This window comes from Oncorhynchus clarkii, chromosome 8 (assembly GCF_045791955.1).
Source record: "Oncorhynchus clarkii lewisi isolate Uvic-CL-2024 chromosome 8, UVic_Ocla_1.0, whole genome shotgun sequence".
Taxonomy (NCBI): Eukaryota; Metazoa; Chordata; class Actinopteri; order Salmoniformes; family Salmonidae; genus Oncorhynchus; species Oncorhynchus clarkii.
Genome location: NC_092154.1, coordinates 8,494,885 through 8,566,973, shown reverse-complemented (window position 1 = coordinate 8,566,973; position 72,089 = coordinate 8,494,885). Strand labels below are relative to the sequence as shown.

Here is a 72,089-nt window from a genome sequence, read left to right as displayed (position 1 = left end):
ATCTCCAGCACCAAACCAGTGACTACATAAGTGAAAACGATACATTTTCTATGATCTGTGTTTAAAAAAAGAAGGAGAAAAGCCATAAAAAATAGGATTTGTGACATCACAGGGTAGGATTCAAAGTGTTTTTTTTAAATGTGATTTTCAACATCTGCAATGAGTTTCTAGACCGAGGGAGAGATTTTCCCAACGTCACCGTGAATCTCATTGACTTTAAAAACAGTGATCAATCAATCAAATGTATTTAGGTCACAAAGTGCTGTACAGAAACCCAGCCTAAAACCCCAAACAGCAAGCAATGCAGGTGTAGAAGCACGGTGGCTAGGAAAAACTCCCTAGAAAGGCCAGAACCTAGGAAAGAAACCTAGAGAGGAACCAGGCTCTGAGGGGTGGCCAGTCCTCTTCTGGCTGTGCCGGGTGGAGATTATAACAGAACATGGCCAAGATGTTCAAATGTTCATAGATGACCTGCAGGGTCAGATAATAATAATCACAGTGGTTGTAGAGGGTGCAACACGTCAGCACCTCAGGAGTAAATGTCAGTTGACTTTTCATAGCCGATCATTCAGAGTTAGAGACAACAGGTGCAGTAGAGAGAGGGTCCAAAACAGCAGGTCCAGGACAAGGTAGCACGTCCAGTGAACAGCTCAGGCAGAACAGTTGAAACTGGAACAGCAGCATGACCAGGTGGACTGGGGACAGCAAGGAGTCATCAGGCCAGGTAGTCCTGGGGCATGGTCCAAGGGCTTAGGTCATCCAAGAGAAGAGAGAGAGAGAGAGAACGAGAGAGAGGGAAATAGAGAGAGAAAGAGAGAGAGAAAAAATGAGAGAAAGAGAGAAAATTAGAGAGAATATACAAAAATTCTCACAGGACATCGGATGAGACAGGATAAATACTCCAGATATAACAAACTGACCCTAGCCCCCCAACACATAAACTACTGCAGCATAAATACTGGAGACTGAGACAGGAGGGGTCGGGAGACACTGTGACCCCGTCCGATGATACCCCGGACAGGGCCCAACAGGCAGGATATAACCCCACCCACTTTACCAAAGCACAGACCCCACACCACTAGAGGGATATCTTCAACCACCAACCTACTGCCCTGAGACAAGGTAGAGTATAGCCCACGAAGATCTCCCCCACGGCACGAACCCGAGGGGGGCATCAACCCTGACAGGAAGATCACGTCAGTGACTCAACCCAGTCAAGTGACGCACCCCTCCTAGCATGGAAGAGCACAAATCAACAGAAATCTCATAAATCAAATTTCTCAAACATACAAGTATTAGGCACCATTTTAAAGATAAAATTCTCGTTAATCCAGCCACAGTGTCTGACTTAAAAAATGCTTTACAGCGAAAGCTCCACAAACGATTATGTTAGGTCACCACCAACTCACAAAAAAACCCAGCCATTTTTCCAGCCAAAGAGAGGAGTCACAAAAAGCACAAATAGAGATCAAATGAATCACTAACCTTTGATGATCTTCATCAGATGACACTCATAGAACTTCATGTTACACAATACATGTATGTTTTGTTTTGGTAGGTGATCAATAAAATGCAAATTAATTACTTAAAAATCATACAAAGTGATTTTCTGGATTCTTGTGTTAGATTCCGTCTCTCACAGTTGAAGTGTACCTATGATAAAAATTATCCTGAATATGCCTGACAGCTGTCTTCGCATGATCTGAGAATACTGTCCGGCCCGCGAGTGTTAACCTGATTAAAAACCCTACTCACGTCGGCCTAATAGAGTGAGATCACCCAGTCCTCTGGGTCTTGGCGGGACTTCTCCGACCTAGTTTGTGAGCTCAGCCGTAGCTTCGGGCTTTGGCCCTCTGTGCGATAGCTCTGTCCTTTAGTTCAGCGCCAACCGCGGTGTTAATCCAGGGCTTTTGATTGGGGGAAGCAGCAAACCTTCACTGTGGCGTCGATGCGTTTCCTAATGATGCTGGTGATGGAGGTGGTCAGCTTGTCAATGCTACTGTCACGACTTCCCCCGAAGTCGGTCCCTCTCCTTGTTCGGGCGGCGTTCGGCGGTCGACGTCACCGGCCTTCTAGCCATCGCCGATCCACTTTTCATTTTTCCATTTGTTTTGTCCTTGTCTTGTCTGGTTTCAATCCCCCAATTACTTGTTCATTATTTAACCCTATGTTCCCCCATGGTTGTTTGTGAGTGATTGTTTGTTTGTAATACGGTCCGTTATTGTGGGCACTATTTATTGTGTTGTATTTGTGAATATTTGAGTGAATTACATGTATCTGCTGTGCTGCGCCTGACTTCTCTCCACCAGCTACACATAGCCACTATTACATTATAAGCTGTCAATCAAGCACTCCTGTAGTGTCCCCCCCCATAGGCTACAATCTGACTCACTACATATGAATAGGGTTGCAATATTCCCAGGTTTTCCAGAAATTCTGATTGGACGATTCCCGGAAGCAGAAAGGAAATACCGGTAACCTCGTTTTTCTAAGTATTGTAGATGATGCAGTATCCTCTACATTGTGTCAACGTCTTAGAAGTATGCAGTGTAGTATGTATGAGTCACGAGACGATGTCACATCCTGGAGTCACAACTGATTGAGCCAGGGGATGCCTTGTTGCCATGGTGATATCTCAATTCCCATTCACTGGTAAAAGTGACTATTCTTTTTCTCTCTCACATACTCTTTTCTCTCTCTCTCTCACATACTCTTTTCTCTCTCTCTCTCTCTCTCTCTCTCTCTCTCTCTCTCTCTCTCTCTCTCTCTCTCTCTCTCTCTCTCTCTCTCTCTCTCTCTCTCTCTCTCTCTCTCTCTCTCTCTCTCTCTCTCTCTCTCTCTCTCTCTCTCTCTCTCTCTTCAATGGCTTTATTGGCATGGGAAACATGTGTTAACATTGCCAAAGCAAGTGAGGTAGATAATATATAAAGTGAATATATAAAGTGAAATAAACAATAAAAATGAACAGTAAACATTACACATACAGAAGTTTCAAAACAATAAAGACATTACAAATGTCATATTATCCTATTATACAGTGTTTTAACAATGTACAAATGGTTGAAGGACACAAGATAAAATAAATAAGCATAAATATGGGTTGTATTTACAATGGTGTGTGTTCTTCACTGGTTGCCCTTTTCTCGTGGCAACAGGTCACAAATCTTGCTGCTGTGATGGCACACTGTGGAATATCACCCAGTAGATATGGGAGTTATCTGTGTAATCTGAGGGAAATATGTCTCTCTAATATGGTCATACCTCATTTTGTGGGCAGTGAGCACATAGCCTGTCTTCTCTTGAGAGCCATGTCTGCCTACAGCGGCCTTTCTCAATAGCAAGGCTATGCTCACTGAGTCTGTACATAGTCAAAGCTTTCCTTAATTTTGGGTCAGTCACAGTGGTCAGGTATTCTGCCACTGTGTACTCTCTGTGTACGGCCAAATAGCATCCTAGTTTGCTCAGTTTTTTTGTTAATTCTTTCCAATGTGTCAAGTAATTATCTTTTTGTTTTCTCATGATTTGGTTGGGTCTGATTGTGCTGCTGTCCTGGGGCTCTGTAGGGTGTGTTTGTGTTTGTGAACAGAGCCCCAGGACCAGCTTGCTTAGGGGACTCTTCTCCAGGTTCATCTCTCTGTAGGTGATGGCTTTGTTATGGAAGGTTTGGGAATCCGTTCCTATTAGGTGGTTATAGAATTTAACGGCTCTTTTCTGGATTTTGATAATTAGTGGGTATCGGCCTAATTCTGCTCTGCATGCATTATTTGGTGTTCTACGTTGTACACGGAGGATATTTTTGCAGAATTCTGCGTGCAGAGTCTCAATTTGGTGTCTGTCCCATTTTGTGAAGTCTTGGTTGGTGAGCGGACCCCAGACGTCACAACCCTTTATGGGCAATGGGCTCTATGACTGATTCAAGTATTTTTAGCCAAATCCTAATTGGTGTGTTGAAATGTATGTTCCTTTTGATGGCATAGAATGCCCTTCTTGCCTTGTCTCTCAGATCGTTCACAGCTTTGTGGAAGTTACCTGTGGCGCTGATGTTTAGGCCAAGGTATGTATAGTTTTTTGTGTGTTCTAGGGCAACAGTGTCTAGATGGCATTTGTATTTGTGGTCCTGGTGACTGGACCTTTTTTGGAACACCATTATTTTGGTCTTACTGAGATTTACTGTCAGGGCCCAGGTCTGACAGAATCTGTGCAGAAGATCTAGGTGCTGCTGTAGGCCCTCCTTGGTTGGTGACAGAAGCACCAGATCATCAGCAAACAGCAGACATTTGACTTCGGATTCTAGTAGGGTGAGGCCGGGTCCTGCAGACTTTTCTAGTGCCCGCGCCAATTCGTTGATATATATGTTGAAGAGGGTAGTGCTTAAGCTGCATCCCTGTCTCACCCAACGACCCTGTGTGAAGAAATGTGTGTGTTTTTTGCCAATTTTAACCGCACACTTGTTGTTTGTGTACATGGATTTTATAACGTACACACAGCTCTGACACACACACTTACCCCACCAGACATGCCACCAGGGGTATTTTCACAGTCCCCATATCCAGAACAAATTCAAGAAAGCCTTATTGCATGGAACTTCCTTCCGTCTCGTATTGCTGAAATAAACAGCAAACCTGGTTTTTAAAAAAAACAGATAAAGCAATGTATGTAGTTCTGTCCTTGTACTGTTCTTACCTATTGATGTTCTGTATTCTGTGTTCTGTGTTCTGTGTTCTTACCTATTGATGTTCTGTTTTCTGTGTTCTGTGTTCTGTGTTCTGTGTTCTTACCTATTGATGTTCTGTTTTCTGTGTTCTGTGATCTGTGTTCTTACCTATTGATGTTCTGTATTCTGTGTTCTGTGTTCTGTGTTCTTACCTATTGATGTTCTGTTTTCTGTGTTCTGTGTTCTGTGTTCTTACCTATTGATGTTCTGTTTTCTGTGTTCTGTGTTCTGTGTTCTTACCTATTGATGTTCTGTATTCTGTGTTCTGTGTTCTGTGTTCTTACCTATTGATGTTCTGTTTTCTGTGTTCTGTGTTCTGTGTTCTTACCTATTGATGTTCTGTATTCTGTGTTCTGTGTTCTGTGTTCTTACCTATTGATGTTCTGTTTTCTGTGTTCTGTGTTCTTACCTATTGATGTTCTGTATTCTGTGTTCTGTGTTCTGTGTTCTTACCTATTGATGTTCTGTTTTCTGTGTTCTGTGTTCTGTGTTCTTACCTATTGATGTTCTGTTTTCTGTGTTCTGTGTTCTGTGTTCTTACCTATTGATGTTCTGTATTCTGTGTTCTGTGTTCTTACCTATTGATGTTCTGTTTTCTGTGTTCTGTGTTCTTACCTATTGATGTTCTGTATTCTGTGTTCTGTGTTCTGTGTTCTTACCTATTGATGTTCTGTATTATGTGTTATGTTCTGTGTTCTGTGTTCTGTGTTCTGTGTTCTTACCTATTGATGTTCTGTATTATGTGTTATGTGTTATGTTTTGTGTTCTGTGTTCTGTGTTCTTGTCTATTAATGTTCTGTATTATGTAATTCTGTATTATGTGTTATGTTTTGTGTGGATCCCAGGAAGAGTAGATGCTGCTTTTGCAACAGCCAATGGTGATCCTAATAAAATGTCAAATACCAAAAGTACCCCTTCACATAAATCCATCATCTGTGTCATTGTTGTTGTTCAATAGGTGACCCAGATCCTGATTAACAGATCAAAACAACAACTCTGAAAATAGATGTTAATGTACCATAATGTCTCAGAGAGAGAGAGGGAGAGAGAGAGAGAGAGAGAGAGAGAGAGAGAGAGAGAGGAACAGAGAGAGAGAGAGGGAGAGAGAGAGGGAGAGAGAGAGAGAGAGAGAGAGAGAGAGAGAGAGAGAGAGAGAGAGAGAAACAGAGAGGAACAGAGAGAGAGAGAGAAACAGAGAGAGGAACAGAGAGAGAGAGGGAGAGAGAGAGAGAGAGAGAGAGAGAGAGAGAGGAACAGAGAGAGAGAGAAACAGAGAGAGGAACAGAGAGAGAGAGAGAAACAGAGAGGAACAGAGAGAGAGAGAGAGAGACAGAGAGAGGGAGAGAGAGAGAGAGCGAGAGAGAGAGAGAGAGAGAGAGAGGAACAGAGAGAGAGAGAGAAACAGAGAGAGGAACAGAGAGAGAGAGAGAGAGAAACAGAGAGAGGAACAGAGAGAGAGAAACAGAGAGAGGAACAGAGAGAGAGAGATTATTATCTATTTCACTTGCTTTGGCAATGTAAACATATGTTTCCCATGCCAATAAATCCCCTCAAATTGAATATAAATTTAAATTGAATTGAGAGAGAGATGTGCAGTTTTGGCAGCCAAATATATGCCCTCCTGCCACAACCCGAGGGACAGACAGTGAAAAGTACCATGTAGCAATAGTTTTTGCCATTTTGTTTCATTTTGGTGTTCATGCCTTGTGGCTTTTCATTCCTATTATTTAGTATTATTAATGTTGTTATTGTCGTAGTTGCCGTTAAAGGGCAACTTTGCCACTTTTAAACCTCATATTCATAATCTCCAGCACCAAACCAGTGACTACATAAGTGAAAACGATACATTTTCTATGATCTGTGTTTAAAAAAAGAAGGAGAAAAGCCATAAAAAATAGGATTTGTGACATCACAGGGTAGGATTCAAAGTGTTTTTTTTAAATGTGATTTTCAACATCTGCAATGAGTTTCTAGACCGAGGGAGAGATTTTCCCAACGTCACCGTGAATCTCATTGACTTTAAAAACAGTGATCAATCAATCAAATGTATTTAGGTCACAAAGTGCTGTACAGAAACCCAGCCTAAAACCCCAAACAGCAAGCAATGCAGGTGTAGAAGCACGGTGGCTAGGAAAAACTCCCTAGAAAGGCCAGAACCTAGGAAAGAAACCTAGAGAGGAACCAGGCTCTGAGGGGTGGCCAGTCCTCTTCTGGCTGTGCCGGGTGGAGATTATAACAGAACATGGCCAAGATGTTCAAATGTTCATAGATGACCTGCAGGGTCAGATAATAATAATCACAGTGGTTGTAGAGGGTGCAACACGTCAGCACCTCAGGAGTAAATGTCAGTTGACTTTTCATAGCCGATCATTCAGAGTTAGAGACAACAGGTGCAGTAGAGAGAGGGTCCAAAACAGCAGGTCCAGGACAAGGTAGCACGTCCAGTGAACAGCTCAGGCAGAACAGTTGAAACTGGAACAGCAGCATGACCAGGTGGACTGGGGACAGCAAGGAGTCATCAGGCCAGGTAGTCCTGGGGCATGGTCCAAGGGCTTAGGTCATCCAAGAGAAGAGAGAGAGAGAGAGAACGAGAGAGAGGGAAATAGAGAGAGAAAGAGAGAGAGAAAAAAATGAGAGAAAGAGAGAAAATTAGAGAGAATATACAAAAATTCTCACAGGACATCGGATGAGACAGGATAAATACTCCAGATATAACAAACTGACCCTAGCCCCCCAACACATAAACTACTGCAGCATAAATACTGGAGACTGAGACAGGAGGGGTCGGGAGACACTGTGACCCCGTCCGATGATACCCCGGACAGGGCCCAACAGGCAGGATATAACCCCACCCACTTTACCAAAGCACAGACCCCACACCACTAGAGGGATATCTTCAACCACCAACCTACTGCCCTGAGACAAGGTAGAGTATAGCCCACGAAGATCTCCCCCACGGCACGAACCCGAGGGGGGCATCAACCCTGACAGGAAGATCACGTCAGTGACTCAACCCAGTCAAGTGACGCACCCCTCCTAGCATGGAAGAGCACAAATCAACAGAAATCTCATAAATCAAATTTCTCAAACATACAAGTATTAGGCACCATTTTAAAGATAAAATTCTCGTTAATCCAGCCACAGTGTCTGACTTAAAAAATGCTTTACAGCGAAAGCTCCACAAACGATTATGTTAGGTCACCACCAACTCACAAAAAAACCCAGCCATTTTTCCAGCCAAAGAGAGGAGTCACAAAAAGCACAAATAGAGATCAAATGAATCACTAACCTTTGATGATCTTCATCAGATGACACTCATAGAACTTCATGTTACACAATACATGTATGTTTTGTTTTGGTAGGTGATCAATAAAATGCAAATTAATTACTTAAAAATCATACAAAGTGATTTTCTGGATTCTTGTGTTAGATTCCGTCTCTCACAGTTGAAGTGTACCTATGATAAAAATTATCCTGAATATGCCTGACAGCTGTCTTCGCATGATCTGAGAATACTGTCCGGCCCGCGAGTGTTAACCTGATTAAAAACCCTACTCACGTCGGCCTAATAGAGTGAGATCACCCAGTCCTCTGGGTCTTGGCGGGACTTCTCCGACCTAGTTTGTGAGCTCAGCCGTAGCTTCGGGCTTTGGCCCTCTGTGCGATAGCTCTGTCCTTTAGTTCAGCGCCAACCGCGGTGTTAATCCAGGGCTTTTGATTGGGGGAAGCAGCAAACCTTCACTGTGGCGTCGATGCGTTTCCTAATGATGCTGGTGATGGAGGTGGTCAGCTTGTCAATGCTACTGTCACGACTTCCCCCGAAGTCGGTCCCTCTCCTTGTTCGGGCGGCGTTCGGCGGTCGACGTCACCGGCCTTCTAGCCATCGCCGATCCACTTTTCATTTTTCCATTTGTTTTGTCCTTGTCTTGTCTGGTTTCAATCCCCCAATTACTTGTTCATTATTTAACCCTATGTTCCCCCATGGTTGTTTGTGAGTGATTGTTTGTTTGTAATACGGTCCGTTATTGTGGGCACTATTTATTGTGTTGTATTTGTGAATATTTGAGTGAATTACATGTATCTGCTGTGCTGCGCCTGACTTCTCTCCACCAGCTACACATAGCCACTATTACATTATAAGCTGTCAATCAAGCACTCCTGTAGTGTCCCCCCCCATAGGCTACAATCTGACTCACTACATATGAATAGGGTTGCAATATTCCCAGGTTTTCCAGAAATTCTGATTGGACGATTCCCGGAAGCAGAAAGGAAATACCGGTAACCTCGTTTTTCTAAGTATTGTAGATGATGCAGTATCCTCTACATTGTGTCAACGTCTTAGAAGTATGCAGTGTAGTATGTATGAGTCACGAGACGATGTCACATCCTGGAGTCACAACTGATTGAGCCAGGGGATGCCTTGTTGCCATGGTGATATCTCAATTCCCATTCACTGGTAAAAGTGACTATTCTTTTTCTCTCTCACATACTCTTTTCTCTCTCTCTCTCACATACTCTTTTCTCTCTCTCTCTCACATTCTCTCTCTCTCTCTCTCTCTCTCTCTCTCTCTCTCTCTCTCTCTCTCTCTCTCTCTCTCTCTCTCTCTCTCTCTCTCTCTCTCTCTCTCTCTCTCTCTCTCTCTCTCTCTCTCTCTCTCTCTCTCTCTCTCTCTCTCTCTCTCTCTCTCTCTCTCTCTCTCTCTCTCTCTCTCTCTCTCTCTTCAATGGCTTTATTGGCATGGGAAACATGTGTTAACATTGCCAAAGCAAGTGAGGTAGATAATATATAAAGTGAATATATAAAGTGAAATAAACAATAAAAATGAACAGTAAACATTACACATACAGAAGTTTCAAAACAATAAAGACATTACAAATGTCATATTATCCTATTATACAGTGTTTTAACAATGTACAAATGGTTGAAGGACACAAGATAAAATAAATAAGCATAAATATGGGTTGTATTTACAATGGTGTGTGTTCTTCACTGGTTGCCCTTTTCTCGTGGCAACAGGTCACAAATCTTGCTGCTGTGATGGCACACTGTGGAATATCACCCAGTAGATATGGGAGTTATCTGTGTAATCTGAGGGAAATATGTCTCTCTAATATGGTCATACCTCATTTTGTGGGCAGTGAGCACATAGCCTGTCTTCTCTTGAGAGCCATGTCTGCCTACAGCGGCCTTTCTCAATAGCAAGGCTATGCTCACTGAGTCTGTACATAGTCAAAGCTTTCCTTAATTTTGGGTCAGTCACAGTGGTCAGGTATTCTGCCACTGTGTACTCTCTGTGTACGGCCAAATAGCATCCTAGTTTGCTCAGTTTTTTTGTTAATTCTTTCCAATGTGTCAAGTAATTATCTTTTTGTTTTCTCATGATTTGGTTGGGTCTGATTGTGCTGCTGTCCTGGGGCTCTGTAGGGTGTGTTTGTGTTTGTGAACAGAGCCCCAGGACCAGCTTGCTTAGGGGACTCTTCTCCAGGTTCATCTCTCTGTAGGTGATGGCTTTGTTATGGAAGGTTTGGGAATCCGTTCCTATTAGGTGGTTATAGAATTTAACGGCTCTTTTCTGGATTTTGATAATTAGTGGGTATCGGCCTAATTCTGCTCTGCATGCATTATTTGGTGTTCTACGTTGTACACGGAGGATATTTTTGCAGAATTCTGCGTGCAGAGTCTCAATTTGGTGTCTGTCCCATTTTGTGAAGTCTTGGTTGGTGAGCGGACCCCAGACGTCACAACCCTTTATGGGCAATGGGCTCTATGACTGATTCAAGTATTTTTAGCCAAATCCTAATTGGTGTGTTGAAATGTATGTTCCTTTTGATGGCATAGAATGCCCTTCTTGCCTTGTCTCTCAGATCGTTCACAGCTTTGTGGAAGTTACCTGTGGCGCTGATGTTTAGGCCAAGGTATGTATAGTTTTTTGTGTGTTCTAGGGCAACAGTGTCTAGATGGCATTTGTATTTGTGGTCCTGGTGACTGGACCTTTTTTGGAACACCATTATTTTGGTCTTACTGAGATTTACTGTCAGGGCCCAGGTCTGACAGAATCTGTGCAGAAGATCTAGGTGCTGCTGTAGGCCCTCCTTGGTTGGTGACAGAAGCACCAGATCATCAGCAAACAGCAGACATTTGACTTCGGATTCTAGTAGGGTGAGGCCGGGTCCTGCAGACTTTTCTAGTGCCCGCGCCAATTCGTTGATATATATGTTGAAGAGGGTAGTGCTTAAGCTGCATCCCTGTCTCACCCAACGACCCTGTGTGAAGAAATGTGTGTGTTTTTTGCCAATTTTAACCGCACACTTGTTGTTTGTGTACATGGATTTTATAATGTCGTATGTTTTACCCCCAACACCACTTTCCATCAGTTTGTATAGCAGACCCTCATGCCAAATTGAGTCGAAGGCTTTTTTGAAATCAACAAAGCATGAGAAGACTTTGCCTTTGTTTTGGTTTGTTTGGTTGTCAATTAGGGTGTGCAGGGTGAATACGTGGTCTGTTGTACGGTAATTTGGTAAAAAGCCAATTTGACATTTGCTCGGTACATTGTTTTCATTGAGGAAATGTACGAGTCTCTCTCGCTCTCTTGCTCTCTCGCTCTCTCGCTCTCTCGCTCATCTATATTTTTCTTTGCCTCTGTCATATAATTTCTCTCTCTTATTCCATAAAGAGACTGGTAGTGGAACACAGTGAATGTTATTAGTATGCTAATCTCTGTAAAAGCATTACTGTAAAAACCAAGAAACATTATTTTCCACACAATAAAAAATATTACTGTAAAACGTGTAGTCTTGGACAGGGCATCCCTTGAGAGGAACAGAATGTCCTGTCCTTCACAATGTACTGTACCTCAATGGGACTCACATTGAGAGATGAAGAACAGATGAAGGACAGATGAAGGGCAGATGAAGGGCAGATGAAAGGCAGATGAAGGACAGATGAAGGGCAGATGAAGGACAGATGAAGGACAGATGAAGGACAGATGAAGGACAGATGAAGGGCAGATGAAGGACAGATGAAGGACAGATGAAGGGCAGATGAAGGACAGATTAAGGACAGATTAAGGACAGGTGAAGGACAGATGAAGGACAGATGAAGGACAGATGAAGGACAGATGAAGAACAGATTAAGGGCAGATGAAGGACAGATGAAGGACAGATGAAGGACAGATGAAGGACAGATGAAGAACAGATGAAGGACAGATGAAGAACAGATGAAGGATGAAGGACAGATGAAGGACAGATCAAAACATGTAAAACACACATACATTACTAAATGCAGGGGTAAGTTGAGACATATTTAACATCCAGCATCACTCCCTCAAGAGAAATATCTACTGAATAAAAATATAAACAAGGCATGGAAAGCAAGGCCCGGCCAATCAGAATGGGTTTTTCCTCACAAAAGGGCTTCATTACAGACCGAAATACTCCTCAGTTCATCAGCTGTCTGGGTGGCTGGTCTCAGACAATCTTGCAGGTGTCGAAGCCAGATGATGAGGTCCAGGGCTACTGTGTAACGATCATGCTGTTTAATCAGCTTCTTGATATGCCTCAAAGGGAGAAAAAATAAATAAGCTTGTTGTGTGTGGAGAGGAGAGGAGAGGAGAGGAGAGGAGAGGAGAGGAGAGGAGAGGAGAGGAGAGGAGAACAGGGAATAGTAGCTGTCAGATACCTGTCTTCCTGCCTGTTTCAGTGCTGGGATAGGGATCTCATAGAGGAAGGTCTGGACCTTGAGTCCTGTTGGTTGGATGGCTACAACACATCAAATAAAACTGAGAGTCTGTGACGGTAGTCCAAAGATGTTTCCTAACTGTGTAGACAACGGAATTGAATGTTTAATTTGACAATGTTTCACCAGTACCTGCTCTCTAAATCACTATGATAGAATGTCTAGATATACATTCCATATACAGCAAATGAACCTGCAAGAGCTAACCACCAAAAACGAGGCCAAATGACAGACCACTGCAATCACTCAGAGAAGTGCACAAACACGCACGTGTCCGTACACACACACACACAGACCAATTTGTAAACATCGTCCACCGCATATAGCCCTGTATAAACGTGTTCTCTTTTACTTAACAATCATATGTCCATGGTGTTAACTTTCCCTTCTCGTTGTATCCTAAGACCCTCAGACTAGGCATCTGTCAGCCTATAATTCCCTGCATGGTGCACTTTATAAAGAATAGGGTGCCATTTTGGGACACAGTCTTAGCCTTAGGCACTCTACAGCACCTGTCAGCCTCCTGACAACATAATAACAAGATTTAGAACGCAGCCACAGGTTATAACACAAATGGTAGACAGCACTGAGGAAGAACACGCAACTCTCTACGGCAACCTGGTTAGTCATATAAACTACGTCACGAGGAGGACAGACAGACAGACAGGCAGGAAGGCAGGCAGGCAGGCAGAGGAAGGGAAATGGAAAGGTATAGTAAGAGAGAGAAAGGGAGAGAGAAGGATATGGAAAAGGCAGAGAGAGACATGGAAAGACCAAGAGACAAAGAAACAGGAAGAGTTTCTGTGTACAAAGGAAAGCACAGTGTTGTCTGCCTCTACCATACTGTACACAACAGATCCATGATTGTATTTCCAACCCAACATTTTACATTAAATGTCCTTATCCTCCACCTTACCCTCCACCTTACCCTCCACCTTATCCTACACCTTATCCTACACCTTATCCTCCACCATTCCTCCACCCTATCCTCCACCTTAGCCTCCACCTTAGCCTCCACCTTAGCCTCCACCACACCCTCCACCATACCCTCCACCCTATCCTCCACCATACCCTCCACCATACCCTCCACCTTACCCTCCACCCTACCCTCCACTTTATCCTCCACCACACCCTCCACCTTATCCTCCACCATACCCTCCACCTTACCCTCCACCATACCCTCCATTTTATCCTCCACCATACCCTCCACCACATCCTCCACCTTACCCTCCATCCTACCCTCCACCCTACCCTCCACCCTACCCTCCACCTTATCCTCCACCATACCCTCCACCATACCCTCCACCTTATCCTCCACCACACCCTCCACCACACCCTCCACCTTATCCTCCACCACACCCTCCACCTCATCCTCCACCATATCCTCCACCATATCCTCCACCTTACCCTCCACCTTACCCTCCACCATACCCTCCACCTTACCCTCCATCTTACACTCCACCATACCCTCCACTTTACCCTCCACCTTACCCTCCATCTTACACTCCACCATACCCTCTACCTTATCCTCCACCTTATAATCCACCTTACCCTCCACCTTACAATCCACCATACCCTCCACCATACCCTCCACCTTACAATCCACCATACCCTCCACCTTCTCCTCAACCATACCCTTCACCATATCCTCTACCTTATCCTCCACCTTACAATCCACCAACCCTCCACCATACCCTCCACCTTACCCTCCACCTTACAATCCACCATACCCTCCACCTTCTCCTCAACCATACCCTCCAACACACCCTCCACCTTATCCTCCACCATACCCTCCACCACACCCTCCACCATACCCTCCACCTTATCTTCCACCTTATCCTCCAGCACACCCTCCACCACACCCTCCACCTTATCCTCCACCATACACTTCACCATACCCTCCACCTTACCCTCCACTTTACCCTTCACCTTACCCTCCACCATACCCTCCACCTTATCCTCCACCTTATCCTCCACGTTATCCTCCACCTTACCCTCCACCACACCCTCCACCATACCCTCTACCTTATCCTCCACCATACCCTCCACCTTATCTTCCACCTTATCCTCCAGCACACCCTCCACCATACCCTCCACCTTACCCTCCACTTTACCCTTCACCTTACCCTCCACCATACCCTCTACCTTATCCTCCACCTTATCCTCCACCATACCCTCTACCTTATCCTCCACCACACCCTCCACCACACCCTCCACCATACCCTCTACCTTATCCTCCACCATACCCTCCACGTTATCCTCCACGTTACCCTCCACCATACCCTCCACCATACCCTCCACTTTACCCTCCAACTTACAATCCACCATACCCTCCAACGTACCCTCCACCTTCTCCTCAACCATACCCTCCACTAGACCCTCCACCTTACCCTCCACCATACCCTCCAACGTACCCTCCAACTTCTCCTCAACCATACCCTCCACCTTACCCTTCACCTTACCCTCCACCATACCCTCCACCATACCCTCCACCTTATCCTGCACCTTATCCTCCACCTTGCCGTCCACCATACCCCTCCGCCATACCCTCCGCCATATTTCAGGGCCAGCAACAGGGCGGCCAATGAAAACTCTCCAGATCTGCCCCATATGGCAAACTATTCCCTATTTACTTTGCCTAATAGAGAATAGAGTGCCATTTAGGATGCAGCCAGAGATGTTGCAGCCTTGTTTATGTTGGTCTGTAGTGTAGGACATATCTATTCCCCGGGACGGGATGTGGAAGCTTATCAAATAAGCTGGCACGTTGCTTAGCAACAGATATATCCCAGCTGCTTCAAAGCTAGTTCCATGCATAATAGTTGACATAATGGGAGGGGAAATGTGTCCCAAATTGCACCCTATTCCCTACGTAGTGCACTACTTCTGGCCATAGTTCTGTGGGCCCTAGTGCACAACGTAGGGAATAGGGTTCCATTTGGGATGCAACTATATTATTTATCCTCACACAGGTGAGTTCATCAAAGTACAATTACTAAACCTGTGTAATTGAATTGAGTGATGCTAATGTATGTGTACGGGGACATTGTAACTGGATGACACATGCTGGCCAAGCACAGACAGACTGGTACCACTTATAGAGTGTGATTCTTATTACTGACTTCCTGCTCTCACTTATACATCTCAAAGGACATTGTGTTCTCACCAGTGAATAAACTGTTGGATGATGATAAAGAACGACAGAAAGGAACTGTACTGTAGTCCTTGAAAATGAAAGAGACCTAACCTAAAGAGACCATAATGTCTTCATATCTGAATGGACTAGCAGACATCTAAATGGACTAGCAGACATCTGGAAGGACTGGCAGACATCTGGAAGGACTGGTAGACATCTGGAAGGACTAGCAGACATCTGGAAGGACTAGCAGACATCTGGAAGGACTAGCAGACATCTGGCGGTAGTGGCAGACATCTGGTAGGACTAGCAGACATCTGGCGGTAGTGGCAGACATCTGGTAGGACTGGCAGACATCTGGAAGGACTAGCAGACATCTGGAAGGACTAGCAGACATCTGGCGGTAGTGGCAGACATCTGGTAGGACTAACAGACATATGGCGGTAGTGGCAGTCATCTGGTAGGACTGGCAGACATCTGGAAGGACTAGCAGACATCTGGCGGTAGTGGCAAACATCTGGAGGTAGTGACAGACATCTGGAAGGACTGGCAGACATCTGGAAGGACTGGCAGACATGTGGAAGGTCTGGCAGACATCTGGAAGGACTGGCAGACATCTGGAAGGACTGGCAGACATCTGGAAGGACTGGCAGACATCTGGAAGGACTAGCAGACATGTGGAAGGACTAGCAGACATCTGGAGGTGATGTTTGCTGCAGTGTTTTCTCAGAACAGTTTCTCGACAATAAGTGGATGTCCGTCTGCATTGCTCTGGTGTTTTGGGGGATTTGGCCACCAAATCCCGTCATAATCAGGAAGTATGTAATGCAGACATACGCAGTAGGCAGCAATATACCAATCAATGAATGAAGAAATATGGCTGAAGAAATATGATCATATAACTTAGACAAAGCAAAATGTCTGTGATTTATGTTTTATTTTATTTTATAAATTGTAACAATAAAATAAAAGCAAAGCTCATATGCAATAGAATGGCAAAAGTCTTACCAGAATTGATACATACAAATCAAACAGTTTTTTTTAAAGAGACACTTACTAACAAACACAAGAAGATGTTTTAGTTTAATACAATACGCTAAAAAACAAGGTCCAGATTTATCAATAATGGCTGTTGATGCCAAAAGGCTTTCGCCCATCATAGAGGGATGGGGTTAAATGCGGAAGACACATTTAACGGACTATGTATCCCCCTTTCCTTCCTTTTCTATTCAACACTTTGGAAGCTTTAAACTTTCCAGGTTAAATAATACATGTGCGGCCTGTGCCAGCTCCCCGCACTTTCCGTGCTACAAGGGGGATTCAGCCAGGACGCGTTGTTCCAGCTCTACGCTCCAGACCTCCAGTGCGCCTCCACGGTCCAGCATATCCTGCGCCAGCTCTACGCACTATGCCTCCAGTGCGCCTTCATAGGCCAGTGCGTCCCGTGCCAGCTCTCCACACTCACCGAGCTAAAGTGGGTATCCAGCCAGGACGTGTTGTGGCAGCTCCCCGCACCAGGCTTCCAGTACGTCTCCTCAGCCCGGTGAGACCTGTTCCGGCTCCATGTACGAAGCCTCCAGTAATGATCCATGGCAAGGAGCCTTCAGCGACGGTCCCCAGTCCGGAGCCTTCAGCGACGGTCCCCAGTCCGGAGCCTCCAGCAACGGTCCGCAGTCCAGAGTCTCCAGCGACGGTCCCCAGTCCAGAGCCTCCAGCGACGATCCCCAGTCCAGAGCCTCCAGCGACGATCCCCAGTCCAGAGCCTCCAGCGACTATCTGCAGTCCAGAGCCTCCAGCGGGGGTTCCCAGTCCGGAGCCTCCGGTGACGATCTGCAGTCCGGAGCCTCCAGCTGGGGTTCCCAGTCCGGAGCCTCCGGTGACTATCTGCAGTCCGGAACCTCCAGCGGGGGTTCCCAGTCCGGAGCCTCCGGTGACGATCTGCAGTACGGAGCCTCCAGCGACGATCCGCAGTCCAGAGCCTCCAGCGGGGGTTCCCAGTCCGGAGCCTCCTGTGACAATCTGCAGTCCGGAGTCTCCAGCGGGGGTTCCCAGTTCAGAGCCTCCGACGACGATCCACGGTCCGGTTCCACAGAAGCGGAGGGATCAGAGTAGGGAGCTACCCTCAGATGGCTTTAGATAAATGTACTGATAATCCTATTGAATGAAAACTCCAAGAGAGAATATGTTGGACAGCAAGTGTCAATGTCTTCAGCAGTTGATTTAAAGGTTTACAGCGCTTGTAAAGGAACCACGCTTGCAAAGCCCATTACGCATCTGTTGGACAGCAAGTGCCACTGAGGGTAGATGCCCACCCAGACCTGCCCCTATAGGTTCAGGTTTGCGGACAGGGGGGGGTACTGTCACGCCCTGACCTTAGAGATCCTTTAAATTTACTATTTGGTAGGTCAGGGTGGGAAATCTATGTTTCTATTTCTTTGTTGGCCGAGTATGGTTCCCATTCAGAGGCAGCTGTCTAACGATGTCTCTGATTGGGGATCATACTTAGGCAGCCCTTTTTCCCATCTTCTGTTGTGGGATCTTGTCTTTGTTTGTTGCATGGGTTTCACTCCTAAGCTTTTCGTTCGCTGAGTTTTTTTTTTTTTTTTGGCGGAACATTTTAATAAAGAAAATGTACACCTACCACGCTGCACCTTGGTCTCATTCGAGCGACGGACGTTACACAATAGGAAAAATAAAAAATAATAACTCATGATCTACAACAATCCTTTAAGTGGACCACAAAAAAATATACAAAAAAATTAGGATGCTTATTAATAAGTGACAACAAACAACTGATACATAAAGATAACTTTATGGGATAGCTCAGTAGACGGCAGGGTAGCCTAGTGGTTAGAGTGTTGGTCTTGTAACCGCAAGGTTGTAAGTTCAAACCCCCAAGCTGACAAGGTACAAATCTGTCATTCTCAACAATATGAAAGCAGATCTAATTCAATGGGAAAAAAATCTATACAGGTAGAATAAACCAGCAGCAATACTATTCCGTGCTACAAGGGGGATTCAGCCAGGACGTGTTGTTCCAGCTCTACTCTCCAGACCTCCAGTGCGCCTCCACGGTCCAGCATATCCTGCGCCAGCTCTACGCACTATGCCTCCAGTGCGCCTTCATAGGCCAGTGCGTCCCGCTTATGGAAAATACATCATTTTCTGGAGATTTAGGAAATGTTCTCCTTTCCTACCTATTCACTTCTCAGTAGATGGTATTCAAACTTACCTTATGCAGGTGCGTAATGGGCTTTGCAAGCGTGGTTCCTTTACAAGCGCTGAATACCTTTAATTCAACTGCTGAAGACACTGCCACTTGCTGTCCAACAGATTCTCTCTTTGAGTTTTCATTCAATAGGATTATCAGTACATTTATCTAAAGCCATCCCTTTAAATTTGGTGTACATTAAATTAGAACTTTCTCGACAGACTCACTAGAATACATGGAGAGAACAGGTTCAGGATATTAGGGATCAATGAAAGAAATATATGCATAGTCATCTCCTTGTCAACACCAATTGGTAGATTTAAAAATACTCTAATCTTGTATATTATTTAGAGTTAGGAAAGTATTTATGAATAATAACAAAAACAGGTTTGGAGCTATACTGTTATTTGCGCTACAGAAGCCTATAGCTTGTGTCTCCAAAATTCATCCTAACAAGTTATAAAGCCAGCATTTCATAAACTTCACTGTTTAAAAAGGTGATATCAAATCCAATTGTATTTGTCACATACGCCGAATACAACAGGTGTAGGTAGACCTTACAGTAAAATGCTTATTTACAAGCACTTAACCAACGTTTCAAGAAAATACCTAGTTGCAGAGTGAGGTGTTTAGTCCCAGGGTCCTTAGCTTAATGATGAGCTTTGAAGGCTCTATGGTGTTGAAAGCTGAGTTGTAGTCAATGAATAGCATTCTCACATAGGTGTTCCTCCTGTCCAGGTAGGAAATGGCAGTGTAGAGTGAAATAGAAATTGCATCATCTGTGGATCTGTTGGTATGCAAATTGGAGTGGGTCAGGGGTTTCTGGGATAATGGTGTTGATGTGAGCCATTACTAGCCTTTCAAAGCATTTCATGGCTACAGACGTGAGTGCTACTAGTCAATAGTCTTTAGGCAGGTTACCTTAGTGTTGTTGGGCACAGGGACTATGGTTGTCTGCTTGAAACATGTTGGTATTACAGACTCAGACAGGTAGAGTTTGAAAATGTCAATGAATACACTTGCCAGTTGGTCAGCGCATGCTCGGAGTGCACATCCTGGTAATCAGTCTGGCCCTGCGGCCTTGTGAGTGTTGACCTGTATAAAGGTCTTACTCACATCGACTGTGGAGAGCGTGATCACATAGTCGTCCGGAACAGCTGATGCTCTCATGCATGTTTCAGCGTTACTTGCCTCGAAGCGAGCATAGAAGTTATTTAGCTCATCTGGTAGGCTCGTGTCACTGGGCAGCTCTCGGCTGTGCTTCCCTTTGTAGTCTGTAATAGTTTGCGAGCCCTGCCACATCCGACTAGCATCGGAGCCAGTGTAGTACGATTCAGGCTTAGTCCTGTATTAACGCTTTGCCTGTTTGATTGTTCGTCAGAAGGCAAAGCGGGATTTCTTTGCTCAACTTCCGGGTTAGAGTCCCGCTCCTTGAAAGCAGCATCTTTACCCTTTAGCTCAGTGCGAATGTTGCGTGTAATCCATGGCTTCTGGTATGTACGTACCGTCACTGTGGGGATGACGTCCTCAATGCACTTATTGATAAAGCCAGTGACTGATGTGGTGTGCTCCTCAATGCCATCGGGAGAATCCCGGAACATATTCCAGCCTCTGTTAGCAAAACAGTCCTGTAGTTTAATATCTGCTACATCTGACCACATTTTTATAGACCGAGTCACTGGTGCATCCTGCTTAATTGTTTTTGCTTGTTAACAGGAATCAGGAGGATAGAATTATGCTCAAATTTTCCAAATGGAGGATGAGGGAGAGTCTCTGTGTGTGGAGTAAAGTTTGTCTAGAATTTTGTTCCCTCTGGTTGCACGTTTAACATGCTGATAGAAATTAGGTTAAACTTATTTAAGTTTCCCTGCATTAAAGCCCCCGGCCACTAGGAGTGTCGCCTCTGGATGAGCGTTTTACTGTTTGCTTATGGCCGAATCAGCTCAATGAGTGTGGTTTTAGTGCCAGCATCGGTCTGTGGTGGTATGTAGACAGCAAAAAAAATATAGATGAAAACTCTCTAGGTAGATAGTGTGATTGATACAGGCGTTGGTGGAAGAAGGTGAGGACCAAGGTGCAGCGTGGTACATGTTCGGCATTTTATTAAATATAACTGAACACTAAATAACAAAGTAACAAAAGGCACAACCGAAACAACTCCGTCAGGTGCAACACACACTAAACAGAAAATAACTACCCACAAAACCCATGTGGGCAAGAGCTACCTAAGTATGGTTCTCAATCAGAGACGACAGACAGCTGTCCCTGATTGAGACCCATACCTGGCCAAAAACAAAGAAACACAAAAACATAGAAAAAAGAACATAGAACGCCCACCCTAGTCACACCCTGGCCTAACCAAAATAGAGAATAAAAAGCCTCTCTATGGCCAGGGCGTGACAGTGGTCTACAGCTTGTCATGAGATACTCTACCTCAGGCGAGCAAAACCTTGAGACTTCCTTAGATATCATGCACCAGCTGTTGTTTACATATATGCATAGGCCCTTGCCCCATGTCTTAGAAGAGGCTGCTGTTCTATCCTGCCGATAGTGTATAACCAGCCAGCTGTATGTTCTTAATGTTGTCGTTCAGCCAGGACTCGATGAAACTTAAGATACTACAGTTTTTAATGTCCCATCGGTAGGATATTCAGTGGCAAAAAAACATATGTGAACCCTTCGAAATACCTGGACTTCATACAATTTCATCAATTCTACAAAAGAAACAAACTTTTCAACAGCGATCACGACGACACACTGAGCGTAAATATATATATATATTGATTGCAATTGTTCCCGAATGAGTGAGCGTTCAGGTGCAAAGGATTAGTATTTCAATTATCAACTCTGTAGTGACTTCTCAGGTGACCCCCACTCCCCCTTTTGTCTAACAAGCCGCCATGCCGGTTTAGCCCACTAGGGCACATTCTCCTATCATTTCTTGTAACCATATTTACTTTGTTTGTTTGTTTATGCATTTCTGTGAATTACTTAGTTAGTAAATAAATTATTTAAGACAATTGACGTATGGAAGACTCATAGTGAAGACTGGGTTCGTGCAGATAACCAACCATTTATGACGTTTGGAATGAGACTAACGTGAGGTAAAGTAAATAATTCATTAATTAAGAAGACTATTGATCAGATATGAAAATATCTGAAAAGTTATATTAGGAAATTATAACTTTGTAGTCTGAATATTTTCCTTGGAGCCCCAACTTCCTAGTTAATTACAGTTACATGATTTTATCAGTTTAATCGCGTAATACTAATTACAGAGAATCTTTGATAATTAAAAGTCTTCATTTAATGATAGTAAAGAGACGACTCTCGTCAACGGAGATGTTAGCATGTTCCAGAGTCTTCTGTAAGTCTTTATCTGACACTCTAGGATTCTTCTTAACCTCATTGAGCATTCTGCGCTGTGCTCTTGCAGTCATCTTTGCAGGACGTCCACTCCTAGATAGAGTAGCCGCAGTGCTGAACTTTCTCCATTTATAGACAATTTGTCTTACTGTGGACTGATGAACATCAATGTCACGCCCTGGCCTTAGTATTCTGTGTTTTCTTTATTATTGTGGTCAGGCCAGGGTGTGACATGGGTGATTATGTGTTTTCTTGTCTAGGGGTTTTGTAGATTGATGGGGTTGTGTTCAGTGTAGAATTCTAGGTAAGTCTATGGTTGCCTAGAGTGGTTCTCAATCAGAGGCAGGTGTTTATCGTTGTCTCTGATTGGGAACCATATTTAGGCAGCCATATTCTTTGGGTATTTCGTGGGTGATTGTTTCCTGTCTCTGTGTTTTGCACCAGATAGGGCTGTTTCGGTTTTGCCACGGTTTCTTATTTTGTATATTGTTCACGTTATCATCTTTTATTAAAGATGTTCAACCATAACCACGCTGCATTTTGGTCCTCCTCTCCTTCCCAGGAAGAAAACCGTTACAATCAATGCTTTTAGAGATACTTTGTAACCCTTTTCAACTTTATGCAAGTCAACAATTCTTAATCTTAGGTCTTCTGAGATCTCTTTTGTTCGAGGCATGGTTCACATCAGGCAATACTTCTTGTGAATAGCAAGCTCACATTTTGTGAGTGTTTTTTTTAAAGGGCAAGGCAGCTCCAACCAACATCTCCAATCTTGTCTCATTGATTGGACTCCAGGTTAGCTGACACAATTGTGTGTTAATTATTTAAAACACACTGTGTTTGTCTATTGTTGTGACTTAGATCAGATCAAATGTTAATACCACACACCTGTCTATATAAGATCAGAATATTGTAGACACACCTCCACCACACCTTCATTAATATGGTGTATCTGTAGACACACCTCCACCCCACCTTCATTAATATGGTGTATCTGTCGACACGCCCCCTCCACCACACCTTCATTAATACGGTTTATCTGTAGACATGCCTCCTCCACCGCACCTTCATTAATACAGTGTATCTGTAGACACACCTCCAACACACCTTCATTAATACAGTGTATCTGTAGACACGCCTCCTCCACCACACCTTCATTAATACAGTGTATCTGTAGACACACCTCCAACACACCTTCATTAATACAGTGTATCTGTAGACACGCCTCCTCCACCACACCTTCATTATTACGGTGTATCTGTAGACACACCTCCAACACACCTTCATTAATATGGTGTATCTGTAGACACGCCCCCTCCACCACACCTTCATTAATACAGTGTATCTGTTGACACACCTCCACCACACCTTCATTATTACGGTGTATCTGTAGACACACCTCCAACACACCTTCATTAATACAGTGTATCTGTAGACACGCCTCCTCCACCACACCTTCATTTATTAGCTCTCCACCCCAAACGAATAGCAGTTGAATAGCAGACGAAGAGCAGATGAATAGTGGGCTGTTCTCATGCTTAAGTTCAGGGTCAGAATATACATAGAGAGAAAAGTGCATAAGAAGGGAATTACGTTCCATTTATTCCCGCTTAACTCAGGTGAGAGCTCTCCCCTTGGTGATTAGATTAAGGAGAGGAAGGTGGAGGACGATGATGCTACAAAGAAAGATGAATATGATGAGGAGGAGGAAGAGGAGGAGGAGGCTATAAAGATGAATATGATGAGGAGGAGGAAGAGGAGGAGGATGCTATAAAGAAAGATGAATATGATGAGGAGGAGGAGGATGCTATAAAGAAAGATGAATATGATGAGGAGGAGGAAGAGGATGAGGAGGAGGATGCTATAAAGAAAGATGAATATGATGATGATGAGGAGGATGCTATAAAGAAAGATGAATATGATGAGGAGGAGGAAGAGGAGGAGCAGGAAGAGGAGGAGGAGGAGGAGGATGCTATAAAGAAAGATGAATATGATGAGGAGGAGGAAAAGGAGGAGGAGGAGGAGGATGCTATAAAGAAAGATGAATATGATGATGAGGAGGAGGAGGATGCTATAAAGAAAGATGAATATGATGAGGAGGAGGAAGAGGAGGAGCAGGAAGGAGGAGGAGGAGGAGGAGGAGGATGCTATAAAGAAAGATGAATATGATGATGAGGAGGAGGAGGAGGATGCTATAAAGAAAGATGAATATGATGAGGAGGAGGAAGAGGAGGAGCAGGAAGAGGAGGAGGAGGAGGAGGATGCTATAAAGAAAGATTAATATGATGAGGAGGAGGAAGAGGAGGAGGAGGAGGAGGATGCTATAAAGAAAGATGAATATGATGAGCAGGAGGAGGAGGATGCTATAAAGAAAGATGAATATGATGATGAGGAGGATGCTATAAAGAAAGATTAATATGATGAGGAGGAGGAAGAGGAGGAGGATGCTATAAAGAAAGATGAATATGATGAGGAGGAGGAGGAGGAGCAGGTGGTGATGATGAAAACAACAACAATGTCTTAAAGGATAACCATTCTGACGACTAAGGCTGCATAGAAAATAAAATCCACCAAACCCTTTCAACAAACAGGTACTTTGTTCTCGTGGTTCTCTGTTTTCAGAGCTAGTCATGTGTTTAGTCTAAGTCTGCCTGTGTGACTCCAAGAAGATTATCTAGACCTGTTTTTCTTACATTTTCTGGCAGGTGTATAGGTGTCAAAACTGGGTCTCAGACCCGTTATTGTATTGCAGTCATATTTTTCCCATATCACACACGTTAACAGTGAACCAACTGAAGAAACATTTATCTGTCCTAAAGTCTAAACACGATGTTGTTGTTAGTATTCATGTTTTAAGACCTGCTAAGTCAAAACACACATCTTAAGTAAAGGTCTACTGAGGTCAATTATTTTATGCTCCTAGGAATGTACATTAGGAGTTCTTGCGTATGCAGTAAACTTCAGATAAGTTATAATCTGTGTCTAGACTCATACAGAGGGTCATTTAGCACACAGAAAAAAACCCAAAAACATCTTACATAAAATGTGAATCCTATTAGGTGCAACATATTGCAACAGGCTTGTTATTCAAAGCCCACATTTCCATTACTCTTGGAAGTGGAAGCAAATCTTGGAAGTTTTTTTTTCATCCAAGGTACTCTAGTGGTTAGAGCAGGTAGCCTAGTGGTTAGAGCAGGTAGCCTAGAGCAGGTAGCCTAGTGGTTAGAGCAGGTAGCCTAGAGCAGGTAGCCTAGTGGTTAGAGCAGGTAGCCTGGTGGTTAGAGACAGGTAGCCTAGTGGTTAGAGCAGGTAGCCTGGTGGTTAGACAGGTAGCCTAGTGGTTAGAGCGTTGGGCCAGTAACTGAAGGGTTGCTAGATTGAATCCCCAGAGCTGACTAGGTAAAAATCTCTCGTTCTGCCCCATAGCAAGGAAGTTAACCCATTGTTCCTACACTGACATTGTAAATAAGAATTTGTTCTTAACTGAAATAAAGGTTGAATAAAATAAATAAATAAAAATATTTCCTTCCACATGCCACTGCTCTACATTCAAGATCTAACATAAGGATGATGTAGCAAAGTGAGATTCCTACAGGCGCCGTTGATTTATTGGTTAACCTCATTAGGGAATTAACAGCAGGGGGCTGAACCACTGCACAACACGAACCCACAGGATAAACTCTATACAGAAAAATGAATTACCTGCACGCTCCTTCGACTGCTAAGATAAATATATCAAACTATGTTTTTGATAAGGGTTAAAGGTAACTGCCAACTTAAAGTGTCTTAACAAGCTGAGCGTTTTTAGGTGCCCTTTGGCAAACTCCAAGCGGGCTGTCATCTGTCATTTACTGAGGAGTGGCTTCTGTCTGGCCACTCTACCATACAGGCCTGATTGGTGGAGTGCTGCAGAGATGGATGGTTGTCCTTCTGGAAAGTTCTCCCATCTCCACAAAGGAACTCTAGAGCTCTGTCAGAGTGGCCATCGGGTTCTTGGTCACCTCCCTGACCAAGGCCCTTCTTTCTCCCCTGATCGCTCAGTTTGACCGGGTGGTCAGCTCTAGGGAGAGTCTTGGTGGTTCTAAACCTATTCCATTTCAGAATGATGGAGGCCACAGTGTTCTTGGGGACCTTCAATGCTGCAGAAAGGTTTTGGTCCCCTTCCCCAGATCTGTGCCTCGACACAATCCTGTCTTGGAGCTCTACGGACAATTCCTTTGACCTCATGGCTTGGTTTTTGCTCTGACATGCACTGTCAAGTGTGGGACCTTATATAGACAGGTGTGTGCCTTTCCAAATCATGTCCAATCAACTGAATTTACCACAGGTGGACTCCAATCCAGTTATAGAAACATATCAAGGATGATCAATGGAAGCAGGATGCACCTGAGCCACAATTTAGAGTATGTAAGTGTAACAGATGTGAAACGGCTAGCTTAGTTAGCGGTGTTCGCGCTAAATAGCGTTTCAATCAGTGACGTCACTTGCTCTGAGACCTTGAAGTAGTAGTTCCCCTTGCTCTGCAAGGGCCGCGGCTTTTGTGGAGCGATGGGTAACGATGCTTCGTGGGTGACTGTTGTTGATGTGTGCAGAAGGTCCCTGGTTCGCGCCCGGGTATGGGCGAGGGGACGGTCTAAATTTATACTGTTACATAAATAAGTTGTTTAAAAAAATAAAATAAAAAATAAAGCAAAAAATGTCTAAAAACCTTTTTTCACTTTATCATTATGGGGTATTGTGATATCATTATGGGGTATTGTGATGTCATTATGGGGTATTGTGTGTAGATTGATGAGGATTTGTATTTATTTAATCAATTTTAGAATAAGGTTGTAATTTAACAAAATGTGGAAAAAGTCAAGGGGTCTGAATACTTTCCGAAGGCACTGTACAGTATACAGGTACAGTATGCAGTTGATCTTTGAACTGCAAAGCGTGAGACTCACCTAGGTCATCAATGAAATTCATGTCAAATGGAATAAATGCCATAATATTACAGAAGGCATGGCCGAACCTCAGGTGTAAGCTGATTGAGTGATGGTCTCGCCAAACCTCAGGTGTAAGCTGATTGAGTGATGTCCATCTCTGCCATTGACTACCACCTGAAGCACTTACAGGTGGTAGTCAATCAGCTGGAAAAAAACAAATTTTCAGTATGAATGTTTACACTAAGCTAAACAATGAAGTGGCAAAGTCCAATTCCGTTGTGTGGTGTAGTCGCTATATCGCTTCAATATGTGGTCCACTGCACAATATTGGCTGATGCAGGCGATGCGAGGAGAGAGAGGATGTAGTATAGATTGGGAGATAGCAGACAGCATAGTGCATTGTGGGTAACCGTGGAGGGGGGGGGGGGGGGGTTTATGGCTTAACAAATACACTGAACAAATACACATATTTGTTCACATCCCTGTTAGCTAGCATTTCTCTTTTGCCAAGATAACCCATCCACCTGACAGGTGTGGCATATCAAGAAGCTGATTAAACAGCATGATCATTACAGTTGCACCTTGTGCTGGGGGCAATAAAAGGCTACAGTTTTGCCACACAACACAATGCCCCAGATGTCTCAAGTTTTGAGGGAGCGTGCAATTGGCATGCTGACTGGAGGCATGTCCATCAGAGCTGTTGCCAGATAATTTCATGTTAAATTCTCTACCATAAGCCGACTGCAACATAATGTTTTAGAGAATTTGGCAGTGCGTCCTCACAACCACAGAACATGTGTATGGCGTCATGTTGGTGAGCGATTTAATGACGTCAACGTTGTGAACAGAGTGCCCCGTGGTGGCCGCTGGGATTATGGTATGGGCAGGCATAAGCAATGGACAACTAACTCAATGATTTCTTTTATATGGCAATTTGAATGCACAGAGATAACGAGACGAGATCCTGATTGTCGTGCCGTTCATCTACCACCATCATCTCATGTTTCAGCATGATAATGCACGGCCCCATGTCGCAAGGATTTGTACACAATTCCTGGAAGCTGAAAATGTCCCAGTTCTTCCATAGCCTGCATACTCACCAGACATGTCACCCATTGATTTTTCTTAGGTTTTCGCCTGCCATATGAGTTCTGTTATACTCACAGACATCATTCAAACAGTTTTAGAAACTTCAGAGTGTTTTCTATCCAATACTACTAATAATATGCATATATTAGCATCTGGGACAGAGTAGCAGGCAGTTTACTCTGGGCACCTTATTCATCCAAGCTACTCAATCCTGCCCCCCTGTCACCAACAAGATTTTAACTGGGCATTGTGTCAAGAAGCAGTGTGGCTTGGCAAGGTTGTGTTTCGGAGGATGCACAGACCTTAACCTTCGCCTCTCCCAAGTCCATACGGGAGTTGCAGCGATGAGACAGGACTGTAACTACCAGTTGAATTCCATGAAATTGGGGAGAAAAAGGGGGTAAAGAAGATTAGGGCCTAATTTATTTATTTCAATTGATTCATATCCTTATATTAACTGTAACTCAGTAAAATCATAAAAATTGTTGCATGTTGCGTTTATATTTTTGTTACGTATATTTAAAGACATTCTGGGTTGCTGTTTACACTTCTCTCAGTGTCAGAAGGTAATCGAAAGAGAAGGTTCTGTTGCTCTAGGGCTTTCTAGGGCTTTCATCTTAGATATCAGGGTAAGCGATACAATGGCTGATGTTTCTGTATTGACGTGGATTAGTTGGTAACAAAAACATGAGTATTGTTTACTTACATGGGCAAGAAAAAGTATGTGAACCCTTTAGAATTGTAACGGTTTTCTTCCTGGGAAGGAGAGGAGGACCAAAATGCAGCGTGGTTATTTAGAAACATCTTTAATGAAAGATGAAAACGTGAACACTATACAAAATAAGAAAACATGGAAAAACCAAAACAGTCCTAACTGGTGCAAAACACAGAGACAGGAACAATCACCCACAAGATACCTAAAGAATATGGCTGCCTAAATATGGTTCCCAATCAGAGACAACGATAAACACCTGCCTCTGATTTAGAACCACTCCAGGCAAGCATAGACTTACCTAGAACACTCAACTGAACACAACCCCATAGACTACAAAAACCCTAGATAAGACAAAACACATAAATCACCCATGTCACACCCTGGCCTAACCAAAATAATAAAGAAAACACAGAATACTAAGGCCAGGGCGTGACAGGACTTACCTGGATTTCTGTATAAATTAGTCATAACATTTGATCTGATCTTCATTTAAGTCACAATAATAAACAAACATAGACTAATAACACACAAATTATTGTATTTTTCTTGTCATATTGAATACATCATTTAAACATTCACAGTGTAGGTTGGAAAAAGTATGCTAGGCTAATGACTTCTCCAAAAGCTAATTGGAGTCAGGAGTCAGCTAACCTGGAGTCCAATCAATGAGACAAGATTGGAGATGTTGGTTAGAGCTGCCTTGCCCTCTAAAAAACACTCACAAAATGTGAGTTTGTTATTCACAAGAAGCATTGCCTGATGTGAACCATGCCTCAAACAAAAGAGATCTCAGAAGACCTAAGATTAAGAATTGTTGACTTGCATAAAGCTGGAAAGGGTTACAACAGTATCTCTAAAAGCCTTGATGTTCATCAGTCCACGGAAAGACAACTTGTCTATAAATGGAGAAAGTTCAGCACTGCTGCTACTCTCCTTAGGAGTGGCCGTCCTGCAAAGATGACTGCAAGAGCACAGCGCAGAATGCTCAATGAGGTTAAGAAGAATCCTAGAGTGTCAGCTAAAGACTTACAGAAATCTCTGGAAGTTGCTAACATCTCTGTTAACGAGTCTATGACACGTAAAACACCAAACAAGAAGGGTGTTCATGGGAGGACACCACAGAAGCAGACACTGCTGTCCAAAAAAACATTGTTGCACGTCTGAAGTTTGCAAAAACTGCACCTGGATGTTCCACAGCGCTACTGGCAAAATATTCTGTGGACAGATGAAACTACAGTTGAGTTGTTTGGAAGGAACACACAACACTATGTGTGGAGACAAAAAAAGGCACAGCACACCAACATCAAAACCTCATCCCAACTGTAAAGTCTGGTGGAGGGAGCATCATGGTTTGGGGCTGCTTTGCTGCCTCAGGGCCTGGACAGCTTGCTATCGTCAACAGAAAAATGTATTTAGTAAAAATTTGTTTATAAAGGCATTTTGCAGGAGAATGTAAGGCTATCTGTCTGTCAATTGAAGCTGAACAGAAGTTGGGTGGTGCAACAGGACAACAACCCAAAACACAGAAGTAAATCAACAGCACAATGGCGTCAACAGACGAAAATATGCCTTCTGGAGTGGCCCAGTCAGAGTCCTGACCTCAACCTGATTGAGATGCTGTGGCAGGACCTCGAGAGCAGTTCACACCAGACATCCCAAGAATATTTCTGAACTTAAACAGTTTTGTAAAGAGGAATGATCCAAAATTCCTCCTGGCCGTTTTGCAGGTCTGACCCGCAACTACAGAAAATATTTGGTTGAGGTTATTGCTGCCAAAGGAGGGTCAACCATTTATTAAATCCAAGGGTTCACATACTTTTCCCACCCTGCACTGTGAATGTTTACACGGTGTGTTCAATAAAGACATCAAAACGTATAATAATGTGTGTGTTATTAGTTTAAGCAGACTGTGTTTGTCTGTTGTTGTGACTTAGATGAAGATCAGATGAAATTGTATGACCAATTTATGCAGAAATCCAGATATTTCCAAAGGTTTCACATACTTTTCCTTGCCACTGTATGTTGACATACTTGATAGCATATAAATCTCAGTCAGTGACCACCATCGCGTTAAAAAAAAAAACGAAATGACAAAGTACATGATTCAGACCTTGTGACTGCAAGCGCTACAACAAAATATCTTTATATAAAGGGTTGTAGATTAAATCTGACTATCAATTGATCAAGAGACTTTCGTTAGGCCTATATGTATTTCTCATTTCATTTATACCATGCAGACTGTGTTGTAAATGGAGCAGTATTGATCTGCAGCTTCTCTGTAGAGTCAATAGTATTGATCCGTGGAGACTTGGTAGGTAGGAGATCTTTCCCCTCACTCCAGCCTCTCGGGCTTCATCCTAAAAGGCACCCTGTTCCCTTTATAGTGCACTACTTTTGAAGAGAAGGTCAAAAAGTAGTGCACTATATAGGAAATAGGATATTTTGGACCGACCCTCTACTAGGGATGGTCCATTACGAGTGTTTCTCAATCTGTTATGTAAACAGGGACGGGCATATATATATATATTTTTTTAAACTTGTAGATTTGTGTGTATTGTTGTGAATTGTTAGATACTACTGCACTGTTGGGAACACAAGCATTTTTGCTACACCTGCAATAACATCTGTTAAATATGTGTATGTGACCAATAAAATGTGATTTGATTGAGTCTGTGCTAGAATGTTTTATTTTACCTCTATTTAACCAGGTAGGCCAGTTGAGAACAAGTTCTCATTTACAACTGCGACCTGGCCAAGATAAAGCAAAGATGTGCGACACAAACAACAACACAGAGTTACACATGGAATAAACAAACGTACAGTCAATAATACAATTGAAAAAGTCTATATTCAATGAGTGCAAATGAGGTAGGATAAGGGAGGTAAGGCAATAAATAGGCCATAGTGATGAAATAATTACAATATAACAATTAAACCCTGGAGTGATAGATGTGCAGAAGATGAGTGTGCAAGTAGAGATACTGGGGTGCATAGGAGCAAAATAAATAACAGTATGGGGATGAGGTAGTTGGATGGGCTATTTACCGATGGGCTATGTACAGGTGCAGTGATCTGTGAGCTGCTCTGACAGCTGGTGCTTAAAGCTAGAGAGGGAGATATGAGTCTCCAGATTTAGTGATTTTTGCAGTTCGTTCCAGTCATTGGCAGCAGAGAACTGGAAGGAAAGACGACCAAATGAGGAATTGGCTTTGGGGGTGACCAGTGAGATATACCTGCTGGAGCGCGTGCTACGGGTGGGTGCTGCTATGGTGACCAGTGAGCTGAGATAAGGCGGGGCTTTACCTAGCAGAGACTTTTTTATTTATTTATTTTACATTTATTTAACCAGGTAGGCAAGTTGAGAACAAGTTCTCATTTACAATTGCGACCTGGCCAAGATAAAGCAAAGCAGTTCGACAGATACAACGACACAGAGTTACACATGGAGTAAAACAAACATACAGTCAATAATACAGTATAAACAAGTCTATATACAATGTGAGCAAATGAGGTGAGAAGGGAGGTAAAGGCAAAAAAGGCCATGGTGGCAAGGTAAATACAATATAGCAAGTAAAACACTGGAATGGTAGTTTTGCAATGGAAGAATGTGCAAAGTAGAAATAAAAATAATGGGGTGCAAAGGAGCAAAATAAATTAATTAATTAAATACAGTTGGGAAAGAGGTAGTTGTTTGGGCTAAATTATAGGTGGGCTATGTACAGGTGCAGTAATCTGTGAGCTGCTCTGACAGTTGGTGCCTAAAGCTAGTGAGGGAGATAAGTGTTTCCAGTTTCAGAGATTTTTGTAGTTCGTTCCAGTCATTGGCAGCAGAGAACTGGAAAGAGAGGCGGCCAAAGAAAGAATTGGTTTTGGGGGTGACTAGAGAGATATACCTGCTGGAGCGTGTGCTACAGGTGGGAGATGCTATGGTGACCAGCGAGCTGAGATAAGGGGGGACTTTACCTAGCAGGGTCTTGTAGATGACCTGGAACCAGTGGGTTTGGCGACGAATATGAAGTGAGGGCCAACCAACGAGGGCATACAGGTCAGAGTGGTGGGTAGTATATAGGGCTTTGGTGACAAAACGGATGGCACTGTGATAGACTGCATCCAATTTGCTGAGTAGAGTTTGTGCTTTGTAAATGACATCGCCAAAGTCAAGGATCGGTAGGATAGTCAGTTGCCAGTCATAATGCCAACTCCTTGTCACTCATTGGTTTGAGCAATGAGCAAGGAAGTTGGCAAGAGCAGAAACAGATCTGGGACCAGGCAAATTATGTTTTTTTCCCTCCTGAGGTACAGCTAACATCAAAACTAACACTCTAGCATCTCAGGGACCGGAAAGCAATATCTCACCGACTGGGGCCAGTCCAGGAACAGGAGGTTGAAGAACACTGAAGAATTTCATTACAGAATACGAGCAAAGCACGAGGACAATTCTGTTAATTCAAAGTTATTTTATTTGCATACTGTACAATTGCACTTATCATGTTATTCATTGCATTGAAGTCACTATATCTGTAGTACAAAGGGTTGGGCATTGGAAAGGAATGATATTCAACACACCTGAAGACACCTGTTCTACTCTAGAGAAAGAACTCCAAAGTAACATATAATGCAGAATAAACCCACATATGGACAGCTACGACTCAAGGCTTTACAGATTTTTCTAAATGACATATATAATCATTTTGATGAAAAAACAACTCGAGAGAAAATACCGCGGCTATGGTGACACGATGTTAACGCAAAAGTGAAAGGTTTGACATAAAAGATAAATAATAAAAGACTCGATGACAGTTTAATCATGTTAGAAGATATTTTTGGAAAAACACCTTCAGAAACACTTGTGTAACTTCAATGTCACCCAGAATCTATGATTCATCCAGTGTTCGTGTTACTTAACTATCCATGTCAATCCCAATGTAAATGTGTCCTTCCAAGAATGAAATGCACTGTGTGTACGTTCCAATACATCATTGGCCTGAAGTCAAACATTTTCTTAGAAATCAACTAGATTGAATTGATTGGACTAATTACGTTTAATAAAACAGAGGTAGCGAAAAGGTTTGAACCCCTGCTGCCCCGTTCAGCAGTGCCAGTACAAATCAACTGTTTCATGGAAAGGTATATTATTTATTTTTTAAGCGAGAACATCCAAACCAGGACATTGGGGATAATATAATATATAATAAATATGCCATTTAGCAGACGCTTTTATCCAAAGCGACATACAGTCAGTCATGCGTCCGTTCTGTTGTACGTACGGATGGTCCCGGGAATAAAACCCACCACCGTGGCGTTACAAGCACCAACTGAGCTATAAAGGACCACGAAGAGATTGGGATCGACCAATGTCTCCAGAAAAACGTGGCTTTAGACATTAGACCTGGGCTATTAGGTGTTGTGCGCGGCCTTTTACCTACTAGCCTGTTATTTACATAACATGTATTCATTACACCAGGTATTCACAAACTGGGGTACGCAATGCCGTCGGAGGTACGCAAAATAAAAATGGGATTCACATTTTTTTTTTTATAAAAAAAAAAATTCTCTCACATTTTTCAAACGGTACATCTATATTTTCCAACGGGGCTATACATTTGGATGAGGTTTATTTCTCGCCTGAGTAGCCTTGTTTCACTGCCAAAAATAAAATTAAACCATCTAATGTTCAGCAAAGTAACAACACATTGTCAAATACAGGTAGCCTTGTCAAATAATTAACATCCAATCACATTAACTGTTACTCATCCAATCACATTAACCGTTACTCATCCAATCACATTAACCGTTACTCATCCAATCACATTAACCGTTACTCATCCAATCACATTAACCGTTACTCATCCAATCACATTAACCGTTACTCATCCAATCACATTAACCGTTACTCATCCAATCACATTAGCCGTTACTCTCTCACGGGAAACCAACACTCTTGCGCAGACATTTAGAAAGGAAACATGACAATTTGAAAAACAAGACACAGGAGTTTTTTGAGTGAGAATAAAGACGACTTTCAAGTAGTAAGACATGTATAAAAGTAACAAATACCATTAACAAGAAGGGGCTAGAAGTGTCTTATATGGTGAGTTACCGAGTGGCTGGGACAGGCAAGTCCCATACTATTGTAGAGGACTTAATTCTTCCTGCTGCCGTGGATATGGGGCGGCCTAGTGGACTAGTAACCGGAAGGTTGCAAGTTCAAACCCCTGAGCTGACCAGGTACAAATCTGTCGTTCTGCCCCTGAACAGGCAGTTAACCCACTGTTCCTGGGCCGCCATTGAAAATAAGAATTTGTTCTTAACTGACTAGTTAAGATAAATAAAATAAAATATGGCTGGGGGGAAAGGCCAAAAAAACTATATCATCAAACAGCGCTGTTTCACAATTCATCAGTGACATGGCAGGAGATGTTTGAAACCATTACTTCTTCGCATACAAGCCAATTAATTATATGCGTTACAGATGTGGCGGGCCTGGCACAGCTCCTGGTATATGTCCGTTACATTTTTGTAATAATACTACTACTAATAATAATATGTTCATCCTCTTCTGCAACCTGCAGGACAACATGAGAGGATATTTTTAAAGTACTGGACAGCTTTGTGACATCAAATGGTCTTTGGTGGTCAAGATGTGTTGGTATCTGTACTGATGGGTGACAGAGAGACATAGTGGAGTGGTAATGCGAGTGCAAGCAGTTGCTCCTGACGCCACTTGGGTACACTGCAGCATCCCCCGAGAGACTCTTGCTGCCAAGAGAATGCCTGAAAGCTTGAAAGATGTTTTGGACACAACAGTGAAAACGGTTAACTTTGTTAAAGCAAGGCCCCTGAACTCTCGTGTATTTTCTTAAAGTTCTTTACTGACCATCCTTTTCACTTGTCTGGCCGCTTGGATGATGATGAGTTTCTCACACGACTGGCCTATCTGGGTGATGTTTTTCACCTGTCTGACCTCTTGGATGATGATGAGTTTCTCACACGACTGGCCTATCTGGGTGATGTTTTTCACCTGTCTGACCTCTTGGATGATGATGAGTTTCTCACACGACTGACCTATCTGGGTGATGTTTTTCACCTGTCTGACCTCTTGGATGATGATGAGTTTCTCACACGACTGGCCTATCTGGGTGATGTTTTTCACCTGTCTGACCTCTTGGATGATGATGAGTTTCTCACACGACTGGCCTATCTGGGTGATGTTTTTCTTGCCTGAATGATCTGAATCTAGGATTACAGGGACTCTCCGCCACTATATTCAATGTGCGGGACAACATTGAGACTATGATTGTGCGCAAATGAACTCAAGCTTACGGATAATGTCAAATGTGATATAGCAATTACACAGGTACTTTCCCGAAACGGACGACACAAACAACTGGATTCGTTATCTCTTTCATGCCCTGCCTCCAGTCCACCCTGATATCTGAGCAAGAGAGCCTCATCGAAATTGCATGAGGTTTTGTAAAAATTGAATTTAGTCAGAAGCCACTGGCAGATTTCTGGATTTGGCTGTGCTCAGAGTTTCTTGCCTTGGCAAATCACGCTGTTAAGACACTGATGTCCTTTGCAATCACGTACCTATGTGAGAGTGGATTCTCAGCCCTCACTAGCATGAAAACTAAATACAGGCACAGACTGTGTGGAAAATGATTTAAGACGGAGACTCTTTCCAATACAACGTCGCAGAGTTATGCACATCCTTTCAAGCACACCCTTCTCATTAACCTGTGGTGAGTTATTCACCATTTTCCATGAACAAATATGCTTTTATATGTAAGACGGCTAAATAAAGAGCAAAATTATTGATTATTTTTCTATTATAATTTTTGCCCTGGTCCTATAAGAGCTCTTTGTCACTTCCCCGTGAGCCAGGTTGTGACAAAAACTTACACTCATTCTTATGTTTAATACATGTATAGTATAGTGTGTGTGTGTGTGTGTGTGGCAGGCTTACAATGATGGCAAAAAAACAAAATTTGAGAGTGCGCTGACCCTGGTGCTAGAGGGGATACAGCTGGAGGTTGAATGTTGGAAGGGGTATGGGGCTATACAAAGTTTGGGAACCACTGCAATACACGACAGAGATAATCAACAATGAGACAGACTCATCGAGCTCTGGAGTTGTACTTTCTGTTCTCTCTTACAGGGGGCCCTTGGGCAGGTGGTTGGTCAGGTGGGGTTTCCTCCACTGACTGTGTACCCAGTCATTGACACAAAACGAATCACAAATCATCCACATGCTGACCTCTACCCATAGCTGTGATCAGGGGTCATCAGTTCAAAGGTCAATGGCCAGGGTTTATAGTTCAGGGGTCAATGTGGGGAAGGTGCTGACCTTGTTGTTCCTGCTGATTCGTCGTTCTGGCCGTGGGCGTGGCTGTTTGGTCTGGATCAGTTCCTCTGGGGTGTTCCCCAGCGGTGGGAGGAGCCTCTTTTTACTGTTCCTGGTCTCCGGCAGCCACTGGGGCGGCAGCTCGAATGGCCCGAACCCAAACTGGGTGGCGTCCTCGGGCTCCGTGGGGGTTGCTGGCGCCACCTGTGACGAGGAGGTGTAAGCACAGGCACGGACAGGTGAGACCTCGGGCAATATGAGAGGAGGTTGTTCTTTAGTTACCGGGACGCTCTCTCTGGTTGGTTCGGTCTCTTTCTGTAGAACCACCTTCCCTCCTCCCCCTGCCTGGTGGTGATTCTCATTGGGATGAGGACAGCCCCCCACCCCTGACCCTAATGAAGGGCTCGCATTCTCCACCTCCTCCTCCTCTTCATCAGTCGGCCTAAAGATCTGCTGCTGTCCGATATTAAACATCTCCAGGAGCTGGCTTCCAGCGCGAGCAGACCCCTCCAGGGTCCCACACCCTCCCAACCCTCCCTCGCCCCTCAGCCCCAGATCCCCAGTGCTGACCACGTTACGCCGGCTGTAGCGTCTGTGTACCCGGACTAGAACATCAAACAGGCAGCGTCGAGCCGAGCCGTTCACCGTCAGAAACAGCAGAGGGTTGGTGAGGAGAGACACCTTGGGCAGCCAGATGGCCGTGAGATGGAGAGAAGGGGACAAGTCCTCCCCGTCCCCGAGAAGAGTGCGGTATACCACCAACGCCCCATAGGGGGCACTACAGGCTGAGAAGGCTAACACCACAGCCAGTAACGTAGCATGTAGCTCAGCCTCGCGTTGGGAGACATACGGGATGGAGATGGAGTTCTGAGGTGTTCTTAATGCTGCGATGATCACCTTCTTCTTCTGGCTGGCGTTGAGAGCTCTGCGAATCAGGACCATTAACAGGAAGACGACAACGAGCGGAAGGATCACCGTGGTAACGTTGTAGGTCAACACGTAGACCATGTGACCCAGGGAGCGGGCGCGGGCGTCGGAACAGGACGAGGTTGCATACACGTCCGTAACGTTGGTTAAGGCGAACACGGGCACGCTGGCGATGGTGGCGTGGATCCAGATGTAGATGACTAGGTCACGTGACCTGGCGTCTGAGATCTTCCTCTCCAGAGGGTAGAGGACAGAGTAGTACCTAGAGGGGAGGAGAGGATAGACAACATTACACACCGCAGAGCATTCATTCACACTGAGTTGAGCCTCTGCAGGGACACTTTTAACCGTAACATTAACCAGTACATACTGAGTCACGTATACACGTATACACTGTAAGCATTCTGTTCTTTGAGTGTTAGATCAGAACAGTAGTAACTACGAAGGTTTTGTGTGTTCGATGTAGATCAGAACAGTAGTAACTACCAAGGTTTTGTGTGTTCGATGTAGATCAGGACAGTAGTAACTACGAAGGCTTTGTGTGTTCGATGTAGATCTAGAACAGCAGTAACCACGAAGGCTTTGTGTGTTCGATGTAGATCTAGAACAGTAGTAACTACGAAGGTTTTGTGTGTTCGATGTAGATCAGGACAGTAGTAACTACGAAGGCTTTGTGTGTTCGATGTAGATCAGGACAGTAGTAACTACGAAGGCTTTGTGTGTTCGATGTAGATCAAAAAATGAGTTTAATTTAGGAAATGTCCCCAAATGTCCCCAAGTATTCCCACAAATAAAAAAGACACGTGTGATCGTGTCTCAATGTAATCAAGGTTTGAAATTATTGCTATTTTCAAATAAAATCAATTTTCGGACGTTGTTTTGGTCAATTTGCAGTGTACAAATTATTATCATTATTTTCTGCCCCCCCCCCCCCCCCCCGACCAATCGTTACAATAAATAAAATTGTCCTGCAGCTTAATCTACCTACCCCTGAGGTAAACTAACATCGCTGTAGCTACCTACCTACCTACCTACCTACCTACCTACCTAACTAACTAGATGGGTCAAATATACATGTAAACTGCCCTGCAGAGGAAAGAGAAGAGGGTAAGATGGAAATAGACTGAAGAAGGATAGTAGCAAACCTATCATTGTTTCCCGCTCTCATTCACAGAACCCTTGACTGGTTGAACAGAAGACCTACTCCAGTATGAATGAGTATACGTGGGGGTTTTGTGTGGCTAAGTGGAGCAAGCAGGAGAGAGAGAGAGATATCTTACTGAGCTGTGGAGAGTCTGATGTGGACAAAATGGACAAAAAAAAAGTGGACAAAATACACATATTTTTGTGTAAGTAAGTAGGTGAATAGGTGTGTGTGTGTGTGTGTGTGTGTGTGTGTGTGTGTGTGTGTGTGTGTGTGTGTGTGTGTGTGTGTGTGTGTGTGTGTGTGTGTGTGTGTGTGTGTGATGGCATAGAGGAGAGCGGGAAGCAGACATGGGAACCAAGTGTTTTTACTTTTCTTGGAAGAGGAAAGAGGCGAATGAGTGAGTGAGTGAGTGAGTGAGTGAGTGAGTGAGTGAGCGAGTATAGCGGTGAAGGAAGAGGAGGGAAGAGAAAGTGTAGCAGTGATGAAGAAGAGTGTAGTGATAGAGCAAAAGAGCGTAGAATGGAGTGAGTGTAGAATGGAATGTAGCTCAGTGTAGAATGGAGTGAGTGTAGAATGGAGTGTAGCTCAGTGTAGAATGGAGTGAGTGTAGAATGGAGTGTAGCTCAGTGTAGAATGGAGTGAGTGTAGAATGGAGTGTAGCTCAGTGTAGAATGGAGTTTAGAATGGAGTGAGTGTAGAATGGAGTGTAGCTCAGTGTAGAATGGAGTGTAGCTGTGAGTGTAGAATGGAGTGTAGCTGTGAGTGTAGAATGGAGTGAGTGTAGAATGGAGTGAGTGTAGAATGGAGTGTAGCTGTGAGTGTAGAATGAAGTGTAGCTGTGAGTGTAGAATGGAGTGTAGCTGTGAGTGTAGAATGGAGTGTAGCTGTGAGTGTAGAATGGAGTGTAGCTGTGAGTGTAGAATGGAGTGTAGCTGAGACTGTAGAATGGAGTGTAGCTGAGAGTGTAGAATGGAGTGTAGCTGAGAGTGTAGAATGGAGTGTAGCTGTGAGTGTCAGGGAGAGAGTCCCTCCCTGTGACTGTCAGTTATTTTGGCTGCAGCTCAGAACAGGGAGCTCTGCAGGAGAGACAAACAGCACCAGGCAGAGTGGAGTACACATTCTGCATCAATTACAGCCCGTCTCCAAACCACACGGGGTGAGTAGAGATAGAGGGACGTTTTATCTGGTACAAAAACAGATTATACTGTTTTCAGTTTTAAAAACGCCCATACCAGTAGAAATCCACTTTTTCGAGCTGAAAGACGATGGCCAGAGTTCACCCATGATGTTGCACAACGATTTAAGTCAATCAGTAATCGTTTTAGTCAAAGTATGATATATTTGAAGTGAAAAATCCGAACTGCCTACTTCGTGCAATTTTGTGTGAATGCAGTTGTAAGAGTATAATTTTAGACCGTCTCCTCGCCCATACCCGGGCGCGAACCAGGGACCCTCTGCACACATCAACAACAGTCACCCACGAAGCATCGTTACCCATCGCTCCACAAAAGCAGCGGCCCTTGCAGAGCAAGGGGGGGAACCATTACTTCAAGGTCTCAGAGCAAGTGACGTCACCGATTGAAACGCTATTTAGCGCGAACACCGCTAACTAAGCTAGCCGTTTCACATCCGTTACACAGTGTCTCTTCCTGTGATATGACATACAAATTATTTCAGCCTACGTTTCGTTTTCAGTCGTTACAGAAAATAAAACACAATTTCAGATGTGAAATCATGTGAAAAATGGAACACGTCACATAACATTTCATGTTGTCACATGTTGCTTTACATGTCATCACATCACATTATCTTCACATAAGATCACAACACTTTACATGTGATCACGTGAAATTCATGCGTTTTTTTTTTTATAAAGACAGGCCAGTGGTTTCTTTCTGTGGTGAAGTTAAAGACAGGCCAGTGGTTTCTTTCTGTGGCGAAGTTAAAGACAGGCCAGTGGTTTCCATCTGTGGTGAAGTTAAAGACAGGCCAGTGGTTTCTTTCTGTGGTGAAGTTAAAGACAGGCCAGTGGTTTCCATCTGTGGTGAAGTTAAAGACAGGCCAGTGGTTTCCATCTGTGGTGAGGTTAACGACAGGCCAGTGGTTTCCATCTGTGGTGAAGTTAACGACAGGCCAGTGGTTTCCATCTGTGGTGAAGTTAAAGACAGGCCAGTGGTTTCCATCTGTGGTGAAGTTAACGACAGGCCAGTGGTTTCCATCTGTGGTGAAGTTAAAGACAGGCCAGTGGTTTCCATCTGTGGTGAAGTTAAAGACAGGCCAGTGGTTTCCATCTGTGGTAAAGTTTTCCCTAAATGAATGCTTATGACAAATCCAGCTCCAGAACCAGAACCTGGCTAATCTTTTGAATGAAGTGTAGTAACAAAAAACAGCAACAACCTATTAGCTAGCTAGACAAAGTTAGCAAGATAGCTAGCAACACTGACAACCCAGACCCAGTTCATGAATATGTATAAGTAGCCGTCGTCATTCTTTGGAGGATGTGGAAGCTATACGACAGGAAATGATGTTGAAATAGTGGCGTGCATGGGGAGGGGGGGGGGGGGGTCGTTTAAAGGTCCGTGTTTACAAGATCAAGCAGTTTCCCCGCTGTGTGTCTTTCCACGTGTATAAATAAATAAAAGCATGAACACAGGACATGTGCTTTATTACTCCACCGAAATGTCAGGCAAGAATCAACCCCCCCCCCCCCAGACAGATCTGAACAGATGGGACCAGTAAGCAGTGCCCCCCCCCCCCCCCCCCCCCCAGATAGATCTGAACAGATGGGACCAGTAAGCAGTGCCCCCCCCAGACAGATCTGAACAGATGCGACCAGTAAGCAGTGCCCCCCCCCCCCCTCCAGATAGATCTGAACAGATGGGACCAGTAAGCAGTGCCTCCCCCCAGACAGATCTGAACAGATGGGACCAGTAAGCAGTATGTTGCAGCTACCAGCAGTGCAGTTTGATTTTCCTGTAATCCCCTACCTGTCGAGTGCGATGGCAGCGAAGCTGAGCACGGTGACGGAACAGAAGAGTTTGTGGAGGAACTTCAGGGCCTTGCAGAGCAGCAGAGTGTGTAGCCACCAGCAGCAGCGAGGGCTGGCCCCTAGAGCCACGTCAAAGGGAACACACACCAGACCCGCACAGATCCCTGAGCACGCCAGGTTCTTAATGAAGCGACTGGTCACCGACTTGAAGACACTGGTACAGCAGGTACACCATAAAACAGTACCATTGCCTGGGAGAGGGAGAGAGAGGGAGGGAGAGGGAGGGAGAGAGAGAGAAAGAGAAACAGAGAGAGGGGGGTGGAGAGGGGAAGGGAGAGGAAAAGAGAGAGAGAGGGAGAGGAAGATGGAGAGGGGAAGAGAGAGAGGCAGAGACAGGAGAGGAGGGAGAGGGGAGGAGAGAGAGAGAGAGAGAGAGAGGCAGAGACAGGAGAGGAGAGGAGGGAGAGGGGAGGAGAGAGAGAGAGGCAGAGACAGGAGAGGAGGGAGAGGGGAGGAGAGAGAGAGAGGCAGAGACAGGAGAGGGGAGGAGAGAGAGGCAGAGACAGGAGAGGAGGGAGAGGGGAGGAGAGAGAGAGAGGCAGAGACAGGAGAGGAGGGAGAGGGGAGGAGAGAGAGAGAGGCAGAGACAGGAGAGGAGGGAGAGGGGAGGAGAGAGAGAGGCAGAGACAGGAGAGGAGGGAGAGGGGAGGAGAGAGAGAGGCAGAGACAGGAGAGGAGGGAGAGGGGAGGAGAGAGAGAGAGGCAGAGACAGGAGAGGAGGGAGAGGGGAGGAGAGAGAGAGGCAGAGACAGGAGAGGAGGGAGAGGGGAGGAGAGAGAGAGGCAGAGACAGGAGAGGAGGGAGAGGGGAGGAGAGAGAGAGAGAGAGAGAGGCAGAGACAGGAGAGGAGAGGAGGGAGAGGGGAGGAGAGAGAGAGAGGCAGAGACAGGAGAGGAGAGGAGGGAGAGGGGAGGAGAGAGAGAGAGAGAGGCAGAGACAGGAGAGGAGGGAGAGGGGAGGAGAGAGAGAGAGAGAGGCAGAGACAGGAGAGGAGAGGAGGGAGAGGGGAGGAGAGAGAGAGAGAGGCAGAGACAGGAGAGGAGGGAGAGGGGAGAAGAGAGAGAGAGAGGCAGAGACAGGAGAGGAGAGGAGGGAGAGGGGAGGAGAGAGAGAGAGAGAGGCAGAGACAGGAGAGGAGGGAGAGGGGAGGAGAGAGAGAGAGGCAGAGACAGGAGAGGAGGGAGAGGGGAGGAGAGAGAGAGAGGCAGAGACAAGAGAGGAGGGAGAGGGGAGGAGAGAGAGAGGCAGAGACAGGAGAGGAGGGAGAGGGGAGGAGAGAGAGAGGCAGAGACAGGAGAGGAGGGAGAGGGGAGGAGAGAGAGAGAGGCAGAGACAGGAGAGGAGGGAGAGGGGAGGAGAGAGAGAGGCAGAGACAGGAGAGGAGGGAGAGGGGAGGAGAGAGAGAGAGAGAGGCAGAGACAGGAGAGGAGAGGAGGGAGAGGGGAGGAGAGAGAGAGAGGCAGAGACAGGAGAGGAGAGGAGGGAGAGGGGAGGAGAGAGAGAGAGAGAGGCAGAGAGAGGAGAGGAGGGAGAGGGGAGGAGAGAGAGAGAGAGAGGCAGAGACAGGAGAGGAGAGGAGGGAGAGGGGAGGAGAGAGAGAGAGAGGCAGAGACAGGAGAGGAGGGAGTGGGGAGAAGAGAGAGAGAGAGGCAGAGACAGGAGAGGAGAGGAGGGAGAGGGGAGGAGAGAGAGAGAGAGAGGCAGAGACAGGAGAGGAGGGAGAGGGGAGGAGAGAGAGAGAGAGAGGCAGAGACAGGAGAGGAGAGGAGGGAGAGGGGAGGAGAGAGAGAGAGAGGCAGAGACAGGAGAGGAGGGAGAGGGGAGAAGAGAGAGAGAGAGGCAGAGACAGGAGAGGAGAGGAGGGAGAGGGGAGGAGAGAGAGAGAGGCAGAGACAGGAGAGGAGGGAGAGGGGAGGAGAGAGAGAGGCAGAGACAGGAGAGGAGGGAGAGGGGAGGAGAGAGAGGCAGAGACAGGAGAGGAGGGAGAGGGGAGAAGAGAGAGAGAGAGGCAGAGACAGGAGAGGAGAGGAGGGAGAGGGGAGGAGAGAGAGAGAGGCAGAGACAGGAGAGGAGGGAGAGCGGAGGAGAGAGAGAGGCAGAGACAGGAGAGGAGGGAGAGGGGAGGAGAGAGAGAGGCAGAGACAGGAGAGGAGGGAGAGGGGAGGAGAGAGAGGCAGAGACAGGAGAGGAGGGAGAGGGGAGGAGATAGAGGCAGAGACAGGAGAGGAGGGAGAGAGAGTGTTTAGACTGGATAATGTGTGATGGTTTTACAGTATAAGGGAAGGTAAGAAAATGTAATACAGTGAAATATCATGTGTGAGTTTTGGAAAACAGTCAGGAATAAACAACATTGAAAAAATGATCGATCTTACATCCCCTTCTGTCTTTTCCAGTTGCCTTAACAATCAGTTTGTCAAAATAATCCATTTAAACTGGAGGGCAGAGGCAGGCCTGAGGGGCGCCAAGAAGACAGATACATTTTAGCAACAGATGTGACGTGCCACTGGTATTCCACACACATCCCAGAGCTTGTGACTCATCACACACACACACACACACACACACACACACACACACACACACACACACACACACACACACACACACACACACACACACACACACACACACTGGAACTTCACTTCACATAACCCACCATCCATCCTGGCTCCTTCCCTACTCCCACCATCCTCTCTCTCCCTCCTTCCCTACTCCCACCATTCTCTCTCTCCCTCCTTCCCTACTCCCACCATCCCTCCTGGCTCCTTCCCTACTCCCACCATTCTCTCTCTCCCTCCTTCCCTACTCCCACCATCCTCTCTCCCTCCTTCCCTACTCCCACCACCCCTCCTGTCTCCTTCCCTACTCCCACCATCCTCTCTCTTCCTCCTTCCCTACTCCCACCATCCTCTCTCCCTCCTTCCCTACTCCCACCATCCCTCCTGGCTCCTTCCCTACTCCCATCATCCTCTCTCTCCCTCCTTCCCTACTCCCACCATCCTCTCTCCCTCCTTCCCTACTCCCACCACCCCTCCTGTCTCCTTCCCTACTCCCACCATCCTCTCTCTCCCTCCTTCCCTACTCCCACCATCCTCTCTCTCCCTCCTTCCCTACTCCCACCATCCTCTCTCTCCCTCCTTCCACCATTCTCTCTCCCTCCTTCCCTACTCCCACCATCCTCTCGCTCCCTCCTTCCCTACTCCCACCATTCTCTCTCCCTCCTTCCCTACTCCCACCATCCTCTCGCTCCCTCCTTCCCTACTCCCACCATTCTCTCACTCCCTCCTTCCCTACTCCCACCATCCTCTCTCTCCCTCCTTCCCTACTCCCACCATCCCCTCTCCCTCCTTCCCTACTCCCACCATCCTCTCTCTCCCTCCTTCCCTACTCCCACCATCCTCTCTCTCCCTCCTTCCCTACTCCCACCATCCTCTCTCTCCCTCCTTCCCTACCCCCACCATCCTCTCTCTCCCTCCTTCCCTACTCCCACCATCCTCTCTCTCCCTCCTTCCCTACTCCCACCATCCTCTCTCTCTCTCCCTCCTTCTCTCTACTCCATCTCTGTCTAGTGCACTAATGAAAAATAATACATCCGCATGTTCATAGTTGAAGGAGTCCCCCTTGAGCTGCTATGATAGAAAACTGCACATAAAAACAGAGGAGAATAAAGGACTTTTATAATTGGTATTTCAGCGAGTGCCATTTTCAAGACAAGTCTCAATTCTGTATTTTCATATCCTCCATTATATTAATTTTATACATTATTATCATTATGGGGCCGAATCAGACATAAGAATTGACACATTTCCTACGGACGCCTTTCCTAGACACGCCTTTCCTACGGACGCCTTTCCTACTGACGCCATTCCTACGGACGTCTTTCCTACTGACGCCTTTCCTACTGACGCCATTCCTATGGACGCCATTCCTACGGACGCCATTCCTACGGACGCCATTCCTACGGACGCATTTCCTACGTACTTCTCAGTATTTGGTAAATCAGACTTCGCTTATTCATTTGCAAAACTCGCTCTGTAAGTGTGGCTACCTCGCACACTCTGAATACATTTCATTCAACTGCTGAAAACCCTACCACTTGCTGGCCAACAGATTTCCTCGTGGAGTTTTCATTCAACTGCTGAAAACCCTACCACTTGCTGGCCAACAGAATTCCTCGTGGAGTTTTCATTCAAAAGGGTTGTCAGTACTTTTATCTTAAGCCATCCCTTTAAATATGGTGTGTTTTAGTTCCAATTTTGTCGACAGACTCGCTAGAATAATTTTAAAGATCAATAAAAGAAAGCCATCTAAATATATCCATATTTGTCTCTGTTTCAGCACCAAATTGGTAGATTTAAGAATAGTCTGATCTTGTGAATTATTTGGGGTTAGGAAAGTATTTATGAATAATACATTTTTAAAAAATTGGTTTGGAGAGCCTTTACACACTAAAGAAAGAAAGCAGTGGCTTGATTCATTCTGAAATGTGTCACATTCATTTCCTTAACCTGCACTAACCATGGTAATGTTGTAAGATTGGTTTACATAGAATTATAATAGGGAGAATAGTGTACACCAGTAGGCTATACCCTCGTCTGTCGCCTGCACTAACCATGGTAATGTTGTAAGATTGGTTTACATAGAATTATAATAGGGAGAATAGTGTACACCAGTAGGCTATACCCTCGTCTGTCGCCTGCGGTAACCATGGTAATGTTGTAAGATTGGTTTACATAGAATTATAATAGGGAGAATAGTGTACACCAGTAGGCTATACCCTCGTCTGTCGCCTGCGGTAACCATGGTAATGTTGTAAGATTGGTTTACATAGAATTATAATAGGGAGAATAGTGTACACCAGTAGGCTATACCCTCGTCTGTCGCCTGCACTAACCATGGTAATGTTGTAAGATTGGTTTACATAGAATTATAATAGGGAGAATAGTGTACACTAGTAGGCTATACCCTCGTCTGTCGCCTGCGGTAACCATGGTAATGTTGTAAGATTGGTTTACATAGAATTATAATAGGGAGAATAGTGTACACTAGTAGGCTATACCCTCGTCTGTCGCCTGCGGTAACCATGGTAATGTTGTAAGATTGGTTTACATAGAATTATAATAGGGAGAATAGTGTACACCAGTAGGCTATACCCTCGTCTGTCGCCTGCACTAACCATGGTAATGTTGTAAGATTGGTTTACATAGAATTATAATAGGGAGAATAGTGTACACTAGTAGGCTATACCCTCGTCTGTCGCCTGCGGTAACCATGGTAATGTTGTAAGATTGGTTTACATAGAATTATAATAGGGAGAATAGTGTACACCAGTAGGCTATACCCTCGTCTGTCGCCTGCGGTAACCATGGTAATGTTGTAAGATTGGTTTACATAGAATTATAATAGGGAGAATAGTGTACACTAGTAGGCTATACCCTCGTCTGTCGCCTGCACTAACCATGGTAATGTTGTAAGATTGGTTTACATAGAATTATAATAGGGAGAATAGTGTACACCAGTAGGCTATACCCTCGTCTGTCGCCTGCACTAACCATGGTAATGTTGTAAGATTGGTTTACATAGAATTATAATAGGGAGAATAGTGTACACTAGTAGGCTATACCCTCGTCTGTCGCCTGCGGTAACCATGGTAATGTTGTAAGATTGGTTTACATAGAATTATAATAGGGAGAATAGTGTACACTAGTAGGCTATACCCTCGTCTGTCGCCTGCGGTAACCATGGTAATGTTGTAAGATTGGTTTACATAGAATTATAATAGGGAGAATAGTGTACACCAGTAGGCTATACCCTCGTCTGTCGCCTGCGGTAACCATGGTAATGTTGTAAGATTGGTTTACATAGAATTATAATAGGGAGAATAGTGTACACCAGTAGGCTATACCCTCGTCTGTCGCCTGCGGTAACCATGGTAATGTTGTAAGATTGGTTTACATAGAATTATAATAGGGAGAATAGTGTACACTAGTAGGCTATACCCTCGTCTGTCGCCTCCACTAACCATGGTAATGTTGTAAGATTGGTTTACATAGAATTATAATAGGGAGAATAGTGTACACCAGTAGGCTATACCCTCGTCTGTCGCCTGCGCTAACCATGGTAATGTTGTAAGATTGGTTTACATAGAATTATAATAGGGAGAATAGTGTACACCAGTAGGCTATACCCTCGTCTGTCGCCTGCGCTAACCATGGTAATGTTGTAAGATTGGTTTACATAGAATTATAATAGGGAGAATAGTGTACACCAGTAGGCTATACCCTCGTCTGTCGCCTGCACTAACCATGGTAATGTTGTAAGATTGGTTTACATAGAATTATAATAGGGAGAATAGTGTACACCAGTAGGCTATACCCTCGTCTGTCGCCTGCGGTAACCATGGTAATGTTGTAAGATTGGTTTACATAGAATTATAATAGGGAGAATAGTGTACACCAGTAGGCTATACCCTCGTCTGTCGCCTGCACTAACCATGGTAATGTTGTAAGATTGGTTTACATAGAATTATAATAGGGAGAATAGTGTACACTAGTAGGCTATACCCTCGTCTGTCGCCTGCGGTAACCATGGTAATGTTGTAAGATTGGTTTACATAGAATTATAATAGGGAGAATAGTGTACACTAGTAGGCTATACCCTCGTCTGTCGCCTGCACTAACCATGGTAATGTTGTAAGATTGGTTTACATAGAATTGTAATAGGGAGAATAGTGTACACTAGTAGGCTATACCCTCGTCTGTCGCCTGCGGTAACCATGGTAATGTTGTAAGATTGGTTTACATAGAATTATAATAGGGAGAATAGTGTACACTAGTAGGCTATACCCTCGTCTGTCGCCTGCACTAACCATGGTAATGTTGTAAGATTGGTTTACATAGAATTATAATAGGGAGAATAGTGTACACTAGTAGGCTATACCCTCGTCTGTCGCCTCCACTAACCATGGTAATGTTGTAAGATTGGTTTACATAGAATTATAATAGGGAGAATAGTGTACACCAGTAGGCTATACCCTCGTCTGTCGCCTGCGCTAACCATGGTAATGTTGTAAGATTGGTTTACATAGAATTATAATAGGGAGAATAGTGTACACCAGTAGGCTATACCCTCGTCTGTCGCCTGCGCTAACCATGGTAATGTTGTAAGATTGGTTTACATAGAATTATAATAGGGAGAATAGTGTACACCAGTAGGCTATACCCTCGTCTGTCGCCTGCACTAACCATGGTAATGTTGTAAGATTGGTTTACATAGAATTATAATAGGGAGAATAGTGTACACCAGTAGGCTATACCCTCGTCTGTCGCCTGCGGTAACCATGGTAATGTTGTAAGATTGGTTTACATAGAATTATAATAGGGAGAATAGTGTACACCAGTAGGCTATACCCTCGTCTGTCGCCTGCACTAACCATGGTAATGTTGTAAGATTGGTTTACATAGAATTATAATAGGGAGAATAGTGTACACTAGTAGGCTATACCCTCGTCTGTCGCCTGCGGTAACCATGGTAATGTTGTAAGATTGGTTTACATAGAATTATAATAGGGAGAATAGTGTACACTAGTAGGCTATACCCTCGTCTGTCGCCTGCACTAACCATGGTAATGTTGTAAGATTGGTTTACATAGAATTGTAATAGGGAGAATAGTGTACACTAGTAGGCTATACCCTCGTCTGTCGCCTGCGGTAACCATGGTAATGTTGTAAGATTGGTTTACATAGAATTATAATAGGGAGAATAGTGTACACTAGTAGGCTATACCCTCGTCTGTCGCCTGCACTAACCATGGTAATGTTGTAAGATTGGTTTACATAGAATTATAATAGGGAGAATAGTGTACACCAGTAGGCTATACCCTCGTCTGTCGCCTGCACTAACCATGGTAATGTTGTAAGATTGGTTTACATAGAATTATAATAGGGAGAATAGTGTACACTAGTAGGCTATACCCTCGTCTGTCGCCTGCGGTAACCATGGTAATGTTGTAAGATTGGTTTACATAGAATTATAATAGGGAGAATAGTGTACACTAGTAGGCTATACCCTCGTCTGTCGCCTGCGGTAACCATGGTAATGTTGTAAGATTGGTTTACATAGAATTATAATAGGGAGAATAGTGTACACCAGTAGGCTATACCCTCGTCTGTCGCCTGCGGTAACCATGGTAATGTTGTAAGATTGGTTTACATAGAATTATAATAGGGAGAATAGTGTACACCAGTAGGCTATACCCTCGTCTGTCGCCTGCGGTAACCATGGTAATGTTGTAAGATTGGTTTACATAGAATTATAATAGGGAGAATAGTGTACACCAGTAGGCTATACCCTCGTCTGTCGCCTGCGCTAACCATGGTAATGTTGTAAGATTGGTTTACATAGAATTATAATAGGGAGAATAGTGTACACCAGTAGGCTATACCCTCGTCTGTCGCCTGCGCTAACCATGGTAATGTTGTAAGATTGGTTTACATAGAATTATAATAGGGAGAATAGTGTACACTAGTAGGCTATACCCTCGTCTGTCGCCTGCGGTAACCATGGTAATGTTGTAAGATTGGTTTACATAGAATTATAATAGGGAGAATAGTGTACACCAGTAGGCTATACCCTCGTCTGTCGCCTGCACTAACCATGGTAATGTTGTAAGATTGGTTTACATAGAATTATAATAGGGAGAATAGTGTACACCAGTAGGCTATACCCTCGTCTGTCGCCTGCGCTAACCATGGTAATGTTGTAAGATTGGTTTACATAGAATTATAATAGGGAGAATAGTGTACACTAGTAGGCTATACCCTCGTCTGTCGCCTGCGCTAACCATGGTAATGTTGTAAGATTGGTTTACATAGAATTATAATAGGGAGAATAGTGTACACCAGTAGGCTATACCCTCGTCTGTCGCCTGCGCTAACCATGGTAATGTTGTAAGATTGGTTTACATAGAATTATAATAGGGAGAATAGTGTACACTAGTAGGCTATACCCTCGTCTGTCGCCTGCGGTAACCATGGTAATGTTGTAAGATTGGTTTACATAGAATTATAATAGGGAGAATAGTGTACACCAGTAGGCTATACCCTCGTCTGTCGCCTGCGGTAACCATGGTAATGTTGTAAGATTGGTTTACATAGAATTATAATAGGGAGAATAGTGTACACCAGTAGGCTATACCCTCGTCTGTCGCCTGCGGTAACCATGGTAATGTTGTAAGATTGGTTTACATAGAATTATAATAGGGAGAATAGTGTACACTAGTAGGCTATACCCTCGTCTGTCGCCTCCACTAACCATGGTAATGTTGTAAGATTGGTTTACATAGAATTATAATAGGGAGAATAGTGTACACCAGTAGGCTATACCCTCGTCTGTCGCCTGCGCTAACCATGGTAATGTTGTAAGATTGGTTTACATAGAATTATAATAGGGAGAATAGTGTACACCAGTAGGCTATACCCTCGTCTGTCGCCTGCGCTAACCATGGTAATGTTGTAAGATTGGTTTACATAGAATTATAATAGGGAGAATAGTGTACACCAGTAGGCTATACCCTCGTCTGTCGCCTGCACTAACCATGGTAATGTTGTAAGATTGGTTTACATAGAATTATAATAGGGAGAATAGTGTACACCAGTAGGCTATACCCTCGTCTGTCGCCTGCGCTAACCATGGTAATGTTGTAAGATTGGTTTACATAGAATTATAATAGGGAGAATAGTGTACACTAGTAGGCTATACCCTCGTCTGTCGCCTGCGGTAACCATGGTAATGTTGTAAGATTGGTTTACATAGAATTATAATAGGGAGAATAGTGTACACCAGTAGGCTATACCCTCGTCTGTCGCCTGCGGTAACCATGGTAATGTTGTAAGATTGGTTTACATAGAATTATAATAGGGAGAATAGTGTACACCAGTAGGCTATACCCTCGTCTGTCGCCTGCGGTAACCATGGTAATGTTGTAAGATTGGTTTACATAGAATTATAATAGGGAGAATAGTGTACACTAGTAGGCTATACCCTCGTCTGTCGCCTGCGGTAACCATGGTAATGTTGTAAGATTGGTTTACATAGAATTGTAATAGGGAGAATAGTGTACACTAGTAGGCTATACCCTCGTCTGTCGCCTGCGCTAACCATGGTAATGTTGTAAGATTGGTTTACATAGAATTGTAATAGGGAGAATAGTGTACACCAGTAGGCTATACCCTCGTCTGTCGCCTGCACTAACCATGGTAATGTTGTAAGATTGGTTTACATAGAATTATAATAGGGAGAATAGTGTACACCAGTAGGCTATACCCTCGTCTGTCGCCTGCGGCAACCATGGTAATGTTGTAAGATTGGTTTACATAGAATTATAATAGGGAGAATAGTGTACACCAGTAGGCTATACCCTCGTCTGTCGCCTGCACTAACCATGGTAATGTTGTAAGATTGGTTTACATAGAATTATAATAGGGAGAATAGTGTACACTAGTAGGCTATACCCTCGTCTGTCGCCTGCGGTAACCATGGTAATGTTGTAAGATTGGTTTACATAGAATTATAATAGGGAGAATAGTGTACACTAGTAGGCTATACCCTCGTCTGTCGCCTGCACTAACCATGGTAATGTTGTAAGATTGGTTTACATAGAATTATAATAGGGAGAATAGTGTACACCAGTAGGCTATACCCTCGTCTGTCGCCTGCACTAACCATGGTAATGTTGTAAGATTGGTTTACATAGAATTATAATAGGGAGAATAGTGTACACTAGTAGGCTATACCCTCGTCTGTCGCCTGCGGTAACCATGGTAATGTTGTAAGATTGGTTTACATAGAATTATAATAGGGAGAATAGTGTACACTAGTAGGCTATACCCTCGTCTGTCGCCTGCGGTAACCATGGTAATGTTGTAAGATTGGTTTACATAGAATTATAATAGGGAGAATAGTGTACACCAGTAGGCTATACCCTCGTCTGTCGCCTGCGGTAACCATGGTAATGTTGTAAGATTGGTTTACATAGAATTATAATAGGGAGAATAGTGTACACCAGTAGGCTATACCCTCGTCTGTCGCCCGCGGTAACCATGGTAATGTTGTAAGATTGGTTTACATAGAATTATAATAGGGAGAATAGTGTACACCAGTAGGCTATACCCTCGTCTGTCGCCTGCGCTAACCATGGTAATGTTGTAAGATTGGTTTACATAGAATTATAATAGGGAGAATAGTGTACACCAGTTGGCTATACCCTCGTCTGTCGCCTGCGCTAACCATGGTAATGTTGTAAGATTGGTTTACATAGAATTATAATAGGGAGAATAGTGTACACCAGTAGGCTATACCCTCGTCTGTCGCCTGCACTAACCATGGTAATGTTGTAAGATTGGTTTACATAGAATTATAATAGGGAGAATAGTGTACACCAGTAGGCTATACCCTCGTCTGTCGCCTGCGCTAACCATGGTAATGTTGTAAGATTGGTTTACATAGAATTATAATAGGGAGAATAGTGTACACTAGTAGGCTATACCCTCGTCTGTCGCCTGCGCTAACCATGGTAATGTTGTAAGATTGGTTTACATAGAATTGTAATAGGGAGAATAGTGTACACCAGTAGGCTATACCCTCGTCTGTCGCCTGCACTAACCATGGTAATGTTGTAAGATTGGTTTACATAGAATTATAATAGGGAGAATAGTGTACACCAGTAGGCTATACCCTCGTCTGTCGCCTGCGGCAACCATGGTAATGTTGTAAGATTGGTTTACATAGAATTATAATAGGGAGAATAGTGTACACCAGTAGGCTATACCCTCGTCTGTCGCCTGCACTAACCATGGTAATGTTGTAAGATTGGTTTACATAGAATTATAATAGGGAGAATAGTGTACACTAGTAGGCTATACCCTCGTCTGTCGCCTGCGGTAACCATGGTAATGTTGTAAGATTGGTTTACATAGAATTATAATAGGGAGAATAGTGTACACTAGTAGGCTATACCCTCGTCTGTCGCCTGCACTAACCATGGTAATGTTGTAAGATTGGTTTACATAGAATTATAATAGGGAGAATAGTGTACACCAGTAGGCTATACCCTCGTCTGTCGCCTGCACTAACCATGGTAATGTTGTAAGATTGGTTTACATAGAATTATAATAGGGAGAATAGTGTACACTAGTAGGCTATACCCTCGTCTGTCGCCTGCGGTAACCATGGTAATGTTGTAAGATTGGTTTACATAGAATTATAATAGGGAGAATAGTGTACACCAGTAGGCTATACCCTCGTCTGTCGCCTGCGGTAACCATGGTAATGTTGTAAGATTGGTTTACATAGAATTATAATAGGGAGAATAGTGTACACCAGTAGGCTATACCCTCGTCTGTCGCCTGCGGTAACCATGGTAATGTTGTAAGATTGGTTTACATAGAATTATAATAGGGAGAATAGTGTACACCAGTAGGCTATACCCTCGTCTGTCGCCTGCGCTAACCATGGTAATGTTGTAAGATTGGTTTACATAGAATTATAATAGGGAGAATAGTGTACACCAGTAGGCTATACCCTCGTCTGTCGCCTGCGGTAACCATGGTAATGTTGTAAGATTGGTTTACATAGAATTATAATAGGGAGAATAGTGTACACCAGTAGGCTATACCCTCGTCTGTCGCCTGCGCTAACCATGGTAATGTTGTAAGATTGGTTTACATAGAATTATAATAGGGAGAATAGTGTACACTAGTAGGCTATACCCTCGTCTGTCGCCTGCGGTAACCATGGTAATGTTGTAAGATTGGTTTACATAGAATTATAATAGGGAGAATAGTGTACACCAGTAGGCTATACCCTCGTCTGTCGCCTGCACTAACCATGGTAATGTTGTAAGATTGGTTTACATAGAATAGGGAGAATAGTGTACACCAGTAGGCTATACCCTCGTCTGTCGCCTGCGCTAACCATGGTAATGTTGTAAGATTGGTTTACATAGAATTATAATAGGGAGAATAGTGTACACTAGTAGGCTATACCCTCGTCTGTCGCCTGCGCTAACCATGGTAATGTTGTAAGATTGGTTTACATAGAATTATAATAGGGAGAATAGTGTACACCAGTAGGCTATACCCTCGTCTGTCGCCTGCGCTAACCATGGTAATGTTGTAAGATTGGTTTACATAGAATTATAATAGGGAGAATAGTGTACACTAGTAGGCTATACCCTCGTCTGTCGCCTGCGGTAACCATGGTAATGTTGTAAGATTGGTTTACATAGAATTATAATAGGGAGAATAGTGTACACCAGTAGGCTATACCCTCGTCTGTCGCCTGCGGTAACCATGGTAATGTTGTAAGATTGGTTTACATAGAATTATAATAGGGAGAATAGTGTACACCAGTAGGCTATACCCTCGTCTGTCGCCTGCGGTAACCATGGTAATGTTGTAAGATTGGTTTACATAGAATTATAATAGGGAGAATAGTGTACACTAGTAGGCTATACCCTCGTCTGTCGCCCCCACTAACCATGGTAATGTTGTAAGATTGGTTTACATAGAATTATAATAGGGAGAATAGTGTACACCAGTAGGCTATACCCTCGTCTGTCGCCTGCGCTAACCATGGTAATGTTGTAAGATTGGTTTACATAGAATTATAATAGGGAGAATAGTGTACACCAGTTGGCTATACCCTCGTCTGTCGCCTGCGCTAACCATGGTAATGTTGTAAGATTGGTTTACATAGAATTATAATAGGGAGAATAGTGTACACCAGTAGGCTATACCCTCGTCTGTCGCCTGCACTAACCATGGTAATGTTGTAAGATTGGTTTACATAGAATTATAATAGGGAGAATAGTGTACACCAGTAGGCTATACCCTCGTCTGTCGCCTGCGCTAACCATGGTAATGTTGTAAGATTGGTTTACATAGAATTATAATAGGGAGAATAGTGTACACTAGTAGGCTATACCCTCGTCTGTCGCCTGCGGTAACCATGGTAATGTTGTAAGATTGGTTTACATAGAATTATAATAGGGAGAATAGTGTACACCAGTAGGCTATACCCTCGTCTGTCGCCTGCACTAACCATGGTAATGTTGTAAGATTGGTTTACATAGAATTATAATAGGGAGAATAGTGTACACCAGTAGGCTATACCCTCGTCTGTCGCCTGCGCTAACCATGGTAATGTTGTAAGATTGGTTTACATAGAATTATAATAGGGAGAATAGTGTACACTAGTAGGCTATACCCTCGTCTGTCGCCTGCGCTAACCATGGTAATGTTGTAAGATTGGTTTACATAGAATTGTAATAGGGAGAATAGTGTACACCAGTAGGCTATACCCTCGTCTGTCGCCTGCGGTAACCATGGTACTGTTGTAAGATTGGTTTACATAGAATTATAATAGGGAGAATAGTGTACACTAGTAGGCTATACCCTCGTCTGTCGCCTGCGGTAACCATGGTACTGTTGTAAGATTGGTTTACATAGAATTATAATAGGGAGAATAGTGTACACTAGTAGGCTATACCCTCGTCTGTCGCCTGCGGTAACCATGGTAATGTTGTAAGATTGGTTTACATAGAATTATAATAGGGAGAATAGTGTACACTAGTAGGCTATACCCTCGTCTGTCGCCTGCGCTAACCATGGTAATGTTGTAAGATTGGTTTACATAGAATTATAATAGGGAGAATAGTGTACACTAGTAGGCTATACCCTCGTCTGTCGCCTGCGCTAACCATGGTAATGTTGTAAGATTGGTTTACATAGAATTATAATAGGGAGAATAGTGTACACTAGTAGGCTATACCCTCGTCTGTCGCCTGCGGTAACCATGGTACTGTTGTAAGATTGGTTTACATAGAATTATAATAGGGAGAATAGTGTACACTAGTAGGCTATACCCTCGTCTGTCGCCTGCGCTAACCATGGTAATGTTGTAAGATTGGTTTACATAGAATTATAATAGGGAGAATAGTGTACACTAGTAGGCTATACCCTCGTCTGTCGCCTGCGGTAACCATGGTAATGTTGTAAGATTGGTTTACATAGAATTATAATAGGGAGAATAGTGTACACTAGTAGGCTATACCCTCGTCTGTCGCCTGCGCTAACCATGGTAATGTTGTAAGATTGGTTTACATAGAATTATAATAGGGAGAATAGTGTACACCAGTAGGCTATACCCTCGTCTGTCGCCTGCGGTAACCATGGTAATGTTGTAAGATTGGTTTACATAGAATTATAATAGGGAGAATAGTGTACACTAGTAGGCTATACCCTCGTCTGTCGCCTGCGCTAACCATGGTAATGTTGTAAGATTGGTTTACATAGAATTATAATAGGGAGAATAGTGTACACTAGTAGGCTATACCCTCGTCTGTCGCCGGCGGTAACCATGGTAATGTTGTAAGATTGGTTTACATAGAATTATAATAGGGAGAATAGTGTACACTAGTAGGCTATACCCTCGTCTGTCGCCTGCGGTAACCATGGTAATGTTGTAAGATTGGTTTACATAGAATTATAATAGGGAGAATAGTGTACACTAGTAGGCTATACCCTCGTCTGTCGCCTGCGGTAACCATGGTAATGTGTGATGACACGGCCAGGTTTTGAACCATGCGTCGGGTTCAAACTGTCACGGCTTGGCCTGCGCTCCGCTCCATAACTGACTGGATTCGTCGACATGTCTTTTATTTATACTCTCCACTGTTACTAATGATCCTCAGCAACAACCACACGGGCGTGACGGCGTTTACAGAGGAAGTAATAACTCAACTGGATGATAATGTAGGCTATAACAATTTGAAGGGAACAGTAAATTGTCAGTTGAATATGTGTTGTTATTAAACCTACTGATGGTCTATACTGTTAGTGGATATTATTTAATATGATAGAAACAGGAGAGAGAGAGAGAGAGAGAGAGAGAGAGAGAGAGAGAGAGAGAGAGAGAGAGAGAGAGAGAGAGAGAGAGAGAGAGAGAGAGAAAGTCAGGGTAGTCTATAATTAAGACATTCGAGAGTGCCCATCCCTGAAAGTTAAAAGGGCGTACAATTTAAATTCTGCATAATGGCACAGCATTTCATAAACTTTACTGTAGGAAAATGTTTATGTTGATATGGTTCAGTTTGCTGCCACATGGCTGGTTTCACGTCTCCAACGATTATAAGGTCAAATAGATCAAAAACAAGTGTCATTTATATATTCACAATCCTCTTATCCAAAGGGATGACTCATTTACCTAGCTGTTATCAAGTTGTAAAGTACAGTGCATGCAGAATGGTATTGTTTCTATCAGAAAAAAAGAAAGGAGATGTCGACTTGGAACCGGTAGGTTTGCTAGACCTTATTCGTGGTTTCCTCACTAGTTAAAGGTGGTGGAATTATTAGGGAATTACTGTAAAACTTAAACTAAGCGCAGTCTTAAATAGCCACCTGTCCCTTTTTAACAGCTGGCCAACGGCACACATTTCAGCAAATAAACGGCTGTTTCAAATCAATTCAAATATTTAACCTTTATTTAACTAGGCAAGTCAGTTAAGAACTAATTCTTATTTACAATGACGGCCTATCGTGGCCAAACCCTCCCCTAACCCGGACGACGCTGGGCCAAAGGTGTGCCGTCCCACGGGACTCCTGATCACGGCCGGTTGAGATACAGCCCATTATCGAACCGGGGTTTGTAGTGACGCCTCTAGCACTGCGATGCGGTGCCTTAGACCGTTGCACCACTCGAGAGCCCCAAAGAAACGCCGGGTCTAAATGAATTGTTTACGAGATTACCATGAATTACCATGAATTACCACAAATTACCATGAATTACCACAAAGTACCACAAATTTCCATGAATTACTATGAATTACCGTGAATTGCCACAAATTACCATGAATTGCCACAAATTACCATGAATTACCATGAATTACTATGAATTACCATGAATTGCCGTGAATTACCATGAATTGCCATGAATTGTTTATAAGCTATAACGTTTTATTTGTTAAAATAAATAATTAAGTAATGACTCTAAAAAATGATGGCAATCATCCATTTCTATCGCCAGTAAGAAACTGCTAGCCATTGGTTGCTAACTGCTGAGAACTGCTAGCCATTGGTTGCTAACTGCTGAGAACTGCTAGCCATTGGTTGCTAACTGCTGAGAACTGCTAGCCATTGGTTGCTAACTGCTGAGAACTGCTAGCTAACTGGCAAGCAAAAAAGTGGCGAAAAAAAGAACTGACGAAAATGCACAGTCAAATAAACCTTTTATTTTTTATAGAGGCATACGAAGACAAAAGAAACGTGACAGTGTGTAAATTATAACATTTTAGTGCAGGAAATGAAGACATTGATTAAATGCTGGAATTAAACAATGAACAATACAAATGAGCAAAAGCCTGTCTCTAATAGAAGCCTGTCTCTAATAGAAGCCTGTCTTTAATAGAAGCCTGTCTTTAATAGAAGCCTGTCTCTAATAGAAGCCTGTCTCTAATAGAAGCCTGTCTCTAATAGAAGCCTGTCTCTAATAGAAGCCCGTCTCTAATAGAAGCCCTTCTCTAATAGAAGCCCGTCTCGAATAGAAGCCCGTCTCTAATAGAAGCCCGTCTCTAATAGAAGTCCGTCTCTAATAGAAGCCTGTCCCAAATAGAAGCCTGTCTCTAATAGAAGCCTGTCTCTAATAGAAGCCTGTCTTTAATAGAAGCCTGTCTCAAATAGAAGCCTGTCTCAAATAGAAGCCTGTCTCTAATAGAAGCCTGTCTCTAATAGAAGCCTGTCTTTAATAGAAGCCTGTCTCAAATAGAAGCCTGTCTCTAATATAAGCCCGTCTCTAATAGAAGCCCGTCTCTAATAGAAGCCCGTCTCTAATAGAAGCCCGTCTCTAATAGAAGCCTGTCTCTAATAGAAGCCTGTCTCTAATAGAAGCCTGTCTCAAATAGAAGCCTGTCTCTAATAGAAGCCTGTCCCAAATAGAAGCCTGTCTCTAATAGAAGCCTGTCCCAAATAGAAGCCTGTCTCTAATAGAAGCCTGTCTCTAATAGAAGCCTGTCCCAAATAGAAGCCTGTCTCTAATAGAATCCTGTCTCTAATAGAAGCCTGTCTCTAATAGAAGCCTGTCTCTAATAGAAGCCTGTCCCAAATAGAAGCCTGTCTCTAATAGAAGCATGTCTCTAATAGACTCCCGGGTTATTAACAGAAGTTTCACAGTATGTCAAGGTAAGAAAACGGCTTATCTGTAAGACACCTTAATTTATTTGTTCTCCACCCCCAAACTAAGATGACTAGCACGCTATTCTCATGCTGAAGTTTCACGGTATGTCAAGGTCAGAATACGCATGAAAAGAAAAGTGCATGAAAGGGATTTATGTTTCATTTACGTGCTCTTAACTCGGGTCAGAATCGGCTCCAATATGCACTGCTGGTCTGTATGGGCATTGAGACTGGTTTTGAAAAAGGCTGTCCATACATAAGGTTTTGCCATTCTGTAGGTATTTAAATGTCTCTGAAAGCAGGAGGATGGGTTAACCACTGAGCTGGTTAAAATGAGCTGTACTTTTCTTTTTCTATGTATCATCCTCATTATGTTTCAACGGGCTGGCACCTGCGGGACACCTCTCCGTCTCGGAACGGTGGTCTGTGGACTGCACGGTCTGAGTGCTTCTGAACTAGACAGACATCTTTCTTTCCCCCATTCACTATCTGACTCTTCAATAACTCTAGTTCTCCTTCACTCTCTCTCCCCATCTCACAGAAGCCCTTCAGGCCCTCACAGCAGGTAGACACAATCTTCTCTTCGTCAAGCTGACAGAAGTCTTTTAGGACCTAACAGGCACAGCTCCGCAACTCCAGTCTTCTCAGCTCTTCCTGGAAGCTCCTACTTCCAACTGACAGAGACTTTGAAGCCCTCACTAACTTAGACTGAGCACTCAAAAAGGCATTCAATTATTTTGTTTTCTTCTTCCAGGAAACTCAAATTGTTTCTCTGCTTTAAAAGAAAACTTTTGCTTAGTTTGATTGGCGTGCTGCTGAAGGAGACCATGGTTGAGTCCCTGGTCAAAAGTAGTTCACTATATAGAGAATAGGGCTCTGGTCTAAAGTAGTGCACTATATAGGGAATAGGGCTCTGGTCTAAAGTGGCGCACTGTATAGGGAATAGGGCTCTGGTCTAAAGTGGCGCACTGTATAGGGAATAGGGCTCTGGTCTAAAGTGGCGCACTGTATAGGGAATAGGGCTCTGGTCTAAAGTGGTGCACTATATAGGGAATAGGGCTCTGGTCTAAAGTGGTGCACTATATAGGGAATAGGGTGCCATTTGGGATACTCAAACATTCCCCTATTGACTCTTCAGTAACCCAGCAATCTTCTCCTCCAGCCCCTCTCTCCCTCTCTCCTGACTGACAGAACCTCCTTTGACTCCAGACTTACAGGGCCTCCTCTGAATCCAGACTGACAGAGCCTCCTCTGAATCCCTCTGACAGTCAGTCAGTCAGTCATTCAGTCAGGCTGCCAGTCAGTCTCTCAGACATACCTTTAAAACACAGGTCATTTTTTAAAATGTAACTAGGCAAGCCAGTTAAGAACAAATTCTTATTTACAATGATGCCCTAGGAACATTGGGTTAACTGCTTTGTTCAGGGGCAGAACAACAGATTTTTACCTTGTCAGCTCTGGGATTCAATCTAGCAACCTTTCAGTTACTGGCCCAACGCTCTAACCACTAGGCTACCTGCCGCCCAGTCATTGATGACGCCATCGATACCTTTAAAACACAGGTCATTGATGAGGCCATCTATTCATTTAAAACACAGGTCATTGATGAGATCATCTATACCTTTAAAACACAGGTCATTGATGAGGCCATCTATTCATTTAAAACACAGGTCATTGATGAGATCATCTATACCTTTAAAACACAGGTCATTGATGAGGTCATCTATACCTTTAAAACACAGGTCATTGATGAGGTCATCGATACCTTTAAAACACAGGTCATTGGACTATTTCTCTTCTCTCACACACTCTCTCGTTCTCTCATTCTCTTCCTCCATTCTTTCTCACTACCTCTTTCTCTCTCCTCATCCCTCCCTCTCTCTCCCCATCCCTCCCTCTCTCTCCCCATCCCTCCCTCTCTCTCCTCATCTCTCTCTCCTCATCCCTCCCTCTCTCTCCTCATCCCTCTCTCTCCCCATCCCTCTCTCTCTCTCCTCATCCCTCGCTCCTCATCTCTCTCTCTCCTCATCCCTCCCTCTCTCTCCTCATCCCTCTCTCTCCCCATCCCTCTCTCTCTCCTCATCCCTCCCTCTCTCTCCCCATCCCTCCCTCTCTCTCCTCATCCCTCCCTCTCTCTCCTCATCCCTCCCTCTCTCTCCTCATCTCTCTCTCCCCATCCCTCCCTCTCTCTCCTCATCCCTCCCTCTCCCCATCCCTCTCTCTCCTCATCCCTCCCTCTCTCTCCCCATCCCTCCCTCTCTCTCCCCATCCCTCCCTCTCTCTCCTCATCCCTCTCTCTCCCCATCCCTCTCTCTCTCCTCATCCCTCCCTCTCTTTCCTCATCTCTCTCTCTCCTCATCCCTCCCTCTCTCTCCTCATCTCTCTCTCTCCTCATCCCTCCCTCTCTCTCCTCATCCCTCCCTCTCTCTCCCCATCCCTCCCTCTCTCTCATCCCTCCCTCTCTCTCATCCCTCCCTCTCTCTCCTCATCCCTCCGTCTCTCTCCCCATCCCTCCCTCTCTCTCCTCATCCCTCCCTCTCTCTCCCCATCCCTCCCTCTCTCTCCTCATCCCTCTCTCTCCTCATCCCTCTCTCTATTGTTTGTAAAGATCACTGGCACCAGGCCTCATCAGTGTTTCAAATGCTTGCTGGGCAATAATGGAGCACCGTGGTTACTGGTTACCAAACTCAATGGCTTTTATACAGAGGAAGAGCAAACATTGATGATCTATAACACTATAACACTAATGCCCAGGACAAAAGCAGATCAAATCAAATTGTATCGGTCACATACACGTGTTTAGCAGATGTTATTGTGGGTGTAACGAAATACTTGTGCTTCTAGCTCCGACAGTACAGTAATATCTAACAAGTAATATCTAACAGTTTCACGACATATACCCAAAATACACGTAAATCTAAGTAAGGAATGGATTAAGACTATATATACATATATGTCAGAGTGGCATTGGACTAAGATACAGTGGTATAGTATAGACTACAGTATATATATATATATATATATATATATATATATATATATATATATGAGATGGGTGATACAATATTTACACATAATTAAAGTGACTAAGATACCGTAGACTAGTATAGAGTGCAGTTTATACATTTGAGATGGGTGATACAATATTTACACAATTAAAGTGACTAAGATACCGTAGAACAGTATAGAGTACAGTTTATACATATGAGATGAGTAATACAAGATATGGAGACATTATTAAAGTGGCTAATGTTTCCTTTCCTTAAAGTGGCCAGTGATTCATAATCTATGTCTATAGGCAGCAGCCTCTGATGTGCTAGTGATGGCTGTTTAGCAGTCAGTGGTGTAGTATAGACTACAATATAGTATACTGATATGAAATTGGTGATGCAATATGCAAAACACAATTTAAAAGTGACTAAGATGCCACAGAATAGTATAGAGTACAGTTTATACATAGGAGATGAGTCATGCTAGATACGGAAACATTATTAAAGTGGCAAGTGATCCATTTCTAAAAGTGGCCAGTGATTCCTAATCTATGTCTATAGGCAGCCGCCTCTGTGCTAGTGATGGCTGTTTAGCAGTCTGATGGCCTTGAGATAGAAGCTGTTTTTCAGTCTCTCGGTCCCTGCTTTGATGCATCTGTACTGACCTCGCCATATGGATGTTAGCGGGGTGAACAGGCAGTGGCTCGGGTGGTTGATGTCCTTGATGATCTTTTAGGCCTTCCTATGGCATTGGGTGCTGTAGGTGTCCAGTGGAGTGGGTAGTTTGCCCCCGGTGATGCGTTGGGCAGACCGCACCACCCTCTGGAGAGCCCTGTGGTTGCAGGCGGTGCAGTTGCCATACCAGGCGGTGATACAGCCTGTCAGGATGCTCTCAATTGTGCATCTGTAAAAGTTTGTGAGGGTTTTAGGTGTTAAGACAAATTTCTTTAGCCTCCTGAGATTGAAGAGGCGCTGTTGCGCCTTCTTCACCACACTGTCTGTGTGGGTGGACCATTTCAGTTTGTCAGTGATGTGTACGCAGAGGGACTTGAAGCTTTCTACCTTCTCCACTGCAGTCCCATTGATGTGGATAGGGGGGTTCACCCTCTGCTGTTTCCTGAAGTCCACAATCTCCTTAGTTTTGTTCACGTTGAGCGAGAGGTTGTTTTCCTGGCACCACACTCCCGGAACCCTCACCTCCTCCCTGTAGGCTGTCTAATCTTTTTTGGTAATCAAGCCTACGACTGTTGTGTCATCTGCAAACTTGATGATTGAGTTGGAGACGTGCTTGGCCATGCAGTCATGGTGAACAGGGAGTACATGAGAGGGCTGAGAACGCACCCTTGTGGGGCCCCAGTGTTGAGGATCAGCGTTGTGGAGGTGTTGTTTCCTACCTTCATCACCTGGGGGTGGCCCGTCAGGAAGTCCAGGTCCCAGTCGCACAGGGCGGGGTTCAGACACAGGGCCTCGAGCTTGATGATGAGCTTGGAGGGTACTATGGTGTTGAATGCTGAGCTATGAGCTATAGCATTCTTACATAGGTATGCCTCTTGTTTAGATGGGACAGGGTAGTGTACATTGTGGTGGTGATTGCTTCGTCTGTGGATCTATTGGGGCAGCAAGCAAATTGAAGTGGGTCTAAGGTGGGGAAGGCGCTTATAGATGAACATTTCATTCCAAAATCATGGGCATTAATATGAAGTTGGTCCCCCCTTTGCTGCTATAACAGCCACTCTTCTGGGAAGGCTTTCCATTAGATGTTGGAACATTGCTGCAGAGACTTGCTTCCATTCAGCCGCAAGAGCATTAGTGAGGTCGAACACTGATGATTGGCGATTAGGCCTGGCTCGCAGTTGGCGTTCCAATTCATCCCAAATGTGTTCGATGGGGTTAAGGTCAGGGCTCTGTGCAGGCCAGTCAAGTTATTCCACACCAATCTCGACAAACCATTTCTGTATGGACCTCGCTTTGTGCATAGGGGCATTGTCATTCTGAAACATGAAAGGGCCTTCCCCAAACTGTTATTGTATGTTGTAGTGTTAAGATTTCCCTTCACTGGAACAAAGAGGCCGAGCCCGAACCATGAAAAACAGTCCCAGACCATTATTCCTCCTCCACCAAACTTTACAGTTGGCACTATGCATTTGGGCAGCTAGCGTTCTCCTGGCATCCGCCAAACCCAGATTCATCCGTCGGACTGCCAGATGGTGAAGCGTCACTCCAGAGAACGCGTTTCCACTGCTCCAGAGTCTAATGGCGGCAAGCTTTACACCACACTACGCCCTTCAGAACTCGGTGGTCCCGTTCTGTGAGTTTGTGTGGCTTACCACTTCGCAGCTGAGCTGTTGTTGCTCATAGACATTTCCACTTCACAATAACAACACTTACAGTTGACCGGGCAGCTCTAGCAGGGCAGAAGTTTGACGAACTGACTTTTTGGAAAGGTGGTATCCTATGACAGTGCCATGTTGAAAATCACTGAGGTCTTCAGTAAGGCCATTCTACTGCCAATGTTTGTCTATTGAGATTGCATGGCTGTGTGCTCTATTTTATACACCTGTCAGCAACAGGTGTAGCTGAAATAGCCAAATCCACTAATTTGAAACTTTTGCATATATAGTGTATTGGTCATAGCAGCTATAGCTACAGTCAGAGGGACTGAGGTTGACACATTACCGTAAACAGATTAAGAAAAGGCACGTAGAGAGAGAGAGAGAGAGAGAGAGAGAGAGAGGCAGAGAGAGAGAGAGAGACAGAGAGAGAGAGAGGCAGAGAGAGACAGAGAAAGAGAGAGATAGAGAGAGAGAGAGAGAGAGAGAGAGAGAGAGAGAGAGAGAGAGCGAGAGAGAGAGGCAGAGAGAGACAGAGAAAGAGAGAGAGACAGAGAAAGAGAGAGAGACAGAGAAAGAGAGAGAGAGAGACAGAGAGAGAGAACCAGAGAGACAGAGAGAGAGAAAGAGAGACAGAGAGAGAGAAAGAGAGAGACAGAGAAAGAGAGAGAGTGACAGAGAGAGAGAAAGAGAGAGACAGAGAGAGGGAAAGATAGAGACAGAGAGAGAGAAAGAGAGAGACATAGAGAGAGAGAGACAGAGAGAGACAAAGAGAGAGAGGCAGAAAGAGAGAAAGAGAGAGAGACAGAGAGAGAGAAAGAGAGAGAGACAGAGAGAGAGAAAGAGAGAGGCAGAGAGAGAAAGAGAGAGGCAGAGAGAGAAAGAGAGAGACAGAGATAAAGAAAGAGAGAGACAGAGAGACAGAGAGAGACAGAGACAGAGAGAGAGAGAAAGAGAGAGACAGAAAGAGAGAGACAGAGAGAGAAAGAGAGAGAGACAGAGACAGAGAGAGAGAGCGACAGAGAGAGAGAGAGAGACAGAGAGAGAGAGACAGAGAGAGAAAGAGAGAGACAGAGACAGAGAGAGAGAAAGAGAGAGACAGAGACAGAGAGAGAGACAGAGACAGAGAGAGACAGAGAGGGAGACAGAGAGAGAGAGATAGAGACAGGGAGAGAGACAGAGAGAGAGAGAGAGAGAGACAGAGAGAGAGACAGACACAGATGGTGTAGGATACTTCACTCACCCAACAGGGATCCTATGAGGATGAACACCTGGATGGTAGTGGTGAAGTCCCGGTAGGCTTGGTCTGTGATGTAGTGCTGCTGGCTGTTGTTGGACAGACCGTTATCCCCCGGTGTCGGACCGGTCCCATTATGGGAATCCAGCAGGAGGTTGGCTGGGGTGAAATTCCCAGTCACATCTCCTGCGGTCGGAACCCAACTCCCAACATCCATTTTAGTTCACGCCAAGAGTGTATTTAACTTTAAATTACATCTTTAAGAACCAGTGAATATCACGCCAGTGAATAGGCTGAATGTTCGTCAGAAGTGAATACTTGCCCCACTTATTATTCACTAGTATGTGCAATGATGTCAAGATTGATTTGATTTGGAAAGTGAGACATTAGAATGGATTTTCCCTGAGGTGTTGAAAGGTCCACTGCCCAGCGGGTAAACAGGCTTAGAGGCCAATTTGAAGACAGAATGGCATTCATTCAAGTCCACACAGTCAAAATAATATTTAGGAAAAAACGGACAGAATATAGATTCACAATTCCATATGTTGTTCAGATTGCCCAAATATTACATAATGTACATTTTTGTCTTTCCAAAACATGTTTGGTGACATCTCTCAATGACACAACTGATGAGCGTGCGCTGTCCATGGTGATGAAAGGTAAACTTCTGTCAAACATTCATGTTAAAAATATATATATACTTAAACCTACATGAAAACACGAATAGGCTATTGACTGACTAGGCTGCAGTCATAAGCATTGATATTCTACATCAACACATCTGAATGAGGAGAGGATGTGCCAATATCAAGCACGTTTCCATTTCACGGATTTTTGTTCACTGAAACGCAGTGTAATTTTTCCTAAAATACATGAGATTTAGCCTAGCTACATACCTTCAAGGATTTTCTTATTGAGCCCACTGACAGTATTTTAGGCTACAACACGAACATCTCGCTCTCATGAAGTGGTAAATCGGCTGTTTGGACTATCAGTCTGGCGCAGTAGACTATTTGAAATAAAAGAGAAAACACGTTCATCTGTCTCTCTCTGTCCAATTGATTTAAAAAATGTAAAAATGATCTCCATGTGCGTCACCGTCAGCCCGCCGCAGTCTGTCGGTCCGTATTTTCGGTAGACTTGCTGTGCTGTTGGGGGACGGATATTTCTCCTCCAGATCAGGCAGCACACCAGAGGCAAGAGCCCCTCCCCTTCGTGGCAAGATCATAGCCTCTATCTATAGTGTCATTTGTTAATGACTAATAAAGAACGAGAGTGCGCGACATGGTTGATATATATTTATATGTATATATATATAGGCCGCCTAAATAAACTCAATCAGCTTTAAAACAATGGATACCACTATGCATTTCAACGTATTCATCGCAGCACACAGCTACAGTTGCCTAGGCAGTTCTTTCCCTAATCGTTGTACTGAAATGTTGCATGTCACTGTGGTGACAGAGGCCAAAAGGTATTGGCATATCTCCCGATATAACATGCAGGTGAGAGATTCCTCTTTAAAACAGTTTCAAGTTTCTTAGTCGTACGTACAGGATAAACATGGTATATACATACACACACCATGCAAATGTTTACTGGCATAATTTATTGTATTCCACGATTTTCTTTCTTCATAACGCATTTACGTGTACATTATGGTGACCAGACGTCCCCGTTTTTGGTGGCCTGTCCCCGGCTGGAGCTGTCCCCGGAAATGTCCCCGTGTTTAACTGTGCGTTAAAAACAGACCGCAAAGTGAAATATTTTACTTGGCAAGAAAGACCGGGCAGCAGAGCCTACCGGTTGACGTCTCAATCCCGTTGTGCTTGTTTTGTCCAGCAGAGGGGGCTGCTCGCTATATCAGCTTCATTCACTCTTCTTCTCCTACTAACTACTTGCTCGCGATAGTTTTAGAGAAAACTGCTGTAGCCAGAAGAAGCTAGTAAGTGTCAAGTGAATCCACAACATCACCACAAATGTCTTTTCAAGCCAGGTATCGTTCGAGATACAATCGTTTGAGATACTAGCTAGTGATGTTATAATGTCACAATTTATTAAATAGATAGATGATCTGCTCTATAAAAGTTTTAAATAGGTAACGTTAGTTATGTGGACTAAGTTAGCTAGCTACTGTTATGGTAGCTAGGTTCAAACACGTTCACATGTAAACATGTAGTGGACGGGCTATTTTGTAAATATTATATTAAATGAATCCACAATAAATTGAGAATATTTTTGTAGATTACAATTTTAATGGTTTGGCATTATAAGTAGTGTGAAAATATATTTAGAAATGTTCATGGATAACATTAGGAGTGGAGCGGAAGGAGAGGAGGAAGACTGGATAGGAAGAAGAGTGAAGGAGACAGAGGAGGAAAGGTAAAGATATAGTTACAGAGCCTGACAATATATTATTACAAACAATGTTTTTGAGATAAAATACAAAAATGAGGCAAGCAATGGGAATCTGTTAACCAAAGTATTTTATCTAATAGTGTGCTATTTATTAATACAGATTGGAGAGGAAGGAGAAGGAAACATGAAGGGAGTAAAAATAGTGAAGCAAGGAGAGTGGGGAAAGGTAAAGAGGTGGAAAGGTGAAGAGAAGGAAAGGAAGACGAGTGAAGAAAATAGGAGGAGAAGAAAAAGTTAAGAGAGTAAGAAGTGTGACACAAGGAGAGTGTAGAAGAGTGAGGTGGAAAGGTGAAGAGAAAGACAGGAAGACGAGTGAAGAAAAGAGGAGGGGAAAGATGGGAGGAGAAGAACAAGTTAAGAGAGTAAGAAGAGTGACACAAGGAGAGTGAAGAACAGACAGAGGAAATGCACTTTTTATTTAAAAAAAAACATGATGAGAGAATTTCCATTTATACGCTCAGGTGAAGACGATAGAATGGTTCACTGCACCCTTTGTAATTCCTCTCTTTCAATTGGCAGCCGGAGAAGAACGGCAGTGGTAGGAACATCAACAGACTAAAAAGCATAAAGCCTCTCTGATTGGCCGTGTTGGTTTGCCCTCTGTCACCACATTCTTCAAGAAGGTAGAGCCTTCCAAACAAGAATATGGTTTAGCTGTGCAGGAGGGTGTCTTTGCATACCACACTATGCGACACAATCATAGTTACAGATCTATGGACTGCACAGCACAACTGACACGGAAGCTTTATGAGCCAAAGTGTACATTTGCTAGGACAAAATGTGATGCCATAGTGAGTAACATGTTAGCAACATGGGCAACTACTTTGGTAACACAGGACCTAGACCAGGTTGAATTTGTGTCCCTGTCCATTGATGTGTTCAGTAATGGACATGTAAAGCTGCTGCCAATAGTAGTCAGATATTGTAAGATATATGGTGGCAACACATCTGTGGAAACAAAACGGCTTGATTTTGTTGAATTGAATGGAGAAACAGCAGAGGAGATTGCAACTGAGGTCCTGGTGGTCATCCCAGAATGTAACATGGAAAACATTCTCTACCGACAACAAATACCAACTTAGGAAGACTGAATAGGCTGGGGAGGGTCAATGTCCATACCAACGTTAAAAATGCTCTGCAGCGGGAGGTGATTGGCTGAGGTTGTCCTGCCCACATCATTCATAACACGGCCAGAACAGATATGATGTTGAGAACCTGCTCACAAAGATATTTGGATTTGTTCATATTTTCACCGTCAGAGTAGAAAGACTGAAGGGCTTTTGTGAGTTTGTTGGCCAGGAGTACCATAACATTTTAGGACACCGCCATGCTCGCTGGCTGTCCATGCTTCCTGCTCTAGAAAGAGTGCAGAAAATGTGTCATTGAAATCCTTTTTATTTCTGAAGACAAATGCCCTGTTGTCCTGCGAACAATGTTCGAAGATCCACTGACTGAACTTTGGCTGGCCTTTGTCCATGGAAACCTGACCGTATTCAGTGACACGATCAAGGTGCTTGGAGGCCAGGACCACTGTGCTGTGGACTCCGCTGCAATTCTGAGAAACGTTGAGGCAAAATTGACTGCAAGACGTGATGACAACTTCATTCCAGTTTTGGTCAGAGGACTTCTGAGAGAGCTAGAGGACAATGGAGCCATGTCTAAAGAGAGCTTTCTCAAAACATCCCAATCGTTCTTCACTACGGCTGTGAACTACTTGCAAGCATTGGAACAGCTTAGTCAGATATGGAGCACAGTGGAGACACCGCTTAGTCAGAGATGGAGCACGGTGGAGACACTGCTTAGTCAGAGATGGAGCACGGTGGAGACACCGCTTAGTCAGATATGGAGCACGGTGGAGACACCGCTTAGTCAGAGATGGAGCACGGTGGAGACACCGCTTAGTCAGATATGGAGCACGGTGGAGACACCGCTTAGTCAGATATGGAGCACGGTGGAGACACCGCTTAGTCAGATATGGAGCACGGTGGAGACACCGCTTAGTCAGAGATGGAGCACGGTGGAGACACCGCTTAGTCAGATATGGAGCACGGTGGAGACACCGTTTAGTCAGAGATGGAGCACGGTGGAGACACCGCTTAGTCAGATATGGAGCACGGTGGAGACACCGTTTAGTCAGAGATGGAGCACGGTGGAGACACCGCTTAGTCAGATATGGAGCACGGTGGAGACACTGCTTAGTCAGAGATGGAGCATGGTGGAGACACTGCTTAGTCAGAGATGGAGCACGGTGGAGACACTGCTTAGTCAGAGATGGAGCACGGTGGAGACACCGCTTAGTCAGAGATGGAGCACGGTGGAGACACCGCTTAGTCAGATATGGAGCACGGTGGAGACACCGCTTAGTCAGATATGGAGCACGGTGGAGACACCGCTTAGTCAGAGATGGAGCACGGTGGAGACACCGCTTAGTCAGATATGGAGCACGGTGGAGACACCGTTTAGTCAGAGATGGAGCACGGTGGAGACACCGCTTAGTCAGATATGGAGCACGGTGGAGACACT

General features: G+C 44.2%; 1 protein-coding gene across 1 annotated transcript; it reads right to left on the bottom strand.

The window, feature by feature from the left end:
* Window positions 1–36,664: 36,664 nt before the first annotated feature.
* Window positions 36,665–67,446, bottom strand: LOC139415495 (G-protein coupled receptor 176-like). The gene is made up of 3 exons (XM_071163598.1): window positions 67,155–67,446; window positions 42,303–42,555; window positions 36,665–38,430 (listed from the first exon to the last, which is right to left on the bottom strand). The coding sequence occupies exons 1-3, from the start codon at window positions 67,363–67,365 to the stop codon at window positions 37,209–37,211; spliced, it is 1,686 nt and encodes a 561-aa protein (XP_071019699.1). The 5' UTR covers window positions 67,366–67,446; the 3' UTR covers window positions 36,665–37,208.
* Between the last annotated feature and the right edge of the window lie 4,643 nt (window positions 67,447–72,089).

What these genes read in the sequence shown, in the direction of transcription:
- LOC139415495 (XM_071163598.1), bottom strand. Translation starts at nt 67,365, where the DNA reads ATGGATGTTGGGAGTTGGGTTCCGACCGCAGGAGATGTGACTGGGAAT. An exon ending in CCTCATAGGATCCCTGTTGG is followed by an intron (nt 42,556 to 67,154) that starts GTGAGTGAAGTA and finishes TCCCTCTCCCAG; the next exon opens with GCAATGGTACTGTTTTATGG. An exon ending in GCTGCCATCGCACTCGACAG is followed by an intron (nt 38,431 to 42,302) that starts GTAGGGGATTAC and finishes CCTCCCCTCTAG; the next exon opens with GTACTACTCTGTCCTCTACC.